General features: G+C 48.1%; 1 protein-coding gene across 1 annotated transcript; it reads right to left on the reverse strand.

The window, feature by feature from the left end:
• Nucleotides 1–6137: 6137 nt before the first annotated feature.
• Nucleotides 6138–50214, reverse strand: MAPKAPK2 (MAPK activated protein kinase 2; the record flags this gene model as incomplete). Its single annotated transcript, XM_084245945.1, has 10 exons — nucleotides 49912–50214; nucleotides 9866–10005; nucleotides 9643–9707; nucleotides 9285–9364; nucleotides 8521–8647; nucleotides 7898–7973; nucleotides 7369–7493; nucleotides 7014–7099; nucleotides 6833–6913; nucleotides 6138–6281 (listed from the first exon to the last, which is right to left on the reverse strand). The coding sequence occupies exons 1-10, from the start codon at nucleotides 50188–50190 to the stop codon at nucleotides 6138–6140; spliced, it is 1203 nt and encodes a 400-aa protein (XP_084102071.1). The 5' UTR covers nucleotides 50191–50214.
• Between the last annotated feature and the right edge of the window lie 21875 nt (nucleotides 50215–72089).

A 72089-nucleotide genomic window follows, 5' to 3' on the forward strand; every position in this document is an offset into this window, starting at 1 on the left:
ACGTTTCATAAGGTCTCAGACAGCAATTGCCTGAGGTAGTGCTGACTGGGCTTGGGTCAGAACCATCCAGACTGAGGACCATTTGCATAACCTCTGCAGATACTTTGCATATTGGGGAACCTTGGATCAGAGAGGTTAAGACCGGCAGTTGTACACATAGGACCTGAGGGACAGAAACAAAACCAAGAGGTGCAGAGGACTCACGAAGGAAGGGGATGGGCAAAGGGGGAAAGCCAGTCCCAATATTTCACTTGCAAATCCCGGTAAGGGTGTTGGGTGGGGTAGGAAACTTTACTGGCCCTTAGAGCAAGAAAGTTATGCAAATGAATGTATTTGCATGGCAGTCCTGGCCCCTAAAAATGACTTACCACCCACAGGTTTATGCCTCTCACTCCAACTCCCCACCTGAGATCCTGCAGGCTTCACATGCTTGACTTCCTGGCCAGAGGCTTGGAGAGTAACTTCCCTTCAGAACAACTATTTCCTCCTGAGCATGGATGGACACCCAAGGCAACCCAGGGTTGAGATGTCGGTGTATGAGCAATAAAAAGTGTGGAGGCTCATGTACACTAAGGGTTGTATTTGTAACAGGGAAGTATCCGCATTTGATGCCTGGCGGACCAGGAGGGACAGGAATGAAATGCCCTGCAGGGCCCCAGGCTTTTAGTGACACTCAGAGGAGAGGAGCAAGGAAGCCCTGGGTGGCTGCTCTCCTTGTTTTCCCATTTCATGTGACATTATCCTTTTCTATAATGACCTTTAAAGTATACAATGGAAAAGGATCTAAGTTTAAGGAATAGCTTTAAGGCTTCCTTAAATATTAATGAATTGAAAAACGGGGGGAAATCCCTATCAGACCATGTTCCCAAATTTTGGTTTTGGGGAAGCAAACATGGTGACAAGGGGAATCCAGGTTGGAGATGTTGAAAAGAGGAAAAGAAATGAAAACACCAAGGGCGCCCCATGAAGGGGCTAAGTGACCTTTTCCAAGAGCAGAAGCCGAGGGTCGAGGGTCAAGCTGATGAGCAGCAATTCTGACCAGAGGACGGGGGTAAAACTGGACTCTAAGGAGGAGGGATCTTGCTCCTTCAGAAGCCAGAGCAACAATCAGATGGGAAAATCTCCACCATGCTGTTTCCTCACTGTCCACCATCAAAACTTCTCCTAGGGCCAGCTCGCAGCTCTGCAGGAGGCAGCCCTCCCTGGGCCCCAACCCCTGCTCCGGTGGCATGCTGCCTGGCTACTCCCACAGACCAAGCCACTTCCCTCCTCACCCTCCCACCTCCCACAGCCCCAAGCCCTGGGTACTGCACATGCAGGCACTGAAGATGAACAGAACCAGAGGTGCCCTTTACGCGCAGGGAGTGGCTCAAAGTCTTTTCAGAGAGCAGCTCTGGTCGAGGAGGTCAAAGTTCAGGCCCTACTCAACCGGTGGCCCATGAGTTGAGGGAGGGGCCAGGTCCTTGCCTACCCAGAGTGTACCCCCCTCCAAGTCCTGGCACTACGTTTCATCTCACCCAGCCAGGGGGAATAGGGCCAGTGTTACCCCAGAAAGGGCCACAGCCAGAGGATGAGGTGAGTCAGGGCACGTGTTTTGACCTCACTCCCCACTCCAGTCTCACAACCTCTAGGGCCTTAAGGGGCTGCCCCGTGCCCCCTGAGGGTTTGGTGACACACCCCTCACTGTCTGGGGCAGTTGCCAGTGGATGATTCCAGGTATGTGGCCAGATCTGTGGATGCAGAGAAAGGAAAAACAAGGTTGTTCGCAGTTGCAAGCATATTTTCTACCTTACTGATTAGCTTGAGGGCAGGAACTAAGTCTTACACTTGGCTTTTCCCAAAGTATAGGACATTTACTAAATGCCTGGTTATTTCAAGATTTAGCATGTGGGCAGTTTCTTCGCCCTTGTCTGAGTGCAGAGAGGGGAGAGGTAGATGAAATCACCAGAAGGGCCTCCAGAGCTAGAAACTGATGTCCCTTCCAAAGAATAGCTGCTCTGGAAAGGGCCAGGGCAGAGCTGTGTTCCCAAGGGCTGAAAATACAGAGCCCCCACCCCAAGGCCTTATCCTCACCCTGGCTGCCTGCTGGGGTGCCTGGCAGGTATGATTACATTGTTTAGTGGGTGGGACAGCACTTTCCCCAGCCGGAGCAGCCCTGTTGCCTCCCCTGAATAACTGAACTTCACACATGGGCATGCCAGACCTACCCACCCTGCCACTCATCATCACAGTCTTCCTCATTTCCCGTCCCCAGCCCTGTCAAAGGAAAGCCCCAAACTTACTGCTATTGTTTACCAGCCCAACTGCCTCTTCACCCCAAAGCACAGCCCTTTGGCTGAGAGCTGGAGTGTAGACACAGCCTAGGAACCTGGGGTTCCCTGTGCCCACCGACATGGGACCCACCGGAGAGCGGGGCTCTCGAGCTAATAAAGGCCACCCGTCCCCTGAGCAGCACCGAAATCCAGTTTCTCATTTGATTCTCCACAAAGCCACCAGTTAGAGAAAAGGGAACTCCTCCGTGGAGGGGAAACCAGTCTGCCTCCCTGCTCGGCCCTCACACCTTTTCAAGGAGACTGAGGCTCTGAATTCAAGCAGGAGCTCCACCTCTGCTCAGTTGTGAGGGCTTGGGAAACTCATTTTACTTCTCTGAGGCTGTTTTCTCATAGGTGAATTGGATACCAGTCTATCTCCGAGGGCTTTCATGGCCTGAAGAAACGAATAACCCAGCATAGTATCAGCGCCTCGAGCATCTGCAAGGCCTTCTCACATCTCACACCAGAGTGTCCAGGAGTGACATCCATTGCTCAGGCACCAAGGCAAGTCAGCTCTGCCTACAGGCACCAAAGCCCCATCACCAACCAGTTTAACAAAAGGTGAGGTCTCCCCTGGAGATGGAGTCACAAGGCCATGTCACCATGGAGGACCGGGGCAGAGGGGAAGAGGGAGTTGGAACAGCACAGTGAGACCGCGCTTGCCAAGAAGGTCACTCCTGGCCCTACACCACAGCCAACTACCCTGAGCACCAGGCTGGGTCCAGATTGGCCAGACCCAGACAGATAAGGGGAGGAATCAGTGATGTCAAAGTGTGGGACAAGAGGATGAGGTCATAAGTAAGACAAGTCTCTGTGGTAGAGCAGTGACCCTGTAGATGCCCACATCCTAAACTCTGACCCTGTGACTACCTTACATGGTTAAAGGGACTGGCAGACAGGACCGCCCTTAAGGACCTTGTGGTGGAGAGACTATCCTGGATTATCTGGGCAGGGCCAATCTAGTCACCTGGGTCCTTAAAAGTAAAGAATCTTTCCCAGCTCAGGTCAGAGAGGGGTGATGAAGAGGCTTTGCAGCTGGAGGAAGAGGCCATGAGCCAACACGGGAGGCCTCTAAGTGCTGGAAAAGGGGAGACAACAGAATCTCCTACATTCTCCAAAAAAGCACATAGCTCTGCTGAGACCTAGATTTTAGCCCAAAGGCCCTATTAAACCGTCTGACCTCCATAACTGAAGATGCTAACTTCGTGCCATGAATTGTACTGTGGCAGCAGCAGAAACCAGCACTACCTCCACAGGTGGCAGAGCACGGTCAACTCCCGCCTCCCTCGTACCCAGCCCCTTCCTTGCATCCCTGTTCCCCTCTCCTGAGGGTCCTGTCACTGCTTGTACCTTGGCAAGTGGAGAGAATAAGTGGACTTCCTTGAATGCAAAACCTCATGCAGGTTCATAAGGGCAGTGGCTTCTAGAGCAGAGAGTGCAGCGTCAAGATGGAGTCCAACCTCAGTAGTGATGGCAGGGAGGTCCCCGGGCCTGTGCCCATAGACTAGGTGGTGATTCTGCTGATGACCGAGGGCTCAAACAGGCCTTTCCTCCTGGCAGCAGGCTGGATCTGAGGCCAGAGGGCACCCTAGGCCTTGGGATCCCACATTCTAGTCTAAATCAGTTGGCTATGCAACCTCTGGCACGTTACTTCATCCTCTCCATCAGTTTCCTTGCTCGTAAAATACGATGAACATCCCGCTCGCCTTCTCTGAAGACCTCTGGGGTCACATGAGAAAATGGAGGTGACATTATCTAAAATACCCTATAGTTTCATCTGACTGTGAGGAAGAGCAGTGAGATCAACAGACCAATGTATATCTAGGACTCCCACAAACCAATCCATTTTGTGCACTCAAACATCCCACCTCTGGGACTCAGTCTTTTTGCCTGTAAATTGAGGAGAGTCACATGAACTCTCAGGCCTCTTCCAGCTCTGACCTAGAATATTTTGGTCTGTCTGACACTCTACTGCCCCCTCCTGGAACCTTGAGGAACTATACCAACCTTCTTGCATCTCTCTCCAAGGATTTGATCCAAATGATCGCCACCCCTTTCTCACTGACCCCCCCACCCCACCTCACAGGGTTGGGAGTACCAGTACCTGTCTCCAGGTCAAAGAATCAAATTCTAACAAGCAGCCTGTCTCTGATGCAGTACTGGCAAAAGAACAGGGCTGCCCATCCCTCACAGGCACCCCTGCTCTCCTCCACAGAAGGGCAAGTGCATTCACGTCCCCACACCAGGTACGTGCTGGCAGGCCCGGAGCTGGTCCCTCTCACCAGGAGCCTTCCTTTTCCTCTACTTTCCTCCCCGAGGGCACTGGACTCTGCCCTGTCATCATACAAGGGCTGGGGGGCTGAGTCACATGAAGAAAAGAAAAAACCCCTTTCAACTATTAGATCTGTTTAGTAAAGACAACTTCGTTCATACAAAACAGTAACAGTTTACAGCAATCAGAGACCAGGAGGTGCTGCAGGCACTCAAAGTCCTTGCCTCCCACCCACAGAAAACCCTGGGTGCCCCTCCACTACCCTGCCCAAGGGAAACAGAAGCTGAAGTATTATTGCCACCCCCGCCCCAAGGGGCCACGACATCGAAGCCCCCTACGCTGGCCTCATTCACCTGGCAAAGGGCTCCCCACAGGCTCTTCACTGGTTTTGACACAAGAAATCGAGCTGCTTGGGCTGGGTGTAGTAAAAGGGAAGGAGCAGAGTCAAGACGTCTTTGGTGCAGAGACTCCCCTGCCCACCCGCCGGGCCACACAGTGGAAATCTGCGGGAGTCATAACGTGCGTGGTGTTGCCTCTGCTGGCTGCCGCCCCCTCCGAACCAAGGGAGACATCACTTATAAACTTGCCCAGGCCCACCCACAGGAGCTGAGAGGAAGCCCATTGGGAATCGGCTATAACTAAGAAAATAAACAAAAGTGGGTTAATAATGGCAGGAAGGGGAAGTAGCGGCGTTACTTGGCAGATGGGTGCCTCAGAGGGACCCGGACTGGCACTAATGGGGAGGGACCCTTGGTGGAGTCTGGTCCTCCTGACTTCTGCACCAGTGCCCGTCATCTCTGCCCGCTGGAACCAGCTAGCACAGGCGGACGTGGGTGGCCATCTCAGGCTCTGGAAAGGCTTCCTAGGCTCCTTGCTAGGTCCAACCCAGGCCGACCCAAGGAAGAGAAAGCTTCCTGAATGACAGCAGGGCCCCTCCTTCTGCAGCCTGTTTGCCCCTGACCCCATAAATGTACAGCTGCAAGTGGCACGTGCACTCACACGAACGCGCGCGCGCACACACACACACTCACACTCATTCCCACCCACCTGGCACAACGGTGACACTTGAGGGCTCTAGTAAAGGAGGTGCTGGCCTTGACCTCCCCTACACCTCAGTCCGCAGCACTTTGGGCTATCGTGGGCAAACAGGGAAGGCAGACAGGACAACACAGGGATGCTCCCTGTAACAGTTCCCACAAATACCCCTTAACAAGCCCTCTGCAGTACCCAAAAAAGGAAAGGACTTGTGGGAGAAGCATGAGAGAAAAGAACAGTAAGTTTCATAAAAATTCTAAGTCAAATTACTGACAAAATTGCAAAATGAGCATAGGTTCCAGATCACTGCACTCCCCCTTGTCCAGGCCCTCCCGGCCTCCCAGCTTCTCCCTCTCTGGGGCAGCCAGAACCTAAGACAGAATTCAGTCTTTGATGAGATTCCCGGCTCCAGGCAGTCGAGGAGGGGAGGTGGGAGCGGACAGTTCTGTCTCCTCATTTAGAAAATAGATTCATGTCGCATTATTGCTTGTCCTGCGGCAGGGCGGGCAGGCCCAGGCTCAGTGAGCAAGGGCCGCAGACTCCAGGGCCCGAGCTTTCTTCCGCCTCTTCAGAAGCAGAGGGTTGGATGCATCTTCGATCTTTTTTATCTTGATCTGCTCGTAATCAACGCGCATTGTGGCCAAGGCACTGGTCATTTCCTCCTGGGGAGGCCGGGGGTGGCACCCAGAGAGAGACATGAGGGACAAGAGACACAAGTCAGGACAGGACAAGCAAAGCACAATAGGGTGGGAGTGGAGAGAGAAGGGACAGGGGGTGAGAGGGCCAGGCTGATGGCAAATTTGGCCCCGAGTCGGGTCAATAAGGCCTGGCTACCAAGCTGGTACTGCTTCCCTAAAAGCCCTGCCACAGCCCCACAGGGTGGGAGAAAGTGCACTGTGCAAGGAGTCAGGTGACTTGGGCTCCAGTCTGCCACAGTCAGTAACTAGAATGGATGACCTTGAACAGGTCACTCCTCCTCTTGGCCTCAGTTTGCTCATCTGCAAAATGAGACGATGGCAACACATGGCCATTGGGTGCCTTTGAAGACCCAGGGAGTGGGGGCTGGTAGAGAACAGCCACAGCTGAGTGCAGATGGGACATGGGAGCCTCTGGCCACAACTTGGTCAAAGAAGTAGCCACTCTTGTATCAGAGACATGCTCTCTCGAGCCAAACTCTGCCCAACCACTCACACCTGGGCACCTGAGCCCTCACCTTGACATCCTCCCACCGTTCCTTGTCCTCCTTCAGGACCCGGCTGGTGTGCAGTGGGGTTTGAGGGACCTTCATTGATTGCTGTGGGGAGAGAAAGGGGTCTAAGTAAAAGCCTGGGGCTGGGCAGCATCCCAAAGGCCAGTCCCCAAGGACCCAGGTCTCGCCAGCCTGCCAGGCTTACCATGATCCAAGGGTGGTTCATAAACTCTGTGATGGTCATTCTCTGAGTGGGCTCTGTTTTCAGCAGGTTCCGGATGAGCATCTTCACTGTGGGGATGGGGCGGGGGATAGAAACAGCTCAGGGGTCACTCTCCCTCCTCCTGATCCTCCCCAGGAATCGTCTTCCTGGGAGAACCAAGATTCAAAGGGAGAATCCATGGAGGTAGACTGCCAAGGGCCAGCCTGAGGACCATGAGGCTGTCCTAACTGATGGGCCCCACACTACCCACACCTGGAAGTTCCAGTCACACAGGCAGGACACACCAGCCACGAGAGGACTCCCACACTCCACACACGCGCACACGTGAGCTTGTTACCTTCTTCTGATACTTCTGACCACTCTGGGTTGGGAAACTCATACTGGCCCATTCGGATGCGACTCTTCATGCCCGGAGAGATGGCAAGGCCATGATTGGAATAGAAGGGGGGATACCCACACAGCCTGAGTTAAGAGGAAGCAGGGAAAGAGGGAGAAAGGTGGTGTTATTTAGGGGCCCTGAATCAGGAACAGAGTGAGAAACACGCTGCTTCTTGTAAAGGTCACAGAGAAGACGAGAAGTCAGGGCTCACTGATTTCAGGCACATTATACAAAGTCAAGGACAGGAACCTAGCAAATCAAGTATCTAAACCACACATTTTCCTGCCCACTAGCTTAGAGCCACCACTTAGCTATCAGAATCCACCGAGCACTGAGAGAAGGGAACACGCAGGGGATTCCCCGGGAGTGCCCCACCCAGAAGGGGAACGCTGACCTCTGCCTCTTCCTCTCATCCTGGAGAGGCACAGGCCTCTGCTTGCCCAGTCCCAGCCCCCACAGGGCCCTCCACCTCCCCACACACACTTACAGGATATACATGATGACACCCAAGGACCACATGTCACAGGACTTGTCATACTTCTCCGGGCCCAGCACTTCTGGAGCTGCAAACCAAAGGTCAACATGGGTGGTGTAGTCCTCAGAACACTGTGCTTCCCTGTGCCCCAGCCCAGCCCTGTGCCCCATCAGGATGCGAGGGCAGCTGGGGGTGGGGGGAGAGAGGAGAGCAAGAAGACCCAGCTCCAAGAGGAGCCCTCAGGCTAGAATCGTAAAATGAAATCATCCCTGAACCGCCGGGGCCTTTTTTGGACCCATGCTGTCCACATACTTCAACAGGTTACACCCTGCACCAGCCGGCCAAAGCTCCAGTACCACATCTGGGTCCCGGACTCCATCAGGAACGTGCCAGCAACAATGGCTCTTCTCAGCGCATGTGGGCACAAGCTCCTGCCCCAAGCCTAGGCGGCCCAGTTTCCTTAGGGCCTCAACCCCGCCCGACTCCAGCCAGCCCTACCTGAGGCCAGGTTACAGACCGAGGCTAGAAAGGGCCAGAGGACACACTTCCCCTCGGGGATGGGGCTCTGAGACCGACAAAGGAGGGTCTGAGTAAAGCTGCAGGGGGTGGCAGCTCCCGGAGTCCTCTGGACTTACCCACATAGTACGGTGTATAGCAAGGAGTGGTCAAAGAGTTGTGGCTGGTGGTTTCCTTGGCAAAGCCAAAATCGGTGAGTTTCAGGATGGCATTGGGTCTTTTGGACGTGTATAAGAGATTCTCAGGCTGCAAAGAGAATTATAACTGCAGAATTGAGGCCACTGGAGGGGAGGAAAAGCAGAGGAGGGAACAAAAGGGGGAGGGAGGCCAGTGGTCTTGGGAAAAGGACTATGGGTGCTTTGGTGGTGGGTGTGGTGTGGTGTCAGACACCTGAGGTGAGAACTATTCCCCTAAAGCAGGCAGTATTATAAACCAATTTATCTTAATTAAAAAAAAAAAAAAAGGAGCACCTGCAAGTAACCCTGCGATAGCTGGTGTGGGCCATGACAAGTCCAAAGGATAATGACCCCCCTTCCTTCCTCCATTCAACACTAGGCGGTCTGCTCCGCAAAGGACCACCAGCTATGCACACCAGCCCTGCCTCCAGGAGCAGCCACCACCACTGGGACGTGGAAAACATGGCTGTGGTGCTGAGGTGCTGACCGGGGAGATGTGCCGGGCTGGGTGGGACCACAGGGGTCTTCGCTACTGGGCCTAGGGTTTATCACAGAGAGCAGGCCCTGTGGGGCAGTGAACAGCACCCTGCCCCTCTGCTCCTAGGAACCACGCAGCAGGATGCGTCCACACAGCAGGATGCATCTCCGCGCCCAGCCCACCAGCCGCAGCCCTCAGGCACCTGAGCTAGGGGTTGAGCAGCTGGTACCTTGACATCCCGATGAGCAATGTTGATGGAGTGCAGGTACTGGATGGCCTCGCCGATGCTCTTCATGATTTCTGATGCTTCTGTGGAGAAGAGAAGCGGGGGGCGGGGAGCGGGACAAAGTTACACGATGTGGCATTAGGTTTGAAAACCCACACACCAGTCCCCCCATGCAGCCTCCATCCACCACCTACCCCAGAAGCCAAGAAGCAAGCCGCCTCCCTGGCTCAACCAAGCACAGCGGCCCAGGCAGCAGGTGGGAGGCAGCCCAGGCCTCAGCCTCTTTAACGAGATAAGGCCCCGTTCAGACACCGTGCCGCCCGCCTGCCCTCCACCTGTCCCTGCTACAGACCCTTTCTACCTCTTTCCGTGAATGCTTGGTCTCCTCGGTCCTGGATTCTGCTGAAGAGTTCGCCACCATCCAAACTGAAACCGGCACACACAGTTAGATGTGGGGACAGCATCCCACCGCCACTCTCCATTGCCCCCAAAAGAAATCAGCTTTTTTATTTTCAGCTTCAGGGTGAGAGGCCTGAGCAGGGCACAGGGAGGGCTGGCCAGCAGTGGCCAGAGAGGCTGCTTACCACTCCATGACGATCAGCAAGCACTTCCTGCCAGCATATAGGTTCTCGTAGACATCCACGATCCGCACGATATGTGGGCACTGTGAGGCCCGCCAGTGCAGCTCCACCTCGCGCCGCGCCTTGGGGCAGTCCTGCAGCATCTGTAAGCAGGGCCTCTTGATGTCTGTGGCCTCCATTGCCCCACACAGGCCACCCCAAGCCCTGAACCCCACCGACATCAAAGCCCCACTTGTGCTGGCCCTCCACAGCCTCCAGCACTGGCCCTGGCAGCTCCTTCCCCTAACTCCTGGCCCAGGGCAGCTCCCTTATGTGCTCCAAGGGAAACCACAATGCGGCCCCTTTGGGGTCTTGACAGCTACACTGAGAACGGTGCTTGGACCATTCTTTCTAGCTGGGCCATTCCTCAGCTAAGGGCATGAAGTTTATTCCAGAAAGCAGGCAGCAGATGGACATGATTCTAGAAGGTCAGAGCCCTCTGAGAACCCCAAACCTAGCAGGTCAAATCCAGAGCAATGTTCCTCTACCTCTGCAGTTTATCTCATTCAACTAATAGATGGCCTCAGCCAGATGTTATGCAGTTCCCATTAGGTTTGCAAACTTGAGCTCAAGTTCCCTCACCAACCTTTGTTCCTGTCCCCTCATGTCCCTGGACCAGCTGACCAGGGGCATTAAAGGGGGTTGGCTCCCTCACCAGCCTCAGGGCTGAATCTAACCTAGTCCAAGCCAGTCTCATTAATTCCAGACCCCTTACTAAGAATCAACACTAACCAAGAATTTTGTGGATCTGCTCAGAGGCCTCCTAAAGAGAACACAAGGACTGTACCTCGTCTCTGCTGGCACCGAGGACTGTGCCAGTCATCCTGGGCCCATGGGAGTGGAGAGGACCAGTCTAAAAGGATAAACCAGCACCGGAGGGGGGCAAGCAAGAGAGGGAGCAAGCATCCGCCAAGACGACTTTTTGGTAAGATAATAAACTTCACTTTCTGTTTTGAAATAATCCTGCAAAGTGTCTCCGGGAGAGGCTGGGGTGTGCTCTGTAGCAGCCGCAGGACTGTGACTGGGTGAAGGTCTGAGGAGCACAGCACAGGCCAGTGGGCCACACAAGAGCCTCACAGATGTACCATCTCTGTGGGAATCAGGATAGCCCAATACAATGCCATGTGACATCAATAAAAATACATTCACAAAAATAAGATTAATCCTACACAGTGCACACTGCAGCTACTATGGAAAATCAGAGGGCTGAGAGTAAGGGAGACCGTCGGGCTGAGAAGGCAGTTCACAGGCAGAAAGGAGGCACCCGGCCTGAGTGAGGAGGAGAGGAGTTGGAGTGGGCTGCTGGAGTGGGTGGGTGAGCAGCAGGGAGGGTTAGGAGACCTGCTACACAGTACATGCATAGGGAGCTTCCTGGCGGCACAGGGGTTAAAGATAGCGCTGGCAAGCTATCGCTGGCCACTGCAGCACAAGCTCAATACCCGGGCAGCCAGGGAGCAACCCACATGGCGCAGAAGACCTCTCCTGACTCACCCGCTGCTCCCCTCAGCAGTATATTTCAGTACATCTGCCTGTTCTACTCCCCACTCTGTCTCTGGTGAATCCTCTTACCATTTCCCCGAACACACACACACACACACACACACACACCTCTAGCTTACACCCCAGTTCTTGTAAGCAGGAATATCAAAAATAAAACTATCATCCATTTATCTTATGCCCTATGATATATTGGGGCTCTTTGAACTGTACAATTACATCTTTACGGGATGACAAGAGACTCAGAGAAATGTTAAGTTTAAGGCTCAGTTCCTAGGGAAAGGTAGTGCCAGGGCAGAATCCAGGCCTAGCAAAGTGCAAGTCTTCCTACTGCACCACGCAGCTTTGAAAGGAGGGGTGGAGGTTGAGACTTAGCAGTCTCACACCACCAACTGCAAACTGATTTTGCAATCCCAAACAGGAAGTGCCCAGCCAATTCACTACAAGGGAGCAGGCAGGCCAGGTCCCATGTGGCTACACTGCCACCTCGTGGACATCTGAGGTCCCCGCGCAGGTCCTTAGTTGTCACTGACTTGAATGGACCAGGGGAAAAGCTAATTTTCTTCTCCCAAACTCTGCAAAGACCAGGAAGGGGCACGGGCTGATTTAATTTGCACATAATTCAATTCAACAAAATTTACTGGACTCCTACTATGGGCCACAATTTTATTGAATGTCTAGAGTAAATAAAAGTCATAATCTGAAAGAATTCAGGCTGGAAGGCGTGGGGGAGCGCAAGGAGAAGCAGACACACAGAAGATGCTTATTACCCAGAGAGAGAACATGCTGGAAGACCCCTAAGTTCAAAGGGTTCAGGAGCAAAAGTTCTTAGAGCAGCCCAACAGGAAAGACTTCTGTTGCCCTCTACAGGCACTTAGGAACTGCAACCCAGAGAGGGAGACCCAGAGTTGTCAAATTTACTCAGAGGCAACAAACACCAGATCATGGATTTACAATCAAGAGAGATTTGGGCCACATCTGATATTTGTCAATTTCTGGTAGCAAAGTCTTGGAGAAGTCATTATCTTTCTAAGTCTGTTGTGCATTTGAAAGGTAGTGGGAACCAACTACTGTACCAAAATGAACAATGATGTAAGAAAAAATAAAAATGTAAAAAAATTGCAAAAAAGAGTTAGTGGGGTAACACCCACTTGACCCTCTCAGAGAGTGCTTGTAAGTATCTAACGATACACCTCTTAAAAGTGCTTTGTGGTCGGAAAGGCACTCATCACTGTAAACCAAGAGCACAACTGCCCCAACACGGCAGGGCCCTCTCAGCATCGCTGAGATGAGGCTGGAGCGCGCCAGTGTAACTGATCAGTACAAGTCACCAGCAGAGCCACAGGCTGGCTTTGTCTGCAGCCCAGTGACCCCCACCTGGGAACCAGATCAAGGTTTTAACCAACCAGGGCTATGTGGAGGATGCACCCCTCAAAGCCAAGTGCAGGCCCCTCTGCCCTCCTGAACTCAGAGCAGGCACCCAAAGTTTTGTTCCTTTTGCCTTAGACACATCAAGTGAGTGGCACTGGGCAAATGAGAATCTGCAATGAGGAAAGCCGGACCCACACCCCACCTCTAGACACGCAATTCCTCCCAGGCTAAGGGGTCAGACCTGCCAAGTGCAACAAACCTGGCCTTGAGAGATGCTCAGGTCAAGCACACAAATTTATCTTTCTGAAAGCATTTCCTCATCTGTAAAACTGAATTCTGCTTAGAAAAAATATGTATACTGGCTCTCTGGTGGCACAGGGGTTAAAGTCTCAGTGCTATCAAACTATCAGCAGGACTATCAAGCTATCAGAGCCACTGAGGCATGAGTTCAATCCCCAGCCAGGGAGCTGACCCACATGGCACAGCAGACCTCTCCTGTCTCACCCACTGCCCCTCCTCAGCAGCATATTTCAGTAGATCTGCCTGTTCTGCTCCCCACTCTGTCTCTGGTGAATCCTCTCACCCCTGCAACTCTGGCCTACACCCCAGTTCTTGTACACATAAATAAGTAAAAATAAATCTTAAAAAAAAAAAAAAAGCAGCATACTGGAAAGAGTATATTTTTAAATTCTAAGGGAAACATGGTAAGAATTTTCCAGGAAGACTGATAACTGACATCCAGGCACATGTTTGTCTAAAATCCCTGAATGGATATGAAAAGCAACCCAAGCAAAGAAAGCAAGACCTTCAATTTGGTCAAGTGTGCAGAGCCACAAAAAGTTCAAGTCACCAGGCAGGCCCGTCAGGGGCAGAGCCACAAAAAGTTCAGGAAGCATGAGACAGCTGAGGAGTGCAGAAAGCCTCAAGCCTCGCGCCAGGGCTAAGGACAGAACCACAGGGAGGCATCTGAACCCTAGGCAGAGAAAAAAGGACCCCTAGGTACTGTCAGAGCCACCAGCAGGGGTGTGGCAGCAGGTTCAACAGGAAGCCAAGAGAGTCGCCCAGGAAAGGCTCCAACCTCTCTAGCTCAGATTAGGATTGTGGAAGCGAAAGGGTCAGGGACCACAGCCCTGAAACCTGAGACTGAAGGAAGGAGGGGACCCACAGGTCTGCATACAGAGCAGGCCTAGAAGGGACTGTGAGAAATGGGAAGCCCACATAAGCCTGGAATGGATACTCTGACCTGCCCCACCCCCCATAGTTTACCCTGAAATTCTTTTCCACTGCAGAAAAGGCTAGTTGTGGCGTGTGCTAGGCTACCATGTCATACTCAAAGTGGCAGACCCAGTGTGGCAGGGATTGGGGCCAGGCCACAGAGCCCCATTGCCTGGAAGGAACCTCTAAAGTGATGGAGAGGTCAGAGTGCTCCCAACATAGTGTCCAATGCCTCTCTCTGTCTTTGCTGGAACCTGGAGGGAAAAGGGAGAGGACCCCCAATCCTAGTTACTTGTGGTGCCTGGCCCCTATGTTCCCCCACCAAACCCTCTATCATGGGGCCACATGAAGACCCCAAGAGTAGTCAGCACCCTATGCTTAGGAGAGCCAGAGAAGAGGAAAGAAACAGACCCCAAGAACTTGCTCACCAGCAAGGGAGGTGAGAGGACCGACCAGATGGGAAAGGAGCAAGCCCAGGTCCAGGGATCACTCTCTTCAAAAGCCCGACACTAACCAGGGATGTTAACAGGGACACACGTTTAATCCCTTTGGGCCTCAGTTTCCTTATTTGTTAAAAAGGCAAATAACAGCAGCTACTTCCTGGGGTTGCTATATTAAATGCTATATGCATTTTGTAAATTACTAAAAGTAGTGCGGGGCATATAGTAGTAAGCACTATATCAGTATGTGCTATCATTATTCTGCCCCACCCATCCCCCCAACACACACACCCTGTGTGTTAGGACCTCACTGGGACGGGCAGCTCTAGACACTGGCTGGAGGGGAACGCAGAAGACTGGGAGGGAGACTCTGGCAACGCACCTGTGGCTCTCCCACTCTACCTGCACAGCTGGGGACGCCTAAGGAGAGGAGGAATTCATTCTTCCAAATGATGCAAGAGTCCGACTAGGGCACCAAGTACGCTGCCCATGCGGGTGTGTGTCCTCTGCGCCCCCTGCAGGTGAGGGGGAAGGTCCTTGCTGTGCACCACCCCGGTCCTGTGAATGAGTCCGAGCCACCACCTCGGCACCCACCTGCAGCTGAGTGTCCAGAGGAGCAGGAGATCGGGAGCCCCAATTCCTAGGCACATGCTGTGTTAAATGAATGGAAAGTCCTTTCCGTGGGAACTCTCAGAGGAACCCAGCGCAGGAAGGAACACACTGTTTTATAAATGAGAAAAAGGTGCAAGAAGCTAAGTAGTCATTCAGTCAGTATTCTGTGGCAGCGCTGGAACTTGAGTCCCATTCTCACTGTCCCCTAAGTCCACTTTCCACCACCCCATGGTGAGGCAAAGGACACAAAACCTGACCAAGACAGTCCATCATATCAGCAGCCAAAGATGCGGAACACACACAAGCGCCTCACAGTGCAAAGCCTCTTGCGTTGAAATTTCACTTCCACATTTTTACCCTAAGACACCCCAGTAGTCATTTATCTTAATTAGGAATAGCTAGCAAGCTGAAAGCAACCAAAGGTGAGAGATTGCTTTTTTTAAGTGAGTTTATCTATACAATCCATAATCATAATTAGTTACCGCCATTGTCGCTGTCAGTGGAGGTGCTATTTTTTTTCTTTTCAGTATAAATCCCAATCTATAGTCTTTTTACGTTTATTTATGATAAAGTATCTGATAGTGAAAACACAAGTTACAAGCTTCGTGCACAGCAGTTCCAGGTGTGCATCTACACCGTATGTGCACACACATACAAGTGCACACACAGGCTTGTATGCACATACACAGCACATTACAGAACAGAAAGGCCATCCAAACCCAGCAAAATGCTAACAGTAATTAAATGTATAAGCTAGAATCAGGGGTTACCTAATTTTCTTGATAATTTCTTTATTATAGATGATTAGAAGTAGCATGTGTTATTGTTTAAAGAGGCAGAGGAGTTTGTTGGCTTCCAAATTTTATTCAGAGGCTGTCATCACACCCCAGGCAGGGAATTTTCAAGCTGGCTTTCAAGCAGGCTGTCACACTCCTCAGCCTTCCCAGTCCATGGCCAGGGCTGCCCAACCAGAAGCCAGAGCCAAAAGGAGCTCGAGTCCACGGGGGCAGGCTCCTAGGGTGGAGTGGGGGGAGAAGGGGGCAGGGTAAGCCAGGGGACAGGACAGGAGAACGCAGCACAACCGTTCAATCATTCCCTCCTGCTCCAGCTTCCACTCGGCTCTGACCCAACCCTTGCAGCTCCCCGGCTAGGAGCCAGGCATTCGTACCTGGCTTGAAGATCTTTAGAATTCTCCTTTCAGCCTGAAACCTAGGAAAATGGGCCCCCCACCACCTTGTACCAGTTTTAAAAAGGAGGTGTGAGGATGTCATAAGGTTGTAGAACCAGACACACCATTCTAATTTGCATCATTCATTCTCTGTCAGGTCCCGAAAGAGCCATCTCTCCCCCCAGGTCATCCCTGGATTTAGAATCAAGGAAGGAACCAGGGAGCACTTGTGCAGAGTCCACCTTCCCAGAGTACAGCCACCTACAAAAACCTGCACACCCAGAACATGCCACACACACTGGCTTTGGGGGTACTGGGTATAACAAAGAACACAACAAATAAGGCCTGTGCTCCCATCGAACTGAAATTTTGGTGCAGGGGGTACACACTATACAAGTTTAAAATATTTATTTATATTATATATATTTGTGAAGCTGGGCTCTCCCTGGTGGTGCAAGGGGTTAAGATGCAACCTTGGAAGCTGTCCGTAGCCACTAAAGCACAGTTCGATCCCCACCCAGGGAGCTACCCACATGGTGCAGCAGACCTCTCCTGACTTGCCCGCTGACTTGTGTCAGTCTGCCTGTTCTGTTCCCCGCTCTGTCTGGTGAGTCCTCTCACCTCTGGCCTGTGCCCCAGTTCTTGTATTCATGAATAAATAAATCTTTAAAAATAAATAAATAAATTATATATATTTGTGAAGTAAAGGAACTAAATATAGAAGCTGGCACAAAAGCAGCAACAGTGGGGAGGGAGGATCTCTTCCCCCCACCCCGCCGCCGTTAGAGGTCTGCTTAAAGGCTAGAAGATGTGTCTCACTTCTCTTTTCATCTAACCCAGGTCAGAAAATAAAAGATGACAAACATAAGTCTTAGCTGTATGATGCTTTTCCTCTACATCCGCGGTAGGGAGTATGCCCCCCTTCTAAGTCTCTGTAAAGCTCACTCAGGAGGAACTAGGATCTCCCCTAGAAAATGATTTAAACATAAGTCTAACCGATATTTTAAATCTTGGGCAGGGGCCCAACTAAAAGATACACAAAGTACTGTCCTGGGGCCCCCGCATGTTGGTACAGATAGGCCCTAACATTGGTTTGTAAATAAAAGTGGTTCTCTACTGGTTGCTTTCATTAATGTGATGGCAAAAATCCCCACCCAAAATAAAGCTAACACTTACAGTGAGGTATTCAATACCACCATGCCCACGCCCTAGAAGATAGAGGCTCCCCTGTGTCCCCACCCTCACCCTCCAGTGCCTTCCCATGGCAGCCACCAAGGACCCAGGTTCAAAGAAAAGGCAAGAGGTTAATGACAAATTAAATATTTGCAACATGTGACAAATAAAAGGCTAACTTTAATTATAAGAGATCAACAATCCAATATGGAAGCGGACAAGGAATAAGAACAGACAGCTCAAAGAAAAACACAGATGGCCAGATGAAAGATGTTTCATACAGTTAATTAAAAGAGAAATATTTACAAAAACATAATAATTCCACCAGAATTTTTTTTAATATTTAACCAAAAACAAAATAAATCTCCTGGGTTTAGGCAAAGACTTGGGAGGGGAAAGTACTCATATACTCAGCAGGGATTTTATTGAGCCTATTTCTGGAAGAGTATGGCCATACCTATCATAATTATAAATGTTTAAACTTGGATGCAGAAAGTAGCCAGGCAGGAAACCATTCTACAACTACATTCCTACAGCATTTTAATGGCAACAGACTGTTAAAAACCTAAGTCGCCGTGAAGAGCTGGTCGGAGAAATGAGAGCGCAGCCACCGGCCAGGGAGCCGACGGCCCGTGAGCGGCAGGGCCGCGCCCGCCACCAGGGGGCAGACGTCGGCAGGCGGCTGCTCCAGCTGCTGTTCCAATTTCTCTTAATGGAACTGCGTTCACAACAGACAGCAGCAAACACATGTAAATGTTAATAGGTGGTGATAATAGATGGTGATAATGTTATAAGTGACTTTTGTATGCTTTTCTAACGTCTGAAAATAAAACAGCCCTGAACATAATGTACAATATGATCCCATTTGGGCAATTTTGTTTTCATTTTGCTTGGGGGGAGGGGGGGTTGTGTGTGTGTGTGTGTGTGTGTGTGTACCTGAGGTAATGTCTACATACCCGCAGCAGATATTACCACCACAGTGCACCCACCACCAAGTCACCCACAGTTCCACCGGCCATTGTGCTTCTGTCTCCCTGTCTCTTACCCAGCCCCCAGCCCTCCTCCCTGTTTTGTTTTGGTTTTTAAGGCAGAAGGGAAAGTATCTATTCACTTGTGGATGCTTAAAATTTTGTAGGTGGAATTTAACCCTCTACTTGGGAGTAGGTACCAGAGGGAAGCTTGTATTGTTCTTTTTTTCTGTTTCTTTTTCATACTATTATCTCTCTGTATTGTTTGGATCTCACCATGTGCACGTATTTCTTTCCAACTATGTTGAGGGGTTTAGATTCTGAGTTACAGTACACCTCGGGTGTTCTATTTGACCCCTGGACTAAGGCGGTGACAGCTGTATGCACCCCAAAAGAAAGGCAACCTTCCCACTGGGGAAGGAGGAGAGTAGAGATGGGACCTGACACTGGCCATGGGGTGGGGGGCCCGTGTAACTCCGAGTGTGAGGGTGACCCAGCTTATTTAAGGCCCACATATTCCTGGAAAATATAACCAAATTATGATAAAAAAACAGACTGAGGTCCCAAACAGCCCCTGCTGACCACACCTGATTTGCATGGAAATAAACACTGCACATCACCGGGATGTCAACCACTTTGGAGTCTGGGTGGGAACCTGAAAGACTGGAGAACACAGATATTTCCTTTTCTTCCAGCAAAAGACTGTGACTTTGAGAGAGAAAGGAATTTTCATGTAGACCACACCAAACATGTGTCCGGTACACTTTAGAGAGAGATAGAAAACATGCTATACTTAAACCTCCTAACAACCTTTTGGAACAGAGTCAACTACTGACTCCACTTACAGGTGTGGCAACCAAGATCTAGTGAAATAACCTGCCAGAGGCCACAGGGCTAGTAAGTGACAGAGCCAAGATTCAGACCCACTTTAGATTCTAACCTCAAGGTTCTTTTTTTCACTACAAAGGAAGTTTTGACAAACAAACTGAGCTTCCAATAATAGTTTACTGTTGACCTATCACCTTCACCCTAAATGTCTCCCCTTCCTCTCCTGCTCAGCTCACAGGTCTGTCCCATTTATTTCTGCACCCACCAGGCTTAGGAGAGAGCTTAGCGCAGAAAAGTCACGATGCACACTTGCTGGTTAAGCGGCAGCTGTCAGACCAAGTCCACAAGCAGTGGCCACGGCAGGATGCAGGGCCTCTCTCCCGAGGACGTTAGGCACACAGTGGCAAGAAGGAAACATTGAACTCTCCAAGCTGGCTTTGGCTAAAATCTGAGTGGCAGGATGTTGTTTGTAGTATCTAGGCATGACCTATAAAAAGCCACAGAACTGGACAATTACTAAAGGAAATTAAGACAGAAGGAAGTCAGGAACATTACTTCTGGCTAAAGCAGCCTCCATTAATTTGACCCTGTACAACTGACAAAGCAAACTTAAATTTTTAATTAGAAGTGATAAATGCCATCTCCTCTTCACTGGCCCAATTTAGTGAAATTAGAGTCACAGCAGGGCACTTTCATCACCAGACCCAGGGGGAGATGGTAGAAGTTGGAAAGTGGAAGACAAGGGTCCCACAAACCAAGGCGGCACACACACAAATCCCACCGTGACAATTCCACAATTCCACACAACTAAGACCAGAACACAGTTGGGTGGAGAAGGAAAATGAAGCAGAAGGAATGAGTCTGGGAACAGATGGGCGTGTGCATGGTCAGAGGCAGAAGATAGGAGCTGCTCTTTCCGACACAGCAGAACTGGTCCAGACACAAGACAGAGCTTGTCACCCAACCTGAACCCAAGGACAGCTGAGAGAGCGAGCAATGTCTTTTTCTGCTAAATCCTTGTCCTGCCTTACCTAGTCACTTCTCACAGCTGAAGATGCAAGTAGAGAGACTAACCAACTCAACTCTGATCAGTAAGTAAAGTCTAGTAAATTATGTCAAAAAAAATCCCTTCTTCTGCTAAAACAATAACAACCCACATACACATACCACACTAGGAGAAAATAATCTTATGGTTTTAGAAGGGAAGTAAAAGCTAAGGACAAAAACAATTGTTTAGCCTCCAATTCAAGAAAAACAATATTTAGAGGTAAGACCAAAAAAGTAGTATGAGTAGAGATCCCCCCCAAAAATGCACCTTAACATACAGGGCTTGATCTCTGAAAAGTGGATTCTGATCATCTAAAACGCAATCACCCCAATAAAAGAAGGCTGGAGGAGGCAGTCACAGAGGTAAGGTCTTCCGGCCTGACAGCATAAGGCGTTCTGATATGCTCAGATGTTAAAGGATGTATCCAAAGACACATCAATTGTCCATAACCCACACAAACCCATAGAGTGGCCTGGACTCATAAAACAGAATGAGCAGATCTCGTGATAACGTAAGCACTGCTAGGAGTGTTGGAGCTATACCCAAAGCTGTAAGAAAAACCAGGGAGGAAGTGCGCCCCCCACAGGGCAGAGGCGCTGATCCACAAAAATGAGTTTGTCTCCAATATGTTCCATCTTTCTATCAAGATTGCTCTTCAGACTGAAACAATCTAAACATGTACACACACACACACACACACACACACACACACACAAAACCTCAAATCCAAGCTAGACCAAAAACCATCTTATAATCATCTAAGGATGACTGAGTAAAAAGATGCCAATCTTAGAAAAATCACACCCAACATGCAGAAAGAATCTGCACGTGTGATTCTAGAACCTTTGTTGGTGCCCACTCAAGAGCCATGAGGAGGAAGAGACAGGAACACCCTGCTTCTTGGCCGCACGGTCCTGCAGCACCCGCTCTGCTCCAAGCTTCAGGCTAAACTCTTAGGGATCTGAGTACACAGTTGAGTCAAAAAAGAAAAAAAACAAGGTCAGGGGGAAAAAAACAGTATGTAAATGGAACTGTTAATAAAGTGAGCCGACTAAGAAGCAAAGAAGATCAACACTCCTAGGACTGCTTACATTATCACGAGATCTGCTCATTCTGTTTTATGAGTCCAGGCCACTCTATGGGTTTGTGTTGGGTTATGGACAACTGATGTGTCTTTGGATACATCCTTTAACATCTGAGCATATCAGAATGCCTTATCAGGCAGCCTTACCTCTGTGGCTGCCTCCTCCAGTCTTCTTTTATTGGGGTGATTGCGTTTTAGATGATCAGAATCCACTTTTCAGAGATCAAGCCCTGTATGTTAAGGTGCATTTTTGGGGGGGGAATCTCTACTCATACTACTTTTTTGGTCTTACCTCTAAATATTGTTTTTCTTGAATTGGAGGCTAAACAATTGTTTTTGTCCTTAGCTTTTATTTCCCTTCTAAAACCATAAAATTATTTTCTCCTAGTGTGGTATGTATGCTTTTTTGTTTGCTCAAAGAGAAGGAGAAAATAACGGGCACGTAGCTTCATGTCTGTCTCTGGCAAAGCTTGAAGAAGTTCATGAACTGGACCATCACAACTTAGTCTGAGCTCCCTGCAAACTAGTCTCATTTTCCTCTTTAACAGGATTACTAAGATATAGACCACGGAATGCCAGATAAGAGGCTTTGACTTTTGTAAAGAATATGGACAAAGTTTCCCACCAGACCTTTGGGATGAGAAAGAAAAAGGCAAGACATCAAAGCACTGAGGTAATATTTGTGAGTGTTTGTAAATGACCAATAAAGTGTTATTTATTGGATCTAGGACAGTCTGTCCAACACGCACCAAACTGAACTCTCTGCTCCCCCGACCTGTTCCCTGGTCTCCGTAAAAGATGATGACATCACCGTCTAGTCAGGCTCGCCGATATAAATCTTGTAGTCATCCTCAGTGTCTCTCCCTCCCTCACCCACAGAACCAACCCAGTTTTGTCTTCGAAAAGATCACCCCAATCCACCTTCCTGTTTCCAGTCTTACTGCCACTTGCTTGGTCCACCTTTTTTCTTATGTGCTTTCTAGCTGGTTTCTGTAGGTAATCTTAATCTGCCTTGATACATCCGCTGTCAAATCCTCAAGAGGCAAATCTGAGCAGTACATTTTCTTCCTTGAACATCTCCATCGGCTAACAGAATAAAACTCACAGCTCCTAACTTGGTCTTCCCCAGCCCCTACCCACAGCATAGGTGGCCTCAGTGCTCAATCCCTTTTCAGTACTTATGAGACACCGACCTTCACACCAGGCCTTGTCACGCTGCCCCTTCCCGCTCTTCAAGCTCATGCACTTAAAGCTTGACCCTCAGGCTGAGTGGGCTCCTCTTCCCTCTGCTCCCACAAGACTCTTGCTAAACTCTCCACTCAGCACTCATCAGCGTTATCTACAAAATAATTCTTCCTCCCGTTTGGATAGATCTTGGGCATCCTGGAGGCTGGGACCAAGTCTTGATCACCTTTTGACTCCAAATCTTCCATCCAAAACATGCCACGTGAATGTACTCAGGAAACACTTGTCACTGACTAAACCAGAGAACATTCTAGTGACAAACCATGGAATGCTCTCTCTGCTTTACCTAGTATTTTATCAACAAGTTAATTAAAGACATGGTAGAGAGCAAGTTAACCAAATTTACAAGTGACCAAAAAAAAAAAAAAAAAGAAAAAAAAATTGGGAGTGTGCTAGGTGAAAGATTTTTAAAAGATTAGGGTAAATAAAATATAAGCCAAAGTTAATTCCCAAAAAATGTCATGTTATGGCTCCAGAAGTCATTAACAACACTTGTGATGCAAGAGACGGTTCTCATGCCAAGTCCTTGGACCACAATGGAGAGAGGGCTCTCAAGCAAGGTTGTCTGGTGAGCACCAGTCCCTCCATTAACTAGCCGTGGGCCCTGGACAAGTTTCTTAACCTTCTCAGACCTCCAGTTTCCCTCAGTGTAATACTGGGATAATTGTCCACCTCATAACTACAGGGCTAAGTACCTACCTCAAAGGGTTCTTTAGATAATAAAAATTAAATAATGTATTTACAATTAGAATTGCACCTCGCTTAATAAATGCTACTATTATTTGTGGATGTTGATGTTATTATTGTTAAAAGTTACTTCCAAGAGAAGTGAGGCTGTAAAGCGCTGTGGAATTAGTCCCAAGTTCAAACATTCGCTCTAAGCTTAGTAGCTGCCTGTCTTAAGCAGCTATTTCACTTTCCAATCTTCATTGATTTTATACATTAAATGGGGCTAGTGATAGTACCTGTCAGGAAAATTCACTTTAGCAATTTTTCAAATGGGGACAAAACTGGAGAGAAACTAAATGTCCATTAGCAGAAAATGATCGATAAATGATGGAACATCCATAAAGGTACATAACATGCATTTACTTTTAAACTTTTTTAAAACTTTTTTTCTTTTTGTGAAGAACTGAGGTGTAGGCCAGAGGTACAGGCCTACAGAGACAGAGTGGGGGGCAGGACAGGCAGATTTACTGAAATACACTGCTAGAGAGCAGTGGGCAACATAGGAGAAAAAGAAAGTAAATCTAGATGCACTGAGATCAAAAGCTCTCCAAAGAACATATTCTTTCATGAAAAAATAACAAGCTGTAGGTTGATTCATATAGTTTGATTCCATTTTTGTAAAATATCTTGAAAAAAGCAAAGTAAATGCTGTGCGCATATGTAGCCATGGTAAACATAGACAGTCTGCTTGCACAGTAAGGTGGAGCCTTCAAATAACCATGCAAAGCAACCTTAATTATATATGGGGAAAGCAAAAATTGTTCTGTAATCTTTAGAAAATTATGTTAAAACATTAAAAATTCTTACTATCAGTTAAAGAGAATTAAAAAAATAATAAAACTGTATTTTCTACACAATAAAAAGTTAGATACTGAAAATGGGTGTTTTATTTCTTTGTAAAAGAAAAAAAAAAAAATCCAGGGCCTCCCTGGTGGTGCAAGGGGTTAAGACACACTATGAAGCTATCTATCTAGTATGCATAAATAAATAAATCTTAAAAAAAATCCAGAGTAGTATGGATAATGCCTGCCTTCTCAATGTTTAACACATAATACAGAGTTGTCAGGAGTCGTCATATTCCTTTCTAGGTCTGCTCCATATCCAACATCTCATCCTTTGCATGTTCAATGTTGTAAAATACCTCCAAGACTGCCTTTGATGTAAAGTCTTCTCCCAGTGTCACCTCTTCTGGAACCTCATCCTTTCATCACCACCATCATGTCAATGGCGGCTTTCCCGGGTCTCTCTGACTGCACCAGTAGACTCCTGGATAGAGGCCATGTCAACATCCCCACAGTCTTATTTATTCTATGATTCCATTTATGCTCAGCTTGAATTTCACTTCCAGTATTATCACTTTTTTTTTTTTGGCTGAAATTTCATCTTTGAAATTTGACCAATCCCTTCTTTCAAGTATCCATTTTTGTCAAATGTCACATGAGTTATCACTAGGTGACAAGGAACCAACATAACTATGTATCTTCCTGTCTGTGTATGAACTCAACAACAGATGGCCAGTGACCCCCGCCGACTGGAAGAAGAAATGTGACTGGTCACTGATCACAGCAAACATCTGCTATGTACATAGTGATCCTGGACTAAAGAGCTAGTAGCCAGGTCTGCACTCCATGCAATTATTCAGAGTTAATATACCTCACAACTAGAATTAGAGCCATATCATTGGAAGAGTGGTGTTATTGAACTGAACCATGGTAACAGAAATTCATGTTTTACTGGAAGCATGAGAGCAGGGGCTACCTGAACAAAGGAAAGAACACGGAAGAATATACATTAAGCCACTAAAGTGACCAGTCTTTGGGAATGGTCATCAACCTGAGGTGATTCTCCCTTGTAAATATTTTTTATTGTTGTGACTTGGAAGAGTGTCAGGGCTGCAACTGACACCTAATTAGGTAGAGGCCAGGAGTGCTGCTAATTCCTACAAAGCATAAAACAACCTGGACAACAAAGAATTATCTGGTCCAGAAAGTCAAGAGCACCAAAGTTGACAAACCTAGTTTTCAACCAGGTAAATTTTACTAAGTTCTTTTTAATAGTTTCTTTCCCGTAAGAGGGCAGCAGAGGTTAAATGTGGTGATGACCAGTTGACTCCAAACTGCATAAATATGTGATGTCACCTGAGATTTGTGGGTTTACACATTAACTCCTGATTTGGTTGCCAAAAGGTTTATATCACTTCCAGCTCTTTGACAGATAGAGCACGTAGATCAAGAAGAGTCTAGACCCACCACACTGAATTCTCAGACTGTTGTTACAGGGCAACACCAAAGGGAAATGGGATGGCCTTGGTGTGAGTCCTCACCTGCACCCTAAAACTCTGAGCAAGATCCAAGAACAGGCACACATAGGAAAGTTAGAAGGTTTACTTACAAGGGAAATGAACAGAGGGGGAAAAGGGGGGGGGGGGAGACAGAGAGAGACAGAGAGAGAGAGCTGTTAGTTGGTGAATACGTGCTACCCATGATGCTGCCTGACCTGGGACCTGGAGGCACACTGAAGGCAGGCTAAACCAAGTCCCCTCCCGTGCACATATCCTGCCTTTTCTATCAAGCACAGCTGTTAACTTCACCCTTTGATCACAGTGATCCCCTCTCAAGGGTCACAGCAGACCCAAGGCATGGTGGGAGCTGAGGTCCCAGGCGCCTGGGATCTCTCTGGCATGGAGGTAGGGGTGGAGTTCATTCAGGGCATACATTCCCCAACAAGACCACATGCAGAATCCCGTGATCACTTTAGGGCCATATATTTGGAAGCATATTAAATCTCCAAATGACAATGACAAGGACATGAAAGGTCTAAGAACCATGTTGCAAAGAAATGACTCAATAAACTGGTACTATCAGCCTGAAACAGAGAAAACAAGCAGTTGAAGACTGGATGTGGTGACAGTCCTAAAATCCTATAGGGCTGTCACACAGAAGAGGGACCACTAAACTAAATTTGGACTATGTAGTTCCCCAAAGTAGAACTCACAAGACGCTATCCCACAATAGTAGGAGTTTAATAGAAGGTAGTAAACTCCCCACCCCTGGAGACCACAGAGGCTATCAGGTGGACTCTCATAGGAGTCCCACACTGAGTAACATAATATGATGAGCAATAAGGCACTTGCTATTACAACAGTCCCGTCTTACGTGAGGGGATTTTCACTTTCCACAGTTTCAGTTACCTCTATAAACTGTGGTCTGAAAATAGGTAGAGTAATATATTCTGAGAGTGAGATCACATTCTTTCTCTGTTTATTGTTTTTTTTTAAAGATTGATTTATTTATGCATACAAGAACTGGGGTACAGGCCAGAGGTGTGGGGGGTGAGAGGATTTACTAGAGACAGAGTAGGGAGCAGAACAGGCAGACTGACTGAAATACACTACTGAGGGGAGCAGCAGGCAAGTCAGGAGAGGTCTGCTGCACCATGTGGGTTGCTCCCTGGATGACCAGGAATCGAACTCATGCTGCAGTAGCTGCAGATTGCTTCATAGGTTGCATCCTAACCCTTGCGCCACAAGGGAGGCCCTCTTTCTCTGTTTAAAATGTTGTATTTTATTATTAGTTATTGCCATTAATCTCTTATTGTGGGCAACTTGTACATTAAACTACCATAGGGTCATGTGTATAGGAAAAGATAGAGAATATACAGGACTCAATACTATCTGCAGTTTCAATCATCCACTGGGAGTCTTGGGACATATCCCTCGCAGGTAAGGCAGGACTACTGTACTCACACTCTTGGGTGTAGAAAACAGTGAGAGAGCAGGGTAAGAGCAAGATAGGGAAAAGGAGTAACAGTCTCCTTTGACCCAGCTCCCATCCTCAGGTATTGACTCAAGGGAAATGAAAACATTGTTATTTTCACAAAAAGATTTGTGCAACAATGTTCATGGGAGCTTTATTCCTCATAGCAAAAAAATGGAAATACTCCAAACATCTATCAAGAGATGAAGGGATTAGCAAATTATATCACATCCATACCAGGACTACTACTACCAACACATGGAACCACACAGGCGATCCTCACATAAAAGAGCTCAGATTGATTATTTCACTTAGATGATGTTCCAGGGCAGGCAAAACAGACCTATTGTGAAAAAGCATCAGCGCTGAGACTGCCTGGTAGAGGCAAGTCTGAAAACTGGCGGGAAGGAGCATGAGAGAACTTATTAGGGTAATAAAGTAGTGTTCCAGCTCTTGACAGAGGCTGCACATATAGAAGCATTTATCAAAAATCAACAAATGATACACTTTAAAGAATTTGTATATTCCAATATTACATAAATTTTACCACTAAAAGAACACAAAAATGCATGAATAAATGTTGAGCTCTAATTAATGCTCATGTGTGCTGAAATGTTTAGGGTGAAAGTGTACTATGATGGAAGCTCAGAGCAAAAATTTAGGAACAAGGAGAATTAATCTCTGACCACTGCACTGTAGTCCTTCTTTAGGATTAACTGTTAATTCACTGAATTACACTCCCTATCTCCCTCCTTGTGATCAACAATTAATTTTGTGTTATGTCCTTAACAGAGCACCCTGCTGGGAAAGCCAATCACCTACACTCCTGTCACATACACTGCCTGCCTCAGGGACAAGCCAGAAGCAGAGACAGGTGGAGACAGGAAGGCAAGGCGGACGCCAGAGGTGGGGGCACGAGAATTGTTGGTCACTACAGAGGACTACAATTTCTTACAGATTAACTCAACCAGACCTTAGAAGTGACAAGATTCCACAATAGATAATAATTCACAAAGGATTGAGTCCCCCCCAAAGAAACTACATAGGGAGACTCTGTGCTCTGGCAAAATGCAGATCTTGTCCCAGGACTGCCCACCTGTGTCTATGCAGGCACTTCTCCTAATAAACCTGCCCTTTCACAAGGCAACCTATGTCTGTGTCTATGCAAACATCTTTTTTGTTTGCTTTATGCTGAATGGGAAACTCCACCAAAATCCTCCTCAGAGAGAGCCAAAGAGCCTACTCACTGAACCCCATCATCTACAACTTACTAAGAAATGCAGCCCCCAAATAATACAGGCTGCTAAATAGAGATGGGAGAGATGGGAGAAAGTAAGTGAAGTAACACGTTAATGGGTACATGGGTGTTGAACATGCAAGTCTTTCAAGTCCACTACATAACTGAAGTGTTTTAAAATAAAAAGTAGGTGGGCCTCCCCGGTGGCGCAGCGGTTGAGCGCTGGGTTGCGAAGCTGCCTGCAGCCTCCGCAGCACCGGTTCGATCCCCGGCTGCTCCCCGGCCACCGGAGGAGGGTCCCACATGGCGCACAGACCTCTCCTGCCGCCCACTGCTCCCCTCAGCAGTGTACTTCGGTCCTTCTGCCTGCTCTGCTCCCTGCTCTGGCTCTGGTGAATTCTCTCACCCTCCCGCGCTTCTGACTGTACCCAGTGCTTGTATAAATAAATAAATAAATAAATCTTTAATTAATAAATAAATAAATAAATTTTTAAAAAGTAGGGAAAGGAAGAAGTAACAGCCAGTAGGGAGCACAAAGGAAAGACGAGGTGGCTGGAAGTCACACGGGGAAGAAAGGAGACAGTTTCAGCCAACTAAGGGGACTCTCAAGGGCAGAACTGCACAAGCCCCAGCTGACCCAGGGAGAGGCCATTGTAGCCAAGACAGAGCACCTAGAGGACGGGGCTCAGACCTGTGTTGTGAGTGTCTGTACCTGAGGGACCAGCTCCGTCACTGTCTAACTCAGTGGTCTCTGACCAGTCCCTGGCCTTCTCTGGCCTTGGTACTTTGCCAGGACACTGAAGGAAACAAGTTTAGAGCATCTATAATGTGATTTCCAGTTCTGACTGTCCAATCTTCACTGCATCTATGGAAGCCACATTTCTAAATGGAAACCAAAGAACACAGAGACACACTTACAAACAGCTTCAGCAAGCTGCTGCCAGTTTGCTACAGGCAAAAGGGAAGGAGCTTGCTGCCTTATCAAGGTGCCCACAAAGAAAGGGGCTGAGGACAACGAGTTCCCAACTGCCCACATGTGGATTATTCATTTTGTAGATTAGCCACGGCAAACATCGAATCAAAGAGCAGGAGCATCATACCTCCAACACACAGCAGGTTTCTGGGACATTGAACATTATGGAGGCCCAAGAGAATTAAAGAGATACATTCGCTGAAGAAAAAAAATTCAAAGAGGGCAAGGATGGGCAGAGCACAGGGGACTCTGACAATGGTGCACAGGGAAACTGGCAGTGGGAATTCGACGGGGACTAAACCTGAGAAAAGAAAGCAAACACTGTACAAAAATGATCAATGATATAAATTATATAAATCAATTATTTTTAAAAATTCAGTGATATTTTAGAAAGTCCAATTTCAAATATTTTAAGATTCTCGACTCCACCACCCCCTCCAATGGCACGGGCAACTTAAATCTGACTGCACACAGGACTGCTGGATTTCCTCTGGTGCGGTTATCTACTCTATGGTACTTCACTTCAAGGACACACATTCTGGAGTTTACCAAGAGAGGGAAACCTATGCCAGAAAGCTGACTGACCTAGTTCTAGTCCCATTTCTACAGTTAATTTGCTGAGCACCTGCAGACAAATCACTTTTACGCTTTCTCCTCCTAGCCTACCTGAGGTCTACGGTTTCTTCCAATTTGACATGATTCTCTTGTCCTGGGTAAATGATTTGGCCTTACAATGTGTTTATCTTTTATATATTCTATAGCCCTTTGTATTAAGGTCATCTTTAAAAGTCACAATCCAGGTGGAACCTCATGACCCTCATCTTAGGGCCTAGAAGCAGAGTAAAGTGCCTCTGACTGCAGATCTTAACAGGGAGGAATATGTGTACATCTCTCAAATCAAAGACTGTTGCCCCTCAAATCAAATAACCCCCTTTTGGCAGGAATTCCTTCTGGCTATTTTCCTGGGGGGGGGGGGACAAGAAGTGGCTGGCAGTCACTCGGGGAAGAAAGGAGACCATTTCAGCCAACAAAGGGGACTCTCAAGGGCAGGACTGCACAAGGTTCAGCTGACCTGGGGAGAGGCCATCGTAGGCAAGACAGAGCACCCAGAGGGAGGACGGGGCTCACACCTGTGTTGTGAGTGTCTGTACAGCTGTTTAGAGATCAGGACTATAGGGGTAGGGGCAATCCTGCTCCTCCCCTGGAATAGCTGTGGCCCATCACCAAGGGAAAGTTTGAGGTCCTCATTACGCGGGACAACAGGACACCCTCTAGGTCCAGGCATGTCAGAGATGCAGCTGGTCCCATGGGAGGAAATGGAGACCAAACCAACCTCGACCCTGTGGGAAAGAGGAAAGTGAGGGAGGCAGACAGTCCCAATCCCCTGGCTGGAATCTATGCCTACTCCTCACCAGATGGAATCATAACCCCACAGGTGAAGCGAGAACAACAAGGAGATTACAGGTATTGGAGGGGGGGCGGGGCCCAGACACTAGCCTGTCTTCTAGCCTTGAGGGACAAGAGGTAAAGGACACTGAAGACCTTCTGAGTAAGTAAAGCCCCACCACAGGGTAAGAAAGAATTTCCATAATGACCAACTTGTCTAGAAGTGACCTGAATGCATTCCCAGCAGTGGTGATACATCCGCAGCTAATGGGGAAAGGAGGGAGTCACAGCCTGCTCTTCTCCTGCTCCCAGGCCTCCTCTACCCTTACCCAACACCCCCTCCAGGGAGCTCAGGAGTTCTGCACTGGGGGCCACAGCAAGACAACTTGGGTTAGAGCAGCTGCAAACACCCCAGGCAGCAGCAACAGCTAACACTCCTGTTTCCCAAACCAAAGCCTGCCCAACCAGATTTCTAGTCCGGGATGTGGAGGGAGATGGAGGGATGGCATCTGGCCTTTCTCCAGTAACACAGGCAACAATAAGAGGGATTGTGTTTGCCCTATCTCAGGGACTCTGGCTAAGGAAAGGCAGGAAGAGGGTGAGAGAAGCTGGAGTGAAGGATTCCTCACCCTGGTCCCAGGACAGACTAACCCCCCTTCCTTCAGGAAAGTCCAAAGAGGAAAACCAAGCATAAAAAAATATATACAAACAAATATGCATACAAGCAAACAGGTAGGAAATTCTGGGCCTGCCGTAAGTGTTCCCACAGTGGAAGTGTCTAATCTCCAGGAAGAGTGACTGGTTCCCAGCCCACATTCCCATTTGTTCCCAGATGATGATTTCCTTAGAAATAATCCTGGCTTCCTGGCAAAGCTGCCCCGAGATGGCACTGAGCCTGCAACAGGCCGGGGTGCCCCGCCTAAGTCTATTTCGAACGGAGGACCCAAGGAGGCTTCCCGGTCCTTTCTGGTGAATCAGCCACCTGAGGGGCCAAGCAATCATACCCACCTCTACTACCAATGGTTTGAACATAGTTCTACTCTTGGATTTTGAAACTCCACACACTTCAATAAATCCTTTTCATGATGCTGAATTTTTCCTTAAATTTAAGCCAAAATACCATCACCTCAATTCCTCTCAGTAGCGGAGAGTCAAGTGTCTTTCGGTCTGGTCCACCCTGGTCCACCTTTCCACCCTGGAGGAGAGGGAAGAAAAATACCCAAGCCCACCTACTTCCTCCTGGCTGACTCCTCAAGGTTCAACACAATCTCCTGCAGAAAGAACGCAGAGAGATAAGGGACCTCACTCTGCTCCCCTCCACATGGAGGATTAGCATGCAGCTGCTTCGAATCACCAGCCCCCCCTCCCCCATACTGGGAGATCCCAGCAGCTTGGACCTCAAGTAGGGGTGTCAGCTCACTGCTGGTTCACCCCTGCCCCATAATGCAAATTGCCACTTCCCAGGCACAGCAGATGCAGTTGCCATTCAGTATGATCAAGCCGGGACAAAAGGCTTCTCCAGAGCACAAAGCCAGCAGGGACGCAGATAGGGCCAACTTCAATAGGAGCCACCTGCCAGGGCCATTTTCTGCCATACCCCAGCATGCACATGCACACACGCACATGCACACAAACACACACAACTTTTTAAAACCTGTCAGACCCATGTTGACCCAGAGTCAGGTAAACTTTTATCTGAATCAAGAGGCAGTTCTCCTAGAGAAGTGATCACACCGCCCTCAAGCAGTATTCTGAGCGATGTTAGTAAGTGATAAGTGTAAAAGGGAAGCTAAACAGATTTTTTTACTGCAGAACTTCATGGAGCCTTTAACATAATGTGCACTGCAAAAAGTTTCTTATATTTATCTGATCACAGTCTCAGACTGTCATTCCGCCAACACACCCCAGGACTGCCTGGCTCCTCATCATGTTCACCACGCCTCTGCACACACCTCTCCTTGGAGTATGTAAGAAGTGCTCTGCTTACATGTTCCCCCTCAATAAGTTTGGAATGAACAGATTAATGGTGCACACATGCTTGTGGTATCTTCACCATTCAGTTCATGCTTCCAGAACGTCACCAAAAGACAATCTCTACACACACACACACACACACACACACACACACGCCAGCTTTGGCTTTGGATCATCTGTGCTTATGTCACCAAGGATACGGTTTGACCCCAGATGAGCCAACTGGCTTTATTCCCTTACCAAGGCCACCAGGCCTCCCAGCTGTCCTACATGTTGCTATAAGGGTAACTGGTGACCGCACCAACGCATACACCTGTGGTCAGGGAGCGGTCACCTCCAGCAGTGTTCAGGATTAGCTCAGTGCTAATTCTAGCAGAGAAACCTGAAAGGAAGAGCAAGAAGGCAAAGAGCCTGACCAGCTTGGGGCCCAGACACTTCTCAGCCAACCGTCTGTTACACAGACCCTTTACGTAGGACTGAGAAACAGGCCCCGTACCTGGAGTGACCTTCTGGGAAGACCCTTCAGCAGCGTCTCTGGTTTCCTGGGCGGGTTTTGTTTCACTCACAATGAAGCGACTCCAAAAGGCCAGCTGACCTTTGTGGCTGAGCACAGAGCAAATGCCCCTTCAAGACAGGTAACAGAGCCCTCACGCCCTCCCCCGCCCCCCATCCCTCACACAGGAAGCCTCTGCTTTCACCACGGACTGCTTCTGGCATGCATATTTCTTAGAACTCCTTCAGCGGAGATAAAGACTGTGGCTAGTAACTGGGCACCATCAAGAAGCCGGGGAATTCCTCACGCTCTGGTTCTAACCAGAACCAGAACCTCCTTTGGGAGGATGCCCAAAGGCCAGGGCTCCCCTCCCAACCCTAATAGCATGAGAAGGAAACAAGAGATGCGGTGAGGCAGCACTGACCAGTCTGTTCTTCACTGACTATGAAAGTGTGCATTTCATGGCCTTAGGGAAAAGCCCAGAGCATATTCCTATACTAGTCATCCAAATTTCTCTCCTTGCTTACCTGGCAAAATTAGTCCAATCGACAGGAACTGGGATTGAAGGGGAAACTGATGGTCCTTTCTAGCAGAGCAACCACCATTCTCCCAGGCAGCCTCAGGCCATACCAGGAGAGCCTGTCACTGCGCTCCCCCCAGCACCCTGGACTGAGACAGGATTCTTTGGCTCCATTAGCTATTCACTTATCTCCTCTAACTGGGAAGCCTTGCATTGGACATAGCTGCTTCTGAAGATGACACTTTAATTCTTGATTTTAAAAACTTTATTGTTTAAATACCAGTTTTGTCTCTAAGGCAGCCAAGGTTCCAGGCCCTGCTTCTTAATTATCAGCTGCTAAGCAGTACTTTTCTCATCAATGCTGATGAGCCCGGGGTCACTGAGAGTGAGAATACTGGTGGAGAATACTGGATGGTTCCCCTGCAGCGGGCTCATCAGAATCCAAGAGACAAACCCCAGTTTTTCCACACAAAAATAAATAAAACCTTTAAAAAAAAAATGAAAAAGAAAAAAGAAAGCGGCCAGCTTCTGTGCACAGGGCCCCAGAACTAAGTGGGGTAGCAGGCTTGCAGCACAGGATACAAAGAGAATGAGAGGCGTTCTTGCCCTCACATTGCTCAGCATCTAGCAGGGAGGACACAGGAGTGAAGGGAGGACAGGCAGCTAGTAAGAACTGCCACCAGCACCACGGGGGTGAGGTGGTATAAAACATGGAAATAGGGAGTGGGGTGGAACAAAACAAGCCTCAAAGGATAAATACAATTCTACCAGGATATCAACGAAGAAATGGAAAGCCCACGAGAAGACACGGAAGCACGGGACCGACATAGCTCTTGAAAGAGAGCGTGCATGTCTTGGGGGTGGGGGTGGAAAGACGGTCAAAACCAGCTGCTTGAATACCACGATCAGCTTGAGCATACACTGGAGGTCAGGGGACACCACTGAAGGTCTCTAAGCAGAAGTGCTATCTGTGGTCATATGTGACCGGGAACAGATGGTTGAGTCTCTCATATTCTCTAAAGAAAACCAGATCTGTGCCCTCAAAAAGTAAGCGTTAACTGTACAGAGAAACAGGAACAGAGAGAAACTCTCTCCTCTGGAGCAGGGGACAGAAAAAAGGTACACACGACCCCCACCAGCCGGGCCACCCTGACTCTCCGTTGTCAGCGGCTCTGAGATGTGAGCCTCTCCTCGACCTCCCAGCACGGCCTCACAATCAGAAGCGCCTGGGAAAGATGTCGCATCTCTGCATCTTTCCAGAGCCCCTGACAGGTCAGGCACTCTGAAAATGTGCCAGGGTGTCCGGGTGGCAGGAGACAACACACAGCAGCTGTGGTCAAGTATCTGCAGAAGCCCAAATGGATGCATTCTATGAGGCTCTGGAAATTGCAACTAGCACCCAGCAAAAGTACAAGTTCAGGGAACCAAATCTGGGGCTTAATAAGCATAGAGCTTTAATAACAGCAAATTTATTTTCCATGGTACAGTTTTCTTGAATAGAAGTAACTTTACCCATCACTGGAGGAGTTAAAGGAGGGCTTCTACAGACCAAGGATTGTCAAATCCTAATAATTACCACAAGTAAAAACACAGGTTCCTGAATACTACCTTTGTAGAATCTTGGATGAATTAAGATACAGAGTGCAATTTCCATCTAAATGATGACCTTTGCCGTACCCTCTCCTATGCTCTTCCACAAAACTCCTTCCAGGTCAGATAAACCTTTATCAGAGTATAGAAAGATTACCTCAGAGTCAGCATTAACTAAAAGAATGTTCTGTGCAAATGATGTGGTCTCTGTCTGCATTGCCAAAGATAGTGGCCACCAGCTATACATGACTACTGCACATTACAACGTGGCTAGTACTACAGAATGACTTTATTTCCTGTTTTATTTAATTTAATTCAAATAGCCATATCTATCTACCTAGTGGCTTTCAAACTAGCCAAAGCAGTTTCCTGTGAAAGAGAGCTTAAGTACTCGCTGTAGGATCCAAGCAAACAAGCAAATTCTCTCTACACTCCCTCTACCACTATCTTTCTGGGGCTCTCTCTAGCATAAAGAGGACTGCCAGATGACAAGGAAGATTAAATTATAAGAAAACATCAGGAAAGGAGAAGGCCTGCATAAGCTGTACCAGAGACAACAGGTACAGAGAACAAACAGTCTGTACAGAAATTCTCACCCCTGAGGACTTTACCCTTCTCTGCCCAAGAAAAAGATTAACAGCAGCAGGAGCACCGACAGCATCACCCAGGCCAGGCAGCAGGGCCTGCTGGCTGTGCTACTTCCCAGTCTTCTCAGAGCAAGCGCATGTCACTCTCAGGAATAACCCTGAACATCCCATAGTTGACCACTGCTTAATTTCAAAGCTGATTCATACTGGAATGTTTTAACTGTGTCAGAGTACAGAAATGCAAGGGAGAGGAAATGAACTGCACCAAAAAGACAAAAACAAAAAAATAGTTCTACTTTTCCAGAGTTCATAAGTTTTCATCAGGAAAATATATCAAAATATATCATCTGCACTCTACCAAACACAACTGGATTCCTGCACAGGTACAGCACAAAGGCCAAATTCAACCTGACCAAGGACTCCAGATACACATGTAGGGCCCCCCCAGCCTTGATTTCTGTCTCCCACATTTTAGGCCTCTTGCCCCAAAAGGTGCCTAGGTGCCTAAACACACACTCCCAATCTACCCAAAAGGTACCTTCTGGGAACAACAACAAGAGAGGCCAGGTGGGTCTCAGGAAGGCCTGTCAAACAATTCTGTCAGGAAAGGCCACCAGGCAGCCTTCTGGCAGAGCTGGGCAGCGTCTCTCCCCTGGAGGACAATGGACAAGATGCCTTCCCAAGCCTTCCTCTTTGCAAAGGCAACTAGCCTCTGCCGCTAGCTGCAGGGACACAGTCCCTCAGAGAAGCACAAGGGAAGGCAAGGATGAAAGGATCAAAGACTATAAACAAAAAGCATTGTTGAAGAAGAGGGATAATAACGATCCACCCAAACCAGATACTTTTTCTCAAGTTTACTGGAAGATGTGGGTTTTTCCTTCTTGCTCTATAAAAAGAACCAACAAAGAAAAAAATTAAATGTTGCAACTTCCTTTGCCATAGCACTTGCTCAGGAGAAAAACAGACCTGCCTCATTGCTTCACTTTCCTCTCTGCACTAACGGTCTGTTCATCCAGAGCCTGACTTCTGCTCTCCCAGTCCTGAGAGGCAGCAAGCAGAAGATGGTCAAAGCCCAATGCCAGACAGCCTCCCCACTCCTCCACTTGGGAGGCTGAACACATGGAGGATGGTATTCTTCAGAAGAGGAGAGCAACCTGGGAGGGCCCAGATGATGATAAAAATAATACCTACCACAGTCCAGCTCAGTCATCTTTTTTTTTCATTGCCCCATTCCAGCCTGGCTCTAGTGAAGGTGGCTCAACATCTCATCTCAAGCATATCCTATTACCAGAAGGACCCCTAGGGAGACAGCACCGCCCCCCACCCTCCCTCCACCAAAAAAAGACAAAAGCGCCCAGTGAAGCTCCTCACACTCCTGGCCCTCCAGGTGCCCAAGACAGACCACTCCCCCACCACCACCACCACGAGCATCTTTCTTCATGTATAAAGCCAGAAAACAAACCACCTGACCTTCTGCCAGAGAAGTACTGCATCTGTCAGAGGATCCAACAGTATGAACATAAAAGGGCACAATCCAAATTGGGGTAGGGTGCAATCGTTTATCATTCCTTATATACAAACATAGGGTTTACTCCTCTAAATTCCCAAAGGCAGGGCCTACATCTTATCATAGCAATTTGCACAAAATAAGTATACATAAATATTTGATGATAAAACAATTGCTAAGTGAACTAACTACTGAATTATGATGTTGTTACAGAAGAGGCAGTATTGCAAGCTATGAGGAAACCAGGTTTTAGAGTCAGACACTCCCACCACTAACAGCCTTCCCTAGGCCCTATTTAAAATTTCAACACCAACACACACACACCCTCCCCCCCCAACACTCCAGGGCCTCCTTCCCTCCTTTATTTTCTCCTTTGTACCTATGACCAGCTGTATCAATGACCATCTGTATCATTTAACTGAGTATGTTTTCTTTTTCTTTAAGATTTATTTTTATTTTATTTATACAAGAACCAGGGTACAGGCCAGATGTGCGGGAGGATGAGAGGATTCAGGAGAGACACAGCAGGGAACAGAACAGGCAGACTGACGGAAATACACTGTTGATGGGAGAAGCAGGCGAGACAGGAGAGGTCTGCCGCGCCATGTGAGTTGCTCTGCATCCAGTGGGGATAAAACCTAAAACCAGCACTGCAGAGGCTGCGGACAGCTTCACAGCGCTGCGCTCAACCGCCTGTGCCACCAGGTATGCTTTCTCTACCTCCCCTTTAAGCTTAAATGCAAGGTCCATGGAAGCAGGATTTTTTTTAACACGGATATATTCCCAAAGCCTAAAATAATACTTAGCACTTAGTAGGTGCCCAATAAATAATTGCTAATAAATGAATTGCTCCAAACTTGTCTGAATGTTTCTTCTTCTGTAAAATGGGAACTTTTGCTTTACAGTATTATTCTAAAGATTGACAAAGTCTAAGTAAAACACCTACTGCAATGTCTGACACATAGTATCTGCTCAATAAAAACTTGTTACTAATGGGGGAAACCTTAGGGTACAGCTAAACTTTTCACAAGGATCTGAATGAGGCAACAGATAGTAGTCTGTTACATGTATCCAAAGTCAACTGCCTCTCTGATCTCTCCTTAGGGACACTCATTCTTGGCACTAATTAATTTTCTTGAGTAATAAGTTGCTTTGGGCCTCAGGGGAGCTAGAAGGCAACCTATAGCAAATTCTGTTTAGAAAGTCGGGGGTCTAGTCTAAGCTGATAGAATCAGCCCTAGTTGTTCTAAATCCTCTTATCTCATATAGAAGAGGTATCAAAGGGGTCTCAACCCAAGGGTGGGCCTGACTAGTCTCCCATTCTACCCTAATCCTGCCATCTGGGCCTCCTGCTGGCCAATCAGCAGGGAAGACAGGAGGCAGACAAGGGAAGAATAGATGTTTATAAATACTGGCCTGGAGAGGGCTGAAGAACTCCAGCCTCCAGAGTGTGGGGACAGGAAGAAGGGCTCCCAGCCCCAGAGCTGTGGCGTCTGCCCATCTCAGGAGTGCTCCCAGCAACAGAGCTACAGCAACAGTAGTGATGAGAGTCCTTCCATGCAGGCGTCCTTCAGATTAAGTCTGACCACTTTGATTTACAAATGAGGATAATGAGTGAGGCCCAGAGAAATCCAAGGATTTGCTCAGGACGTGGCACACACAAGTAGGATTACGAGCTGTTCTCTTGGATTCCCATCCAGTTGTTTCCCCGGCAAATCTATGGCACAGTTAAGTGGCTTCATGAGTTTGAATCTCTGACCTCAATCCCGGCACGCTGCTGCCCAATGCTGGTCCCTCCTGCAATTCACAGAAGCAAGGCCAGCAGACAGATAACCTTGGGATACATTTGTGTGTCTCTGCTGTGTCTAACTAGAAGATGGCAGAGCTGCAGGAAAAATGGCAAGATCCACATCTTCCCTGCCTCTGCCAAAGTTCTCAAAGGGGGCAGATGGGTCATCTCCATAGTGAAACAGGAGGAGCCTGAAGCAGGGAGGAAAAGGAGAAGAATCAATGGGAAACTGTGGTCAGAGACCCCACAAGAATGAGAACTCCCCTTAGCAGAAACAGAAGGTGCTAGCCTGAGTCAGCAGATTCGAGTGGGTGGAGGGAGAAATGCCCAGAAGACTGTTCTGAGAACGGCTCTTAGCAGACAGGGGGCCTTCAGTATATCCCAGCTCAGTCTCAGAGGCCAGCCCAGTATGACCCCTCCAGAGCTGCACCCTCCCCAAGGCTCACCGCTAGTGCCTTCTATTTAGATGGGCAGCCTCCACTACTACCCAGTGATTACACCTTTACTAGGTAGGTGCCAAAATATTCTATTCTATTATTTTTAATGAGGACCTCTAGTCAGCACATGGAAGTAAGAAGAATGTGGGTCTTCAAGGAATTTACAATCCAGTATCTAGAGAAACACTTTTCACATGGAAACATACATTTAAAACATGAACTAAAAGGCAAGAGTGTCCTGGCAAGTTTGTTGGGGCGGGGTGGAGGAGACCTGCTTCTCGGGCACAGGGTTCATGACATTAGCACTTGCACAGGGCAGAGCAGACAGACAAGAGTGGGGGATGCAGACAGTGGCAAAGAAAACACAGATGGAAGGATGAGCTGCATCCCACAGGCAAAGGCGTGGGTGTGGGAAAGCGGAGTCCTATTTGGGAAACAGCACATATAAACCACTTCAGCTGAAACAGCGCGCATTCAGAAAGAAAGAGCCGGGTGGGCATGGAGCAGGATCTGGAGAGCCCCTGGGTAGGGCAGGAAGAGAACCTACTGAGGGGCTTGAGCTGGGCAGCAGGCAAACGAATCCCCCACTGAGTTCCAAGGAATTGAAGGGGCAAGACCTGCATTTCTACTGCCCATCACCTGCTCACTACTCTCTATCCTTCCCTTCTCTAACTATACCTCAAATCTGATTTTATGTTCTTTTTAAAAATCTAAGGCAAGGTAACCAAACAAGCTCGAAAATCAAGAAGAGTTGAGAAGCAGGCAAAAGGGCACTCGTGTGTCTTTTCCTCCTTCCTCACAGCACAGGTGATGTGAGGGTTGTCCAGGGAAGGGGGCACTCAGGGTCTGAAGTCGCTGAGAACCCCACATCTGCTCCAGTGGAAGGGATGGGATGTGCATGGGCCCGGCGGTCGGAAGGAATAGCAGACGGCATGTCTGCACACGCGACTTCACAAGGCAGATCACTGCACCTGCCCACGTTGCCCTCGCAGCTTCCGCCCTTCAGCGTGCCTGTGCCTTGGCTGCTTCACCAGTGCAACAAGCAGCCTCGCCAGGCCCAGCCCCAGGCGGTCCACCTGCATTCAGGATGCCCAAGTTCCACAGAGACCTCAGTGCCCGGGGGTGCCCCTCTCCCTCCTGCCCCAGCCCCCGGGGAGCACTGCAGAAGTCGGGATGACGAGCAATCCACGGATCCTTCACTTAGAGAAGCTTCCCCTTCCCAGCCCTTAGAAGCCTGGCACTTAAAATTCTTCTAGTCTTCCTCTAAGAATTACAGGAGCCAGGGAAGGCTGTCTGGGGTAGTGAGAGAAGGGGGTGAGTACGGCTACTCCAAGGACAGGGCTCCTTCTGTCAGAGTTAAAAATAAACTCTTAGCATTTACACCCAACTCCTCCCCTCCAGAGGCCAATGGGTCTTGGCAGATAAATCTCTCCCTGCAGAGGAAATGAGGCCCATTTCCTGGGGGACAGATAGGAGGCTGTCATGGAGACAGTCTGGATAAGTACCCTTAGCTGAAGGCAGTGCCCCCCCCCCGTCCTATCTCTTGGCTCCTATCACTCCCCCCCAATATTGTCCTCCTCCCAAATGAACCCTAATTCCATAAATTGACACAGAATTCACCTGTGCAAGATCAGTACCAACACCTGTTCCAGTATTAGACCCATCAGAAAGTAGAGCACCAAATCAAATTTCAGGAAAGCTGCACTCAGTATCTATCAGTTAGGCAAGTATCCCACCTACCTAAGGCCCTTTCCTCACCTTGTCCTACGGTCCCCAAGATCCATGGCAGCAGAAAAAGAGGCTACCTCAATGAATGAGCAGATCACCAAAGCCCTTGCCCTCACAGTCAAAGGAAGGAGAGACCCGTGCTCTCTGGGATATTCCGCAGGTCGCTGGACCAGAGGGGCCTAACTCAGGAAGGAGGCCCCAGTTATGCGTGGAAGCCAAGGAGATGAGGTCACACTTTTGAATGTGGTAACCTGAAGCTCCACACTGCAGAGGAGGAGAGGAGAGTTTAGTAAGTGGGCAGGAGTCCAGAGTAGGTTGCGAGCTCAGTCACAGGGCAGCTCCAGTGAGGGTCTGGGAGAGCCTCAAGTGGGGCTCTCCGACTCATCCCACATCCCTTCTGGCAGCGGGTGTCTGAGGAGGCCGGTGCCGTGGTGAGCACAGCAGAAAATGTGACTAGCTGAACTTATTCATTCTCCCCCCGTCTGACCCTTCCCCTGGCAGGGAAGGTAGCTCCTCACGGCCTTTGTACACATAAATCTTGATAGAGAAGCACTAACCACAGCTGACTCCCAGCACTCAGAAAAGAAAGTTGGCCCAAAACCACCTACAAGCCCGTACTGGAAGAGAAGGCAAAAGGGAGGATGTGAGTGAAAAGTGAACAGCAGCCCAGCATGAGGCAAGAAGACCTGGGGCAGATATCAGGACATCGGAGCCTGGCTGTGAGGGGAGACCATGGCAGAGGCAGGTTTATTATTAGCTACTGGACAGAGGGGCTGAGTAACTGTTCTGGGCCCTGGCCAGGAGGCCAGCTTGCAAATGCCCAGTGTGGGCTAGGAGCCTCAAAACAATGTGGATAATCAGCAAAGGGACCAACTTAAATCATCAGCCTGGGGAGGGGCCAGGAGGGTAAGAGCCCCGGAGAAGCATGCAGGGAGAGGTGCTGGAAGGGGGACTGCCAGTGGGTCTCCTCCTAGGTCCCTCCCTTACCCAGCACTGGAGATAGTCCACTTTACTTCAGGTTCAAATGAAGAATCCTCACAGACATCAGCCAGAGAACAGGCATCGACAGCCTGGCCCTCTATGTTCCTCCAGGGCAGCCATGCAGCTTCTGCCTGCGGTCATTATTCTTTACCTCAGAGGAGCCCTAGATGGACACTATCTCTGGAGATGCCTGGGAACATCCCTCAAAAATCAGATGCTCTTGGGGCCTCCCTGGTGGCTCAGAGGTTAAGTCTCAGCGCTATTACCAGCCACTAGGCCTGAGTTCGATCCCGGGCCAGAGAGCTACCCACATGGCACAGCAGACCTCTCCTGTCTCGTCCACTGATTCCCCTCAGCAGTGTATTTCAGTAGATCCACCTGTTCTTCTCCCCACTCTGTCTCTGGTAAGTCCTCTCACCCCCTGCACTTCTGGCCTACACCTCAGTTCTTATATGCGTAAATAAATGAAAACTGAAATTAAAGAAAAAAATAAGATGTCCTTTCACATAACCCTTTTAGACAGCTTGGGTACCCAGCTGAATAAACACAACTTGGTTGGTGTTAGAAGCGAACATCAGTTAAAGACAGGGCTTAAATCGGGACCAAGTCTGAGCCTCTACCACCTGCCAGCTAGTATATCAAAGCATTCACTGAATCAGAGAATAAAGACCCCAAGAACTCTACAGTGACAGAAGCTGAACACAACCTATCCCCCTTTGCACCGTGGCTCTTCCTCCTCCAACCAAATCTTGACGGCCTGGCACACAGAACCCCACAAAGCTCCAGAGCTATAAGCACTACTTTAGCCATGAGTGGGCAGGAAGAAAACAGAACAGTTATCACCAGGTAGTCCCCTCTCCTCTTGCTTCCCTATACTTCTGATAACCCTTCTTACACAGGTAAGAAGTGGTACCAACTTTAGGACTCAAGCCTCAACTGTCACCTGACAACAGGCCCTAGCCCACATTATACCTTTGAGTGATTTATAAATAGCACATATGTGGATGGCCCCAACCATATGCCAAGGCAAAGCCTGATAAGTGGATCTAGCCAGAGAGGTGGGGGAGTAGGGCGAGGCTAGTTTCAGCCCTAGGTTCCGTCCTTGGGCCAGGCAGCCCAACACAAGGCACAGCCTGCGCAGCCAATCACAGCAGCCTTATCTGGTCCGACACCTTAAAATGAAGAGTTTCAGGTGGGAAAACAAGGAACTCCCCATCTCTATCTTAACCTTCTCTAAATGGGCCTGACCCTCTGATGTGCACACTGAGCCCTGAAAAGTTTAACTGACCTACTCAAGGTCACAAAAAAAGGGCTAAAGATGTTTCCTCTCTTCAAATTTAGCATATAATCCAGAGAAACAAGCTCATCCCTACATCTGTATAACCAGACATATCTTAAAATACAAATTATCAGTACTCCACTGAAGACAGGGGAAAGGCACTAAACCTGATTTGGGTTACATGTGAGGCACTTCAAGCTGACCAGTGGCATGGTCCCTGCTCTTTGCCAATGGCCCTGTTTATAAGGTCATCTACACAGAATGATCCTAGTGGCCCATTAGTGGAGTTCATTTTGCCCGCCAGATCTGCAATCCAGTAAAATCATCCCTAGCAACCAAAAAGCCAAAGGAATCCAGACCAAGAGGAGCCCACGGGGAACCAGGTCCCAAGTAACACCTTGGACATACTGCTGAATCTTTCTGGATCAGCCAGGCCTTTTCCTTGGTGGTGGCGGGTGTCATCAGCTCGAAGGTGCTTATAAAGTCTGTACCTGTGCAATCCTTTCAAATATACCAATGAAACCCTCCAAACATTAAGGGGCAACTGCCCACTCACCCTCCCCCAGGACAGTGAAGCACCTGAAAAGGCACAGTACAAAAAGAAAAGGAAACAGACTTCTTGACAGTGCCTAAAGCAGAGACAAGGGAACCAGAGAGTATAAATCCTGCACCACAGATTGAAATCATCAGGGAGAATCCTGGTCCAGTGCACAGGCAGGCGGCCTGGGAACAGTGGAAGGACACAAATACAGATGCTGGGGTCTGTCCTTTCGCTGACATCCCACCTGGCACAGACTCCAGCACCCCTGGATTCTGCAAGGGGCAGGAGCTTTGACACCTCCCTGAAATGCAGGATTTGGCCTACAGCCCTGAAGCAGCTCCTCGAGGCCCCTCCCTTGCACCTACATCTTAAGGAAAATCATTGACTGATGATGGCCCAACTCCTCAGACCCCAGTCAGTCAAACATCTTCATCATGAATACCAGTACCTTCATCCTCCCACAGGAAGACATTCATTTCCCATATGCCCACCAACAATATCTAGGGTCTTGCCTAGGGCTGCTTTTCTACACCCTTCTAGCAATAACTGATGCCAGATCTTAGCTGGATATTATTTTCAAGTCCAATTAAAGCCCAAAATTCACCAGTTAAAAAGGACCATGGGCTTTGACCCTGCCACAGTGACTGCCAAAAGCCCTGCTGCAGCGACACGGGCCAGGCCAGGGCCCCAAAAGAGAACAGGGTCTCTGAAACCAGAAACCAGACCTTCCCTCAAAAACCCACAGGCCCCAACCTCAGCAATTCCTAACCTTTCTTTACAACATCCTGTTTATTTACTTCATGCTGCTCAAATACTTTAAAACCTGCTCTTACTACAAAGTTGGGTAAGGCTGGATTTTGAGCCACCAGCCCTACTTAGCAATAGGATCGTCTGCTCCCCCTCATCAACCATGCGGTCCAGATTCCTATCACCTTCAGCAGATCTGCTCACTCCTCAGATCCAGTGTGAGCTGCTCAGCACCTTCAGGGTTCAGGGGATTCCCTCTTCCAAAGCTCCTCTATCCCACCCACTCAAGTTAACACTATTAGAAAAGCCCAGTAGAACTTTCCACGGGGATGGAAATGTTCTGTGCTGTTCAGCCCCCATGGCCATCAGATCAGTCACGTATGGTTACTGAATACTTGAAATGTGATTAGCAATTGACTTTTTTTCAATATTTATTTTATTTATTTATGCATAGAAGAGCTGGGGTGTAGGCCAAAGGTGTGTGGGGTCAGAGGATTCACCAGAGACAGAGTGGGGAGCAGAACAGGCAGATCCTCTGAAATACACTACTGCGGGGAGCAGCGGGGAGATGGGAGAGGTCTGCTGCGCCATGTGGGTAGCTACGTGGCCAGGGATCGAACTCGTGTGGCTTTGACTGGTGATAGCTTCATAGTGCTGTGCTTAACCTCTTGTGCCACCAGGGAGGCCTTTGACCTTTTTTTTTAACAACTGACATGCACCACTGTCTAAGTTTCAGGTGCATGGCATGACAGTTTGATTTACATACACTGTGACATGACCACAGCAGGCTCAGCTAACACCTATCAGCTCACACGAACACAATAAAAAGACAAGAAAAATTTTTCTCTTTCAGGTTAGAACTCTTGTGATCTACTCTCTTAACAACTTTCCTAAATATCTGACCACAGTGTTAATTACAGCCATCAAACTGCACATTACCTGTAACTGGAAGTTGGTACCTTTTGAGCACTTTCCTCCAATTCCTCCCTCTGCCTCTAGCAAGCACAAGTGTGGTCTCTTTTTCTTTGAGTTCAGTTGTGTTGTTGTTGTATGTAGATCCCACATAAGTGAGCTCAGTCTTTGTCTTTCCCTGACTTCTTTTACTTATTAGCATGTCTTCAAGGTCATAATATAGTTTAATTTAATAAATTTTACTATAAATAGCCATGCATGTGCATCGGCTACCATGCTGGACAGTGCAGCCCTAGATTAACTTTGCCTGATTTACTAACTTTGCTTTCTTCTAATCAGCTCCTTGGCCCACCAAATTTTAAGGTCACTTTATACCTGTATCCCCTATACAACTAAGCACATGGTAGGACGCTTAGTAAACTAGTAACTACCTGTAATCACATTGCACAGAAAGAAGCCGGTTCAATGCAACTTTCCTGGCTTGTGATTCCACCCAGCTATCCTGCTCCATCAGAGCAATGCCCCTCCAGGCCCCACTACCCATCCGGCTCGCCAAGAGGCACAGGCACAAGTGTGCTGGAGAAGGTGCTGCCTACACTGGAGATGCGGTGTCCAGACCAACCATGAGGGGAGGCCAACTGTCCCCTCTTCTGAACATCAGAGGAAGTCATATCGCAGTGACACTAAAGTGACCTGGCGAGGAGAAAGGAAAGGAGAAGAAACCACAGTGCCTTGTTTTCTCTAATGCACACAATGGAAAGATAAACAGAGATAAGTTATGACAACATGCTGTATTTTATAAAGTAATAACATGATTCAAATAATCAGAGTCACACAGGAGAGAAGGACAATGGTGCCAGCTTTAATTAAATTTGTTCAGCTAATACCTAAGAGTCACCATGACACAGTGAAGCAGGAAGCAGCTGAGGAACCCCACAGGGAACACAACCAATTACTGCACAAATGGGTTGAGACTAGACATCTCTGCCAAAGAAATAGGTATTAGAATTCCATCCTCTACAACAAATAATAAAAAATGAGATTTCTATCAATGGCTCCCTTAAAAGGGCAGGGATGGAAAAAGACGTTACCACAAACTCAAAACTCATGGAGTTGCTAAGTTTACCTGTAAACGGCCCCTTCAATTTGGGGTATTACTGCCCAGAGGGGTGATGAATATCCACCCAGCACTCCCACGATGACAGTCTGGAGTCGGGATGGGGGCAGAAGAGCTCCTCAGGCTTGAAGTGCTCAGGAGCTGCTGCAGCCAGGCCCCGTCCAGGCCGCTGGCATCCCTAAGGTCCTGAAGTGGAAGAGGCTTGAGTGGTAATGGGGAGCCCAGAATTCTGGACCTGGCACTGCCAGAACTGCCTTAAGCAAACCCCTCTCTCTCTCTGGGCCTTAGTTTTCTCATCTGCAAAATGAGGGGGTTACATGAGATGACCTCTAAAGTCCCTTCCAAATCTGACTGAAGTATCATCATGACTCAGAACTTAGCAAAAGCAGCCAGGAGAGATGGTGAGGTGCCAAAGCACCCACCAGGAACATTTCAATGTAACCTCTCTGGGCAAAGGCAAAGCAGCAACCGGGCCAGCTGGGACCATTTTTTCTTTAAAACACTGATTTCACTTAATAGGGCTAAGCAGTCACGGGCCAGGGAGTAGGGTATCTGTGGCCACTAGCCCCCATTAACAATGTAGAGTTCTGAAGCAACAAACTTGAGAACCCCAATCAGAGGCCCCACTGCTGCCCTCTCTGTTCTAAAACCCCCAGGAATGGTTTAGTACGATGTGTAGAGAAAAGGTCTCCTTCATTTTTCTTCAGCCACCTTCCCAATCCCTCCTGCCCCACATCTTCCTCCTTTGCTTTATAATCAAAATAGTCCTGGTTTTGAAAATCACCTCACTACTCAGCACCTACAGTTAAGTTAATCAAGAGTCAAGATCTAGAAATCGCTTTGGTATACGTCTCTGGGTTCTTTGAACCAGATTCTCCCCACAGCTGTAATTATGTCTTAACCAATATTTGGATATGGAAGAGCTGTTGGCACTGCTGTCAGTCTCTGAATGTCTCATCCCTTCTTTCTTCCTCTATTATTAAGTTTTTACACAAAGATGTGTGGGAAATCTACAATTTAACAATTGAGTCAACTATTAAGATCTGGGAGCAGGCAATCTGTCAAAACAGACACCAACTTCAATCTTCACACGCTTCCAACCTAAGAAGAATAACCTATGAGTGTTACTGAAAATAATGCTGAATTTTTCCTCTCAAAACTATTCAGAGGAGGAAAATATCCAGATATCTCTCATTAACTACCACAGAAACCTGAATTGCATCCTAGGAGCATGTTAGAGGGTGGTTTTGTGTATCTGTCACACAGACAAGTTGAGTGCTTTTGTTCTGAAGTCTTTATACACTATTCCAGCTATCCAAGAGAATGAGCAGCCAGTGTCCCCAAACTGTTAATGGGTAAAGGCAGATGGTGTCTCAGAAGGGACAGAAAACTCCTGGAAAGAACCTCTGTCACTTCCTCCATGGTTACAAGTTAACTGTGGTCAAATTCACTCAACTTCACTCCCCAAGGTCAGAAATACTCAGACCACTCACCAGCCCAGCCTGGCACCAGTTATCAGTATGGAAAGAATGCTCTAAGAAACAAATATTAAAGTGTTAAATATATTGATATATTCCTTCTCTAACAGTGCGACACTAATCAACAACTCCTAGTAGGACCCAAAGAAATACTGGAGCTAGCGTAAAGCTCTCCCCTAAAAGAGAGGGTGAACACAGCAATGAAATCATTTTAGAGGCCTTAAAGTCTGGCAACACAGACATGCTTGCATTTTACTAGCCCCAAGTATCAGGTCTTTATTATGTCTAAATATACATTCCAGCAGTTCCACTCTGTAACACATACCTGAGTTTTGTATTAATAACTGAAATGCAACTACCCATGGAAAAGTAGGGGGAAGAGAGAAATATAACACAGAAAGTATCAGGAAGTATTTTTCTCCCCCTTCAATCATTATGACAGCTCAAGGGAAATAGGCGTTGAGGTGTCATCTTTAGAGATGTGGTTGGATCTGAAACCCCTCAAAGGAGAAAACCTTTTTAGTGACCCTGAATGAGGCTTGCAGACTCACCCATCTCAGCAGACCTCGAGACCATTCTATTTAACTTCTTAAGCAGTTATTTTCACTTAAATATCCTCTCTCCCCCATCACACCCGAGAGAGGGGGGGAGGGGGAGAAAGGGGGGAAGGAGAGAAGCAAGGGGGGGTGGAGAGGGAGAGTGTGTGAAAGAGAGAGGTAGAGAGAGAGAAAGGCTGCATTTCCCCGGTTCAAGGGCATAGCTCCCTCCGACCATTTGCCAACAGCCCAGATCCAGGGCTCAAGTGACAGGCTCCGGCTCCGATTTGCGGAATCAGCACGGAGCCAAGGCGCGGTGTACAGACCTGGTTCACAACGATCAATGGAGCTATGGAAACAGCAGACACCGCGCCGGAGCCTGCTGGCCTCCCATCTGGAGCCTCCCAGACACTGGAGGTAGGAGGGGGCCTGGCTCGGATCAAAACAATCCCTCCCCCGCGCCCGGGAGGCGGCGTCCCCGCGGAATCTCCTGCCTCGCACCGCCCGGGTCGGCGCACCCCAGGGCGGCACGGCGGCACCCGCGAGGCCCCGGGAAGTGAAATCACACATTCCGGCTCCCAAATAAGGAGCGAGGCTAAATAAAAATCTCTGAGATCCGACTTCTCCACACCAACAGACCAACCAGTTCAATGAGTAATGGGCCCACAGAAAGAAAGAGAGGAGCGGGGGAGGGGGGAGCCATGACCCCCGAAATCACTTCCTTGAGTCCGTGAAGCAGCAGAGGTGTCCCAGAGCCGGGCGTTCCGATTCGGCTGGATCCCGCTCAAACCCCAAAATGGCAGAGTCCTCCCGAGTCCTCCCGGGTCCCGGCCACTCACGCCCGAGGTGACCGGAAGCCCCGCGCCCGCGGCGGGGTCCGCCCGGCCCTGCCCTCCCCGCCGCCCGCCCTCCCGCGGCGCACTTGGCACCCCGGGCGCCGGGACCCACAGCCCCGCGGCCCGCCCGGGTGGAGGGGAGGCCGGCGCGCTCGGGACAGCGCGGGGTGCCGGGCGTCCCGGGAGCGCCCCTCGGCCCGCGCGCCCCTCCCCGGGCCCCCAAACCTACTTTCAGGGCGAATTTCTCCTGGGTCTTCTTGTTGAAGATCTGCAAAACTTTCCCGTTGATGCCGAGCCCCAGGACCTGGGTGGTGACCTTGTAGTCGTCGACGATGGCGTTCTTCTTGATCTGCAGGCTCGACTTGACGTAGAACTGGGGGAACTGCAGCGGGGGCTGCGCCGGCGCGGGGGGCGGCTGCGGGGGCTGCGCCGGGGCGGGGGGCGGCGGCGGCGGCGGCGGGCTGGGGAAGAGCGCCGGCGGGGTCTGGCCTTGGGAGTTGGACAGCATGGTGGCCGGCGGCGCGGGCGCGGGCGCGGGCGCTGGGGCGGGAGGGCCCGCGGCCGCCCCCTCCTCCGGCTCCGGACGGGGTCCCCGCCACCCCCCGCCCGGCCGCGAAGTTTGCTCCGCGCTGGAGCCGGCTTCCCCGCCCCCGCCCGGCTCCAGGCTCGGCGGGTCGCTGGGCTCCGTGGATCCCGCCGTGCGCCCCTGGCGCCCACCGGCCCTGCTCCACCCTCCCTCCCCCCGGGGGCCTGGCGCGCGGGGGAACGCGGGACGGCGGGGGCCCGGCCGGGGGGAAGCGGCCGCGCGACAAAGTACCCAGCCCCGCGCCGGCGGCCGCGTCACAGCCTTGTCTGCGTCCGGGGCCGGTCTTAAAGGGGAGGGTCGGAGGGGGCAGGGCTTGGGAGGTGAGGCGGGGCCGGGAGGCGTGAGTGTGGGGGAGGGGCCAGCCTTAAAGGGGAGGACGCGCGCAGCTGGGCGCGGAAGGAGGGCGGGGCTGGCCAAAGCGCTTGGGACCTGGAGCCGTGTTCTTGGCCCGGCCAAGATAGGAAAGGAGAAGGCGTGTGGAAGGAGCTGTGCGACTCACATACGAGTAGCAGAGCTGAATTGTACTTTTCTCCAGTTGTCTGGCTTTTTTAGACAGCCGCAGCGAATTGGAGAGGGGGTGGATTTTGCAGGAGGCTTAGCTGGTAAGTGGGAGCTGGAGGAGACCCTGGGGTGCGCCGGAGCTGGCGGCCCTTCAGTCCTGGAATGGGTGCGGGACAGATGTTAAACATTTTCTTGGCTTGAACATTTTTATCCGAGTTTTGAGTTTCTTTTCTCAGGATTTTTTTTTTTTAATATAGGTTTATTGTGTACCTTTGAACATTGTTTTTTGATTTTTTTTTCCCATGTAAATTAGCCTAAAAAGAAGACAGGGTGGGCTGGTCTTGGACTGGCTGCAAGTCATACGGCAAATTAGGGTAATCGGGTAGCTTCAGAGAAAGTGCAGGCAGGGACTTCAGGAGAGTTAAAGAAGCTTCAGAGATAAAGGCAACAAGAAGTATAAGGGAAGGGCCTCCCTGGTGGCAGAAGGGGTTAGTTAAGTCTCAGCTCTAAGAAGCAATCTGCAGCCACTGCAGCACAATTCAATCCCCCAGCAGTGCATTTCAGTGGATCTGCCGGGTCCGCTCCCCACTTTGTCTCTGGTGGGGACACACCAGAGACACTCCGCACCTCTGAACTACACCCCAGCTCTTGTAGGCATAAATAAATATTTAAAAAAAAAAAAAAGAGGAATAAGGGGAGATCCAGAAATGAGGGCAACAAAAGGGAACTAGTCCAACACCCCAGGACTAGGGGCAACAGGACATTCTGGATCAAGGATGATAAAAGCATGTTAAAAGATAAGGGATGTGATGTAGGAAGATCCCAAGTACAGTAGCAGACTGAGACCAACGAGAACTAACCAATCACAGAGAGACTGATGGAACTTTAAAATAATGAGGGAAAGAAAGTTTATATTCCCCAGTACTTCAGACACCACCACGGGAGTCTTTGCTCTTTGTCCTTTTTCCTAAATAAACTTTTCTTTACTCAAACAAAGTTTGCTTCTCTCTACTTACTTATCTGAAAAGTCTGTGAATTCCTTTTTACAGCTTCACAAGACAGGAATGTGGTGATTACCAGGGTGAAAAGCAGCAGCAGCAGCTATGATCACTACAAAAGGGCACACACTCTGGCAGGAGGCAGCTGTGGCCCTGGGGTTCTGGGGGAGCTGTCCTCTGGTGGGAGGTGCAGCACATCTTGCTAAGGGTTGTGGAGAGAATTAGATGAAACAAAGTAACAAAAGGGAGGGTCTGAGGAACAGATTCTCATTTCCAATGTGGATAAATTGGTCCCTGAAACTATAGCCAAAGGGGTGAGCAGGTATCTTTAAAGCATCAGAGTTCCAGGCCCTCTTGTCTGAGGGTGATACCAGGGATCTGGCCAGACCCCACAGTGCAGATAAGGAGGAGGCTGGGGAGGCCCTGAGCTGCCAAAGGCCTCTGTGCACATTCTGATAGGACCTGGAATGACCACTTCATACATCCCTGATGACTGACCCCACTCCGTCAGTTGAGAAAAAAGGCAAAGGAAGCAAGCAGCAGACAACCTCAGCCTAACAACTAATAAAGACTAATTAAAGAATGGGGCTTGACCTGTGGTCACATGTGGTCCCTAATATGTCCCCCAAAGACCCCTTGTCAGAGATGCCACTCAGGAAGGAGAGCACAGCCTGAGGATCGGAGCCCTTGAGGTCTGTGTTTAAGCAGTGAAGGTGTCAGGTAGAGAGAAAGGCGGGAGTGACACTCCTGGCACAGTCCCTTCCCAGCGGAAAGAGTTCATTCTGTGGGCCCAGCAGAGAAATGGTTCCCCCAACACGTATCAACTGGATTCAAGCAGCTTTTAGTGCACACCTTGGCCAAACAAGGTGCATGGGTGGTGGAAGTATGATCTAATGGAAGAAGACAGATGGTACCAGTTGGGATAGGAGTGTGATACCAGGCCTGAAAGAATGGAGATGCCGAAAGTCAACTCCTCATTCTCTTTCTCAGGTGACTGGGGTCCCTGGTCTGGGCTGCTAGGGTAGTGGGGTCTGAGTCAGCCTTTCTCCCTGCACAGAGGGTGACTGTTGGCTTCTTACTGTTTGGCACTGAGCTTCCACCTGTTTCTCTCCATAAGGCGACACAGAAGATAAGCTCTTCTACCCTTTCTGAGATGAAAAAAACCATGGAAATAGAACAGAATTTAGAGACCGGCGACCTGAATGAAGGAGTATTCCCTTGAGCAGCTGCATGTCCTCTCTTTGTATCTGAGGAAAAAAAATGAGAAAAATAATAAAATCTATTTTCTGGGATTAGGTGAGAATTAAATGAGAGACTGAGAATTCTTCCTAAATTATAAATTGTCACAAAATAGTGAGTGGTGTCATAATCGGGGCATTGCTAGCTTGTTCCTCTGTTGGTGCCCACTGTCTGGGGGTTCTGTCCCGGAGACAAAACTGCTGTCCTGCCTCTCAGGATCCCAGGGAGATGCTGATGCTCAGGCCATCCGGTAGCAAGACACTGAAACCCAGCAGGAGCTGCGTGGCCGTGGAAGGGCATGCAAGGGCACGTGCATAGATTACATGAACTGCACCCACTTCCTCAGAAAACACACAACTATGAACACAAACACATAAGCACATTGCCTGGCACTTAACAGACACAGAGTAAATGCAGGATGGATGAACAATGAGAGGGAGTGAGCCAGGCTACAGGAAGGAGCATCGAGCAAGAGATGCCAGAGTCTTAGGTTCCTCTCCTGTAAGAACTATGTCGCCTCACAAAAACCCCTTGTCCTCTCAGTTCCCTTTTTCTCATCTGTAAAACAGCAATAATAGCATCTGTCCTGCCTGCCTTGAAGAGCTATTGTAAGAATAAAATAAAATATTTTCCTTTAGGACCTACAAGTCCGAAGTCCTATTTGTATGCTACCAAGCTCTCAATCATCTGTGAAGAACTACTTAAACAGTTTTTTTTTTTGTTTTTTTTAAAAGATTTGTTTATTTATTTATACAAGCACTGGATACAGTCAGAAGTGCAGGAGGGTGAGAGAATTCACAAGTGTCAGAGCGGAGAGAAGAGCAGGCAGATTGACGAAGTACACTGCTGAGTGGAGCAGCAGGCGGCAGGAAAGGTCTGCACGCCATGTGGGACCCTCACACGGAGGCCTCGGAGGCCTAAGCGCTGCAGAGGATGCGGGCAGCTTTGCAACCCAGCGCTCAACTGCTGCGCCACTGGGGAGGCCCTATTTAAATAGTTTTTATGGATGTGTAGAAGCATGCACAAGTTAAATGTCTATGCAAATAGAAAGTACTGTTTTTGTCGACTATTGACATGTTAGCACATATGTTTTGCAATATTGTATACACAAAGACAATTTAAAGACCTCAGCACACAGAATTGGATGGATTATAATCCTTAATTCATGACACATCCTCATCACCAGATCATTGGTCCATGTAACTATGATTTTATTATTTTTTTTAAAGATTTATTTATGCATATAGGAACTGGGGCTCAGGCCAGAGGTGTGTGGGGGGGGGGGTGAAAGGATTCACCAGAGACAGAGTGGGGAACAGAACAGGCAAATCGACTGAAATACACTGCTGAGGGGAGCAGCGGGCTAGTCAAGAGAGGTCTGCTGCACCATGTGGGTCACCTCCCGGTCATCGAAGTCATGCTGTAGAGGCTGCAGATAGCTTCATAGTAGTGCATCTTAACTCCTTGCGCCACCAGGGAGGCCTTATGCTTTTATTTATTAGTTATGTTTAATAATGCAATAGGCATGTGAATCTACTCGCCAAAATAAAAACTAGCACTTTGACAATAACATACATCTAACTAGGTGATCCCTGCATCTCCCCCACTAATCCATCCCTGCTTCACTGGCCCAAGGTAACTGTTACCTTGGACTTAGGCTCACCCTTCCCTTGCTTTCCTTCAATACAGTTTTATTTCAGAAGGACACATTAAAGGTATAGACGTCTCACCTTCATAAAAGGTGAATATCATAGTGTCTTAAATGGAAGGTAGATAAGGGTGACTTACTAACAAAATGAGTTTAAAATAAATAAAACATCATGCCATGGTTTCAAAGCAGTCCTACCTTCTCATGATGATGATGACGTAACAATGATGATAGTTATTGAGTGTTTACTCTGCTCATACCTCCTTCTACATCATCTCCATCTATATCATCTCATCTAAATCTCGTAAAGATCTACAGCAGAGATACTAGTTGTTTTGGGGCCAATATCTATTTCCCCCAGGAAATAGGAAGGAACTTGATAAGAAGGAACTTCCAATATTAAGCACAAGACTGCCTGAAATAAAAAGTGCCCATTACAGGGGCCTCCCAGGTGGTGCAAGGGGTTAAGACACAGCACAATAAAGCCATCCACAGCCACTGCAGCACAAGTTCAATGCCCCAACAGGGAGGTGACCCGCATGGCACAGCAGACCTTTCCTGTCTCTCCCGCTGCTCCCCTCAGCAGTGTATTTCAGTCAGTCCACCGGTTCTGCTCCCCACTCTGTCTCTGGTAAATTCTCTCACCACCTCCACGCCCCCACACACACACCTCTGGTCAACACCCCAGCTCTTGTGTGCATAAATAAATAAATTTAAAAAAAGAAAGAAACTGATTTTCTAAATTCTAAATTTGCTATCATTTACAGCCAAACCCTATCCTATTACACAACACTATGGGGGTATGTACTATTATCCTCATTTATCTATTTTATAAATGAGAGAATTGAGTCTTAGAAAAATTAACAAAATCTCATAGGGTAACACAGCTAGCAAAGGCCAGAACCCAGGTCTTTCTGATGCAAAGTCCATTTTTATGACCCCAACTAGAATTCTGAGCAGACATATATCTACATATCCATCCTGATGTCAGAAATATAGTATCTGCCATTTCTGGACTGGAATGGTCTAAAGAGGTATGGGTTATAATCTCCATTTTAGATTGAATTTATATCTCAGATATCCCAATTTCCTTCAGTCTTGGCCTTGTCAGTTACAGAATACAAGTTTATATTAATTTGCAGGATGGCCTATGTTGTAGGATAAATCGTAAATCCATGACAATCTAACACCCACCCAAGTTCCCCTGACTTCACACTTCACACTATCAGGGAATAAAAATTTCCTATTTCACTATGATATGACTTTATGAATGGGTGACAGAGGGTAGAAATCTATGGAGGTGAATTTCTTGGAACTTTTAGGTACCATAGTCTCAGTGAGACAGAATCATCCACAGGCTGGATGTGCATGTGTACATAGATAATGAACTTTGTATCTACTACTAGTGCAATAACCAAAGTATTATAGAAGGGAGCATGATTTACAAGAAAAGGTCTGTCACTCACCCTTAGAAAAGTATTTAAAGCCAAGGAGAGAGAAGCAGTCTTCACGTCATAGGCTGGTGTTTCTTTGGAAAAATGAGAACTTCTAGCAAGTAAGAAGTGACAACTATCATTAGTGTCAAAAATTTACCACGTTTCTGAATATACTGAGGGCTAAACCACAGAAAGAAATTCTCCCCAAAGCCAGTGCTATCAGTGACACTGAAGGGAGACATGCACATCCCAGAGGGGAAGAAAATGTTCTCCCACCCCAACGACCTTGTCTGCACCCCAGAGCTTGAGAATTTAATGCCACAGTGGGGAGCAGCTAGAGCAGAGGGGAAGAGTGGGAATAGAAAGAGAAAGAAGGAAATACCCAAAGGAGAACAGAAACTTAACTTCGGCACAGCCACGGACATAGCGTGGTCCACAAGGACAGATGACAGGATGAGCAACTGTAGATTCTGCAGCTTGTGGGGGTGGGGAGAAGAATGTAACAAAAGAGATAAATATTCAACTGCAGGCAGGACAGTCTGAGTGTGTTGTCTCTGCATTAAAAGCTTGGCTCCTCCAGGCCAGTCTGTCCTGCTTGTCATTTGCCCTGAGTCGTTTAGTCTTTGACTGGAGACCTCCTGAGACCTGGATTTTTCCTTCCTCCTTCACTGAGAATAGGTAAAGTGGAGATTGGACAGGCAGGGAACAGGTGTGCCAGGTGCATGGAATGGGTAGTGATTTCCTGAGGATGTAGGACTAACAGCTTCCTGTAAGGATGTAGTTTTGAGGCAGTAGAGCCTAGAGATATCAAATCCTAGGTTTAACCCTCCCCTCCACCACTTTCTGCTATATAACGTGCCCCTCAGCCATGATCCCCCTGTGCCATGGTGCTATGCCCTAGTTAATACACATGCAACATTTTGAGCTGTCACTGAACAGTAATTGGTTTCTATAACTGTGAGCTGCTATTATACAGATCACCTTGAAGTCTCTCAGTAAGACTGTAAGTAATAGTATTTCTGTTGGGCCTCCCTGGTGGCGCAAGGAGTTAAGCATAGTACTGTGAAGCTATCGGCAGCCTCTGCAGCACGAGTTCGATCCCCGGCCAGGGAGCTACCCACGTGGCTCGCCTGCTGCTCCCCTCAGCAGTGTATTTCAGTAGATCTGCCTGTTCTGTTCCCCACTCTGTCTCTGGTGACTTCTCTCACCGCCCATTCCCCCGCCTCCCGCACACACATACACACCTCTGGCCTGTGCCCCAGTTTTTCTTTGCATAAATAAATAAATCTTTAAACCAAATAGTATTTCTGGGGCTTTCCTGGTGGCACAAGGGGTTAAGACACAACCTATGAAGCTGCCCACAGCCTCTGCAGCACGAGTTTGATCCTGTGGCCGCCAGGGATCAACACTCATGGTGCAGTAGACCTCTCCTGACTCGCCTGCTGCTCCTCTCAGCAGTGTACTTTGGTCAATATGCCTGTTCTGTTCCCCACTCTGTCTCTGGTGAATCCTCTCACCACCACCCCCCCCAACACACACACACTTCTAGCCTATATCCCAGCTCTTGTATGCATAAATAAAATAAATGTTTTTTTAAAAATAGTATTTGTTATTTTGATCATTGTAAACACCATGGCTCAGAAAGGTTAAATCACCAGCTTTCCCAAGTTATCACACCAGAGCACCAAGAGCCAGACTTCAGACTCATGCTTTTTCTACACATATCAGCATCCAGGTTCCTAAGCACTCCCTGACACCTGCCAGGTCACCCTGGGGAAGCCCTCCTGGAGAAAGACACACAGTTTGCCACTTGCAACTCACCCAAAGCTTCCAAGACACCCCTCTAAGGCAGAGTCAAAGCCATGAATAATGGCATTTAGGTATTAATGAGTTTGGGATCATAGTATGTGTAAGCTTTTGAGACAGATCTAAATAGATGAAGGACTATGTGGGATATACTATATTTTGTCTTGTTTTTGCTTATTCTATAACCAAGGCAGGAGTAAATTTTTCCCGCATTATTTCTTGTTATGAAAACTTTGATATTGTCATGAAAGAGCCTGTGGACATCACCTATCATATAGGTAAGGAGGTATGTGACCTTAAAAACTTTAGGCTCTCAGAACTCCGGGTGCCGCATTACACCACTGGAGGAGGTTCTTCCATTTGTGTGACCCGTGCAGCTCATGTTGCAAGCAAGTCCCTTTCATTCCTGGAAGTTTACTCATTGATGCTGGCAAGAGGTCCACCCTCCATCCAAGATGGAAGGATCTAGTCTGCATCTCCTTTCACACAAACATTGACAGGTGCTGGCTAGTGCCCAGGATTGGGCTGGGCAAGGGAATGTCCAGGAGTGCCTAAGGGGCCTTGAAAAATTTATATGTATCATTGTACGTGCACATGCATACATATACTTGCACACATACAACTTCATGTATGTTGTGACTATGTGAAGTGAGAAATATATGTAATGTTTATCATTGTAATCACTTGTAAGCATATAATTCAGTGGTAGTAAGTACATTCACTTGGTTGTACAACCATCACCGCTGTCCAGAACTTTCATCTTCCCAAAGGGATGCTCCATACACATGAAATAATAGTTCCCCTCCACACCCTCCCCCAGATCCTGGCAACCTCCACTCTATTTTCTGTGAATGTGACTACTTTAGGAACCTCATAAAAGTAGAATCATGCTGTGTTGTCTTTTGATGGCTGGTTTAGTTGGCGTAGCCTAATTTGCTGAGCATAATGTCTCACGTAGTTGCATGTGTCAGAATTTCCTTCCATTTTCAGACTAAATAATAATCAATTGCATGCATTTGCTGCATTTTGTATTATCTATTCACCCCTCAGTCTACCCTGTAGCTATTATGGATAACACTGCTGTGAACACGAGTGTACAAATATCTAAGTCCCTGCTTCTAATGCCTGTGGACATTTACTCAGAAGTGGCATTGCTAGATCCTACAACAGCTCTTTTTTTTTAAGATTTATTTATTTATGCATAAAGAGCTGGGGTGTAGCCAGAGGTGCAGGGGCTTGGGGGTGCGGATTTAGAGGATTAATCAGAGACAGATTGAGGAGCAGAGCAGGCAGATTGACTGAAATACACCGCTGAGGGGAGCAGCAGGCAAATCAGGCTCAGTCTGCTGCACCATGTGGGTAGCTCCCTGGCCAGGGATTGAACTTGTGCTGCAGTGGCTGCCAACAGCTTCACAGTGCTGAGACTTAACCCCTTGCGCCACCAGGGAGGCCCCCCAAAATTCTATTCTTAATTTTTAAAAAAAACTGTCCTGAAAGTTTCCTTCTGTTTTCCTTTGTAGCTTCATTATTTTGTATCCCCACCAACAACGCACAAGAGCTCAAATTTCTCCACATTTTGACTAACATGTTATTTTCTAAATTTTTATTTTAGCTTTTGTTAACAGCCATCCTGATGGGTGTGGCCATAAGAGGGTTAAGCATGCTGCTTTAGGGCTCATAAACAAAACAGATTCATCCAGAAGTCTTCACAGAGGAGGTGATATTTGACCTGGGCATGTAAAGACATGTTAGAATTCTCCAGGCAGAGGGGGAATCTAAAGAGGAGAAAGAAGTCAGGCTCAACAATGGGATGGAGAGAAAGGAGAAGTGGTGTGGCCTGTTCAGAGCAACAAGTGGTCAGCATGTGAGGAGAAGCAGATCAAGTAATCACTACAAGTTTTCAAATTTGTGGCCATAGGAGTTAGAGGTAACATATGTGAAAGTCTGTGCAGACTTTAACATATTATATCAGTGTGAGATTTTGATCAAAAAGGAGAGAAATGGGCCTCCCTGATGGCACAAGGGGTTAAGTCTCAATACTAGTCTCAGCAGTAGTCTCAGAACTAGGAAGCTAGCCACAGCTACTGCAGCATGAGTTCAATCCCCAGCCAGAGAGCTGACCCACATGACGCAGGAGACCTCTCCCGTCTCGCCCACTGCTCCCCTCAGCAGTGTATTTCGTCAGTCTGCCTGTTCTGCTCCCCACTCTGTCTCTGGTGAATCCTCTCACTACCACCCCCTGCACCTCTGGCTACACTACACCCCAGCTCTTGTATGCATAAATAAATAAACCCTAAAAAAAAAAGTCTTTAAAGAAACAAGTGTACTAAAACTAATAATAAAACTAATACAGAATACCTAGAAAGTGGAGGCAGTTTGGGCATCTGTCAGGGAGGACACTAGGTCCCGGGGGCACTGGCCCACACTCCCTGCTGACTCCCTAGTGCCAAGGTAATAAGCACCACAAGTGAGCTGTCCTGGGGCCTCTCCAGGTCAGAAGATGCTCCTGCTATCCAGGAGAGAGTGTCATAAGCTCCCAGACCTGGAGGGACGATGACAGCAGGAAAGAGGCAGGTCCCTCCAGACCACAGCACTCAGTGAAGCATCCCCTTTGACTATAAGATTCCAAGCTGTTCCAACCCTTGGTAAAACTCAAGCCAGGGCAGCCTACCTCTGACAGCCCTTATAGCCTAAAATCACCTGAATGAGGCTTCCCCAATGAGGCTGACCCTTGTCTGCTGCCGTGTAACATCAAGGACATTTACAAACACAGAGAATTATTATTTTTTGGAACCTTTAATACACTCACATGGTACAACCTGCAAAGGCTCAAAAGAACATACAATACAATGCTCTTTCTCACCCACACTAAGCCCTGAGCCACGCCATTCTCTGCCCCAATGTCTCCAGGTATTTGGGAGGTATTCGAGCTAATCCAGGCTTCCTCCTGAATCCTTGGGCCTTTGGAACCCAAGCTCAGAAGCCACACTATTAAGAGGAAAGCCATGTGGCATCCTAAGTGGCATAGCTTCAATAACCTGTGGACCAGCACCACCCCAGGACACACTCTGCCCTTAGGCTCTTGGTATGGAGGCATGCTCACTGGATGAGGCTCCTGGAACATCAGGGAGGGAAATGCCCAAGTCCTTGTGGAGAGATGGGGAGCAGGGCATGGCAGCCAAGGGTGAGAACTGGGTATGTGAGTAGGGAATAGGGAGGACAAACATGAAAAGGGAAAGATGGGGTGAATGCTCCATTGTTGTGAGCCAGAATGCCAAATTTGGGGCTATCAGGCTGCCCACTTGTGCCTGCAGAGCCATTTGGTGCCCAGAGAGCCGTCCCCTGGCCGCCCAGACAGGTCAGGACCCAGCAAAGGTGTTTCCTCAAGTCTGGTGTAATCACAGCTGCCTGGGCCACAGAGCTGCCGCCAGCGTCACTCCCCAGGAATCTGGTTCTTGTTTACCACAAAGAAGTGTGGTTATTAAAGAGCCCAGTGGCCCTCCTCCAGCTTCCCCAGAGAACCTGCGGAGGAGCCCAGGGCCTGGGCAGGAAGAACTGCCAAGTGGTCAGACCAGAAGTCTTCCGGGGCCCTGCCCCTCATGGGACTAGTCAGAAAAGGGCCTGGGGTGGCTCTGGGGCATTTCTTGGCCAAGACACCTGGCACCTATCTTCCTATAGAGTTGGGAGTAGAAAGAGCAGGAACACAGAAATGGCAAATTAAGATGAACAGGGCAGGAACGGGGTCAAGGAACCAGGAAGAGCTGGATTCAGTGCAACACCACCTTGTATGTGCACCCCACTGTATTAAGAAACAACAGAAACCTGCAGGGAGGGTGAGCTCCTGAGGAGATTTCTATTTCGCAGATTTTGCATCCATTCCCAGTGGCTGGCCAAAGCCTGTCGAAGATTGGGACGCTGACAGTTCTGCTGCCTTGAGGGAATGGACGATGGCAGAGGAAGACAAGTGTAGGGTAAGTGAAAATTGTCAGGATTTTCTGCCCTCCTGCCATTAGTATTAATGATAGACACCTGTAGGCTTGCACGCGTGCCTGATGGCAGACACCTGGAGTAGGTGTGGGAATGCTTAGGTAGGCCCACCTGGGCTGAGAGACTGGGCTTATAAGGGTGGCATCACGGGGACACCAGCAGAATGAGAACAGAAGCAGCAACAGCAGCAGAGAAACAGAGAGAAGAGCCTGCGAGAGAACATTAGCGAGCCCAGAAATAGTGAAGACTCACCAGGGACTGAGGCCAGCCTCTCAGCCCCCCGGACCCCCTGCCTGCCATGTACCTGGTTGCTGCACTACAAGTGATGTAAAAAGCTCAATGAAAGCCCGAAAAGCCACCGAGGGTCCCAGGACTCTCCTTTACCTGTCTGCCCAGATCATAGAGAACCCGCTCTGTGCCTTGCTGGCACTACAGCCTGTTACAACAATAGCTCTCATTTACTGTGTGCTTATTACGTTCCTAACGTGGTTCTAAATGTTCTCTGAGTGTAAACTCAGTCACTTCCTACAACAACCCTGCAAGGTATTACAAATACTCTTCCAGGGTCCCAGGTGAGGAAACTGAGGCCAGTGCGTTTAAGTGACTTAAGTGCTGATGTGGGGATGCAAAAGCTCAACCCTAACATTGAGCCACCCGAGGCAGGAGGGCCTCCCAGTGATGTCACCCCTGCAGTTTGGGGTACAAAACTCTATCCTAGAGTGGTTTTTTCCATCAAAGATACCGCTCTGGTCTTGTGCCCACCCCAATCTTGGGTGGGCTCCACTGGACCCCTGTTCCAGCCTCAGAACAAACAGTAATAAGATGGTTGTGTTTTTCTCGAACTGTTGTAGAGCAACCCTCACTTCCCCCTAACAGAACCAATATTCCAATAATCTATTTTTTTTATTTGTTTAGTTATAGAAGACCTGGGGTGTAGGCCAGAGAAGTGGGGGGGGGGGTGAGGAGATTCACCAGAGACAGAGCAGGGAGCAGAACAGGCAGACAGACCGAAAGCACTGCTGAGGGGAGGAGCATGTGAGACAGGAGAGGTCTGCTGCACCATGTGTGCCAGCTCCCTGGCAGAGATCAAACTCAGGCCATAGTGATGATGTTATAGAGCAGCCCCGATATTGAACGGGTTGCCTGGCTGTGGGTCCTCACCCGCGCGCTTACAAGGGACTTATTAATACTCCACTACAGGCACACACAAAAGGTTAATAAAAGGTTTATTTACAAGGGAAGGGGAAATAAGGAAAATGTACAACTCAGGGAGAAAATAGGGAAATAAAGTCTTTAATGTGTCCTACCCGATCCGCCGACCTGGAAACCCAAAGTCACTCTCAGAGCTGGCTGGACGCTGCTAGGTGGTGGAGAGCCAAAATGGGGATCCCCCAAAGCCCACGTGTCTGCCTTTTATATCAACCTGGCTGCTTAACCCCACCCTCAGGTCCCAGCTACCTTCCCTTTGGTGGTGATGGGATTTGGAGTTCCCAGTGTCTTTGGCTTTGGCCTGGGGTGGGGGTGGAGTCCACAAAGCCTGTATGGAATTAGTTTTAGGACATCCTTTTCCCCCTAACAATGAGAGTGCTGAGACTTAACCCTAGGCCACCAGGGAGGCCCCAGTAATCGATTAATTGAGCACAAGATCCTGGTATGAAAGTCATAAAAAAGGAGGGACCCCTAATAACTAGAAGAAAAAGAGATGCCGGCCTGTTGGCCCACCTTTGCTGCCTCCCCTTTGCACCATCCTCTGGCCCCTGAGTCCAGATCACTGTCCAAGTGAAGAGGTATTTCTGAGACACCAGCTTGCTTGTTTATTCCCCGCACAGCTATAAGCTCTTATCTCCCTGGGCAGTTGAGCTCACAAGGTGGTATGAAAATCAGGTCATTTTCACTGTTTTTCAGCATTTCCAGAGGCCATGGTGCTGCAAATGCAAACATGAACCCAGGCCTCCAACCTGGGCCCTTGTACCCTGACTTCCGACCACCACCGCTGCCCTCATTGATTCCTGGAAGAGACAAAGGAGGCAAATAATGGGCCAAACACATGGAGTACAGGCAGCCAGGCCACAAGAGAGCATAGTTCACTGAAAGGAGAAGGGAGGCCTCCAGCCCCAGCGCAGCCCCGTCTAGTGACTAAGGGCTACAGAGAGGGACCCGGACTTGGTCCTACCTGGGCAGAGGCCGTGTGTGCAGCAGAAGCCAATCATCACTGCACATGGGCTTTTACCTCTCCGGCAGCCTCTGTCTAGGAAATGGGGAAGGAAGTAGTAAGGAAGAACCCTGAGGATATCACAGGAAGGAGGAAGCACAAATATCAAAATAAGTTTCAAAGATCAGAAATTCTGGAACTAGTTATTTACACACACACACACACAAATACACACCAAAGGTTGTCAGAGCTGGTGCCATGGTATTCTTTGGTTGGCTGTGTCTTTGCCCTCAGGCCTAGCTGAGATGGGGTGAGGCTTTTATCTTGGGCATTTTAGTCAGTTTCACTTCCTGTTTCTCATGCTGAAGCATAATAATCATCACGATGATAATAATGATTCCATGAGCTTGCCTCTGCCTCTTCTCTATCTAGGGCCTCCCAGAGTATGTAAGTGGGAGGGGGGCCACAGGGTATCTACTCTACCAATCAACAACTGGTGGACCAGGCATGGGGGATGGGGGAATCAGGATGAGAAATGGAAATTATTAAACTCAGTTTTTTCAAGAGGAGGAAACTGAATGGGTTGCTAGTTCCCCCAAAAGGCTATTCTCAGCAAAAAGATGGTTGTAAATCCCAAGGTCCTTCAAAAATAAATCATCCCCCAAACCTTGCCATCCTCCAATCTGCCCCAATCAATGGAATCCTTATGATCTGAGGCAGAGAATTCAAGCTAACGTCTCAGAGCCAGACAGCATGTCGTCGGGAAAGATAGGACTGGACCGGCTGTTATACATCTACTAAGAGCCTCACCGAAAAGGGAATTTCCAACTCTGTGGGGAACTTGTAAAGTTGCTAGGAAAAACCACAACTATTTCTGCTCAGGAAAAAATATGCAGTCTGCAGACTTTAAATCCCGGGACAAGAGAGAGAGAGTTCACTCTTAAGGAGAATTTGTTGGGAACAGCTAAGGTTGGTGAGTCGGGGGAGCAGTTTCTAGCCTTTGGTCCAGACAAGGGTTCATGGAATCAAAGTGCCAGGCCAGCATTTTAATTTTTTTACTGCCAGTAAAGAGGTGTACTCAAAGAACAAAGGTTGCAGGCCCAGGACTACTTGAAGAGGAGGGAAGCGGCTCCCTCCCCCTGGGGAGAATGGGGAAGGAGGGAAGAAGCAGGTGATTCAAGGGTCATTTCTAGGACCACCCTGGTGGCCCAGGGGTTGTCTCAGCACTATCACCACTATGGCCTGAGTTTGATCCTAGCCTAGACGCTGACACACATGGCGCAGCAGACCCCTCCTGTCTCGCCCGCTCCTCCCCTCAGCAGTGTACTTCGGTCAGTCTGCCTGTTCTGCTCCCCACTCTGTCTCTGGTGAATCCTCTCACCCCCCACACCTCTGGCCTGTACCCCAGTTCTTATAAAAGGTTTAAAAAAAAGAGATTCCGGGCCTCCCAGGTGGCGCAGTGGTTGAGCGCTGGGTTGCAAAGCTGCCCGCAGCCTCTGCAGCACTGGTTCAATCCCTGGCTGCTCCCTGGCCACCGGAAGAGGGTCCCACATGGCGCGCAGACCTCTCCTGCCGCCCGCTGCTCCCCTCAGCTGTGAACTTCCTCGGTCTGCCTGCTCTGCTCCCTGCTCTGGCTCTGGTGAATTCTCTCACCCTCCCGCGCTTCTGACTGTACCCAGTGCTTGTATAAATAAATAAATAAATCTTTAAAAAAAATAAATAAATAAAAAATAAAAAAAAGAGAGTCCTTTCTATAGGAACAAAAAAGTTGGTAAAAGAAAAAAAATCACCAGACAGGGCCTCTAATTAATAGTTAAGTTTTTAAAAAATCACTTCCCCCTCAACACAGAGACACAGAAATGCACCCTGAGGCACTGCCTAGGAGGGGGATGTAATATTTATTCACTGTGATATATATTGGTTTTGGATTTTTTCCCCAAAGAAAATTATTCAATGCTTGGATGGTAAGTAACAGGTTAAAAAGGTGAAAATGAAGATAAACTGTGACCCTGTGAGTAATTAAGACAGGGCTGTCAGAGGCTGAATCAGTGCCAGGAAGGATTAATAATACTATCAAATATATAGCATTCACCATTGTCAGACACTCCCCTGCCTATGTATTTAATCAGAACACTTACAGCATCCCTGTGAAGGCTATAGCGACTATTACAACAACTTCATTCCAGATTCATTTCTACCCTGGCTGTCCTGGCATTTTGGAGTCTGTTGAAGTATTAGGTTATTAAGTCCCTCACCTCTACCTCTCTTCCCAGCAACAACTACCGTAGACCCAGGAATGCTACTTATTTTTTTTAAAGATTTATTTATTTATGCAAACAAGAGCTGGGGTACATGCCAGAGGTACTGGGGGGTGAGAGGACTTACCAGAGACAGTGGGGAGCAGAACAGGTGCATCTACTGAAATACACTGCTGGGGGGAGCAGTGGGTAAGACAGGAGAGGTCTGGTGCACCATGTGGGTATCTCCCTGCCCGGGGATTGAACTCCTGCTGCAGATAGCTTCATAGTGCTATGACTTAAACCAGTGTATCACCAGAGAGGCCCAGAAATGCTACTTTATTTGCAGAACCCAGTGTAAAATGAAGATGCAGGACTCCTTGTTTAGAAATTACTAAGAATTTCTGGAGAGAGTCAGCCTCGCCTGAGACCCAGCATGGAGTCCTCTAAATGCAGCTTCCAGCACTGCAGCACAGCAGATGGGCCACAAGGCTGGCCCCATAGACCCTTCCTGAATCCTCGCACAGGGAGCTGTGCTGTCATCCATTGTCCTGCCCTCCTGAACAAGGAATTTGAAAGGAGATAAATACATTCTATCCCTCAGTACATTGGGGTAGAATGTTATGGTTGACAAAGGTATTCCACAGTTAAAAGAGAGTTTGGGTTTTGGCTTGATCTAGATAATTTTTAAGATCTCTCCCAAAGCTGTATTAGTCAAATGCAGTGTTGTAAACCAATGCAACCTCAATTTAAAAAAATTTACAGGAAAAAAAAGACTGTATTAGGAAGTTTGTCCTTTGATTCATCCCTCTCTTCACATCCCAAGTTGGCAGATGTCCGTCTCAGCTGGCCACTGCATGCTGTGCTCTTTACCCTCTTCCCACAACTGCCCTCATTTCCTCCACCTAGAATACTCGAGTAACTCTCTAGCTAGATTCCTTGTTTTCAATTCCTTTTGTTTATAATCCACCCTTTACTCTGTTTCTTACACTTAGGTCTTTATTAGTTGCTTTTTAAGACTTTCTCTTGCCTGGGTTGTAAATTTCTCCAGGGTGGGAACTCTGTTCCCTATGTCTGTGCCTTCCTCAGTGGCCCCAAGCAGTTTATGCCTTCTGGGTACTTCTGCAAGGTCTGCTTTACACATCTCTCCTTTTCCTTCAGGTCTCTGTCCTGGACTACAGCTCAGCCTCTTAAGCTCTCCACCAAGACAGCACTTCTATCTGATTTACAAAAAAATGAGATCCAAAGTCTTATCTCTTATTACAATCAAAATGTAGCCAATTGGAAATATTAGAAAGATCTGCTTCCAATGTATCAGTAAAAAGCAATGCTGATGAGGGGCTGTGGAGAGGGCTAACCGGTGTTTCTTGCACAGAACTATAGATGCAGGTGTATCTTGCCTGGCTTCCACCAGAAAGGCAGAGAGATGCCTGACTTCCATAATCCTCACTACCCATCACAAAACCACCAGCTTTCAGGGTTGTTTTAGCGTGTTGGCCTGGACTGCTACTTTAAGGAGGAAGTCCCAGTTGAAGATGCTTTACCTCAACATTTAAGAGTCTTACTGGTATCCCAGCCACCCCTTCACTGTTGCAAGGAGGCTATAGCAGCACAAGGATCAATATCCCGAGGACATGGTTCAACTGAGCAAAGAAAGAGGCAGAAGTAAACAAAGAAAACAAACAAATACAAACATTTTAAAGGCTTTATTTCTCCTGTTACCATCTTATTTCTTAAGGGAAAACAGATTTCCCAGGAAACCTGAGTGGATTTCCCCTCTTATCTCATTGCCCAGAAGTAGGTCTTAACCCATCCCAAAACCATCAGGAGGCAAAGGCACTGGAATCCCAGGATAGCCTCCTGTGGTGGGGAGGAGTCTGGCCCATAGGAAATAAAAGAGGGGATGATCTTGAGTAGGTAACTGATAGCACTCACCCCTCTCCCACTCAACTCACTCCTTCCAATCCTTTAATAAGTATCACTGACTCCTAGTCCTGTTCCCTGATACACCTGATTTCGTCAAGTATGCTTCTCCGGTGACAAACTCATCGCAGGAGCCATATAACTGCATTGCCTGCCCCCACTTCTTCACCTCCTGCCACTCAACTCTCCTGAAATCAGCTTTTGTCTCTGTCTCTCCTCCATCTCCTTCTTAGCTCACTCCATCAGCACAGCTCTCTCTGCTCAGACTGACAGTCCGCACAGTCACTCTTTCTCTACACTCCCTCCTACCTTCATGCTGAGGACACCACACTCTGAAATCTACTTTTACATCTCTGTCCATTTCTCAGTTTCTTGCAATGGTTCTTCTTCCCTACCTGTCCCTAAAATGTTAGGGCTTTTAAAGGGCTGTTTTTCTCATCATTCTCTACTGCTTCACATGTTAACTACCCACTAACTCTACACCCATAGCCCCTAAATCTACAAATCCAGCCAAAATATTTATCTTGAATCTATATCCATAGTGGCCTGCCATTATTAGATATTCCCATACACCTTAAATCCATTGTCTGCAAAACTGATTTAATTATCTACACACACACACACACACACAGAGAGGCTCAGGGACGGTATTACTGTTCATCTGGTCGCCAAAGGCCATACTGGTAGTAAACTTCAACTCCTTACGATCTTTCATCTCAACAGCCAATCAGTTATCAATCCCTGCTAATCCCATCTGTTTCCTTCCTCTCTATTTCCAAGCCACCATCCTGCCTCAGGCTCACACCACCTTGCATCTGAATTATGATGCCAGCCTCCTAACTAAACTCTGGTCTTCCCCTTTCCAATTCATTGTCCCAGCATTTGCCAATAATTGTTTTAAATGTAAATCTGATCACATTATTCTAGGGCTTAAAATCTTTCCATAGCTCCCCAGAGTTTAGAATAATGGGCCAAGCTTTCTGTTGGGAATTTTTCACAATCTTTGTTCCAAAGTCTTGAGCACTGTTTTCAGAAATTGAATCTGTAAGTGACTGGAAGTCAGACTGAAGGGAGGCAGGATGGTGACAGGGAAATTAGCTATGAGACTGTGGTAAAATCTCTATCATGAGGGTTACAGATTTTTTGAGCTGTATTGTCCTGGATTCCTTGAATAGTTATTTATTTGCAGCAATCAATGAGTATTTAATTTCAATGATTTGAAATTAAAGTATATTACATTGGGCTTTAACATTTCCAACTACTTAACATAATAGTGGCATACAGGACACAGTTCTTAGTTAGATCACTTAATTTCTACAAGTTACTTACTCCAAGGCCTTACCTTAGAATGGAGATGAGAATACCTATCAAGTCAATGGAATCTGGATGGATAAAAGGCATGTGGAGGGGCCTCCCTCATGGCGCAAGGGGTTAAGCACCACACTGTGAAGCAATTTGCAGCCTCTGCAGCACAAGTTCGATCCCAGTCCAGGCAGGGAGCAACCCACATGGCATAGCAGACCTCTCCTGTCTCGCCTGCTGCTCCCCTCAGCAGTGTATTTCAGTCAGTCTGCCTGTTCTGCTCCCCAATCTGTCTCTGGTGAATCCTCTCACCCCCCATATCTCTGGCCTGTACCCTGGCTCTTGTATGCATAAATAAATAAATCTTTTTTTTAAAAAAAAAAAGGCATGTGGAGAATGATTGATGGAACCTGGTTACTATTAAAGCTTATAGTAAGCCTTGTCCTCTGCCCCAGGGAATGTACCAAGCTCCTGGATTTGGAAATAGGAAAAAACATGATAGTTTAGTTTAGAGGTTGAAAGCAGCAGCCTGTGTGGGTGATTGTGTTTGGGGGAGGGAATGGAGGAGAGCAAGCCCTAACATAAATCGCAACAACCACGTCTAATAAAATAGAAGTCAAAAGACTCAGATAAAGGCAAAGAAATTACCATTTGCCTTTCATGTTTTCTCAGTAATAATCCCAATTTTTTTTTTTTTTTTTTTTTTTTTTTGGTGGGAACCTCACTGGCGGCCGGGGAGCGAACCGGCACTGCAGAGGCTGCGGACAGCCTCGCAGCCCAGCGCTCAACCACTGCATCACCTGGGGAGGCCCTCCAATTATTTTTAAAGATTTGTTTTATTTATTCATACAAGAGCTGGGGTATAGGCCAGAGGTGAAGGGAGTAGGTGAGCAGATTCACCAGAGACAGAGTGGGGAGCGGACCAGGAAGACTGACTGAAATACACTGCTTAGGGGGGCAGCAGGCGAGACAGGAGAGGTCTGCTGCACCCTGTGGGTAGCTCCCTGGCCAGGGATAGAACTTGTGATAAAACTTGTAATCGAACTTGTGCTGCAGTGGCTGCAGATTGTTTTATAGTGCTGAAATATAACCCCTTACGCCACCAGGGAGGCCCCAAAAATCCCAAGTTTAAAAGATGAGGTTGGAGCTTAGACAATCGGACTGGTTTTCTTTGTTTGGATCCAATGAAAACTGATCCAAAGGGTCAAAAAGGAGAAAGTCATTTCTTTCTTCTTTTTTCTTTTTAAAGATTTATTTATTTATGCATACAAGAACTGGGGTGTAAGCCAGAGGTGTGGGAGGTAAGAGGATTCACCAGAGACAAAGTGGGGAGCAGAACAGACAGATGTACTGAAATACACTGCTGAGGGGAGTAGCAGGCGAGACAGAAGAGGTCTGCTGCACCATGAGGGTCAGTTCCCTGGCTGTCCAGGGATCGAACTTGTGTTGTAGTGGCTGGCAGTAGCTTGATAGCGCTATCTTTATCCCCTAAGCCACCAGGGAGGCCCAGAGAAAGTCATTTCTGAGGATACATTTGTGGGTTTTTCTAAGAGGGGGAAAGGAGAGAGACTAAATAACTCTGAGGTAAAGGACTTCACGTGCACTGCCTCATTCAAGTCTCACACCATAAGGGAAGAATTATGATTGTCATTTTATGGCTTAACAAAGAAAACCTAACCACATCCTTGTGAAGGATGAAGACAACATTTGAGCTTAGCTCATGACCCCAAGCACATGCCTGCTCCTTCTCTGTGCCATGAGCATAGTCACCTTCCCTAAAGAACAGGTACAGAAATCCAGATTCATTTCTTGTTTGAACAATCTTTATTGGATGTCCGTTACACGTGAGGCCTGGAACTTGGCTATGGGTTAGCTGTGGTTGCGCTTTGGGAAAGGATATTCAAAGGACCCCTTGAGGTTTCTTGTGGCAACAGACTTCAGCAAGGACAGGAAACCAAGGCAGTCATACCCCCTTCTCTGCTGTTGTCAGTACCTGGAATTCCCCTGGGGAAGAGCTCTTCAGCCCAAGCTAGGAGCAGGAGGGGGAAAGCCCTCGCAACTGAGGGTCAAATGGACTCCAGCAGTGGTCCAGGGTCCTGTGTGTAAACAGGCTTACTGCAGACTTTGTTCTGGGGACGATGAGAAAGTTCTAGAGAAGCATAATGTTGATGATGCACAACACTGTGAATCTACTTCGTGCCCCTTATACACTTAAAAGTGGTTAACACAGTAAACTTTGTGGAGCATGCATCTTAGCACAGTAAAGACTTTATTCATTTTTTGGTAAAGATTTATTTTATTTATTTATATACATACAAGAGTTAGCATATAGGCCAGAGGTATGGAGGGTGAGAGGACTCACCAGAGGCAGAGTGTTCCCACAGTTGCTGAGGGCAGCAACTGGCAAGACAGCAACTGGCAAGACAGGGCAGCAACTGGCAAGACAGGAGAGGTCTGCTGCACCATGTGGGTCAGCTCCCTGGCCAGGGATTGAACTCGTGCTGCAGTGGCTGTGGATAGTTTCATAGGGCTGCAACTTAACCCCTTGTACCACCAGAAGGTCCCACAAAAAAGACTAATTTTTTTTAAGAT

The sequence above is a fragment of the Talpa europaea genome, assembly GCF_964194135.1.
Source record: "Talpa europaea genome assembly, chromosome: 10".
In the NCBI taxonomy this organism is placed as follows: domain Eukaryota; kingdom Metazoa; phylum Chordata; class Mammalia; order Eulipotyphla; family Talpidae; genus Talpa; species Talpa europaea.